The following is a 72089-nucleotide window of genomic DNA, read 5'->3' on the forward strand; positions in this document are numbered from 1 at the left end:
AAAAATATCTGTGAATTTGATGTGCCAGTACATATAGCTTTCATTACGGATTCTTGAAAAGAGCACTTTTTTACATTTTGTAAATGTACTTTGCTGGGCTTTTAAGTTTGTGACAAGTTTTAAAGCCTTGCTTTCATTTTCTGTAGAAGACAGGTTGACAGCATAATTTGAATGCTTGCTTGAAAAATGACGACTGAGGTTGTAGTCTTGTAGTTAGTCGGTGGACCGTAGTGTCGATTCATCAACTGATTCAGACCAGATCAGTGAGGTGTGAAAAGGAACCAAAACGCCTGAAAAATGCTACAAAGTATATTTTTTTCTCCCTTGGTCCGGACCAAATGAACCGAACTACAGATGTGAAAGCTCCCTGAGATCTGGGGCTGGAGTGGGCTCTGGAGGCTGAGGTCTGGGGCTGGAGGCTGTGTTCTGGGGCTGGAGCGGGCTCTGGAGGCTGAGTGCTGGGGCTGGAGCAGGCTCTGGAGGCTGAGTTCTAGTGCTGGAGCGGGCTCTGGATGCTAAGTTCTGGGGCTGGAGCAGGCTCTGGAGGCTGAGGTCTGGGGCTGGAGCAGGCTCTGGAGGCTGAGTTCTAGTGCTGGAGCGGGCTCTGGATGCCAAGTTCTGGGGCTGGAGCGGGCTCTGGAGGCTGAGGTCTGGGGCTGGAGCAGGCTCTGGAGGCTGAGTGCTGGGGCTGGGGCGGGCTCTGGAGGCTGAATTCTGGGGCTGGAGCAGGCTCTGGAGGCTGAGTTCTGGGGCTGGAGCGGGCTCTGGAGGCTGAGTTCTGGGGCTGGAGCAGGCTCTGGAGGCTGAGTTCTGGTGCTGGAGCGGGCTCTGGAGGCTGAGTGCTGGGGCTGGGGCTGGAGCAGGCTCTGGAGGCTGAGTTCTGGGGCTGGAGCAGGCTCTGGAGGCTGAGTTCTGGGGCTGGAGCAGGCTCTGGAGGCTGAGTGCTGGGGCTGGGGCTGGAGCAGGCTCTGGAGGCTGAGTTCTGGGGGTGGAGCGGGCTCTGGAGGCTGAGTTCTGGGGCTGGAGCGGGCTCTGGAGGCTGAGTGCTGGGGCTGGAGCAGGCTCTGGGGGCAGAGTTCTGGGGCTGGAGCAGGCTCTGGAGGCTGAGGTCGGGGGCTGGAGCGGGCTCTGGAGGCTGAGTGCTGGGGCTGGAGCGGGCTCTGGAGGCTGAGTTCTGGGGCTGGAGCAGGCTCTGGAGGCTGAGTTCTGGTGCTGGAGCAGGCTCTGGATTTTAAGTTCTGGGGCTGGAGCAGGCTCTGGAGGCTGAGTTCTGGGGCTGGAGCGGGCTCTGGAGGCTGAGTTCTGAGGCTGGAGCGAGCTCTGGAGGCTGAGTTCTGGGGCTGGAGCAGGCTCTGGAGGCTGAGTGCTGGGGCTGAAAGTAGGCTCTGGAGGCGGAGTTCTGTGGCTGGAGCAGGCTCTGGAGGCTGAGGTCTGGGGCTGGAGCGGGCTCTGGAGGCTGAGTGCTGGGGCTGAAGCGGGCTCTGGAGGCTGAGTGCTGGGGCTGAAGCGGGCTCTGGAGGCTGAGTTCTGGGGCTGGAGCAGGCTCTGGAGGCTGAGGTCTGGGGCTGGAGCGGGCTCTGGAGGCTGAGTGCTGGGGCTGAAGCGGGCTCTGGAGGCTGAGTTCTGGGGCTGGAGCAGGCTCTGGAGGCTGAGGTCTGGGGCTGGAGCGGGCTCTGGAGGCTGAGGTCTGGGGCTGGAGCGGGCTCTGGAGGCTGAGTGCTGGGGCTGGAGCGGGCTCTGGAGGCTGAGTTCTGGGGCTGGAGCAGGCTCTGGAGGCTGAGTGCTGGGGCTGGAGCAGGCTCTGGTGGCTGAGTTCTGGGGCTGGAGCGGGCTCTGGAGGCTGAGTGCTGGGGCTGGAGCAGGCTCTGGAGGCTGAGTTCTGGTGCTGCAGCGGGCTCTGGAGGCTGAGTTCTAGGGCTGGAGCAGGCTCTGGAGGCTGAGTGCTGGGGCTGGAGCAGGCTCTGGAGGCTGAGTGCTGGGGCTGGAGCGGGCTCTGGAGGCTGAGTTCTGGGGATGGAGCGAGCTCTGGAGGCTGAGTGCTGGGGCTGGAGCAGGCTCTGGAGGCGGAGTTCTGGGGCTGGAGTAGGCTCTGGAGGCTGGGGGCTGGAGCGGGCTCTGGAGGCTGAGTTCTGGGGCTGGAGCGTGCTCTGGAGGCTGAGTGCTGGGGCTGGAGCAGGCTCTGGGGGCGGAGTTCTGGGGCTGGAGCGGGCTCTGGAGGCTGAGTGCTGGGGCTGGAGCAGGCTCTGGGGGCGGAGTTCTGGGGCTGGAGCAGGCTCTGGAGGCTGAGGTCTGGGGCTGGAGCGGGCTCTGGAGGCTGAGTGCTGGGGCTGGAGCAGGCTCTGGAGGCTGAGTTCTGGGGCTGGAGCGGGCTCTGGAGGCTGAGTGCTGGGGCTGGAGCAGGCTCTGGAGGCTGAGTTCTGGTGCTGCAGCGGGCTCTGGAGGCTGAGTTCTAGGGCTGGAGCAGGCTCTGGAGGCTGAGTGCTGGGGCTGGAGCAGGCTCTGGAGGCTGAGTTCTGGGGCTGGAGCGGGCTCTGGAGGCTGAGTTCTGGGGATGGAGCGAGCTCTGGAGGCTGAGTGCTGGGGCTGGAGCAGGCTCTGGAGGCGGAGTTCTGGGGCTGGAGTAGGCTCTGGAGGCTGGGGGCTGGAGCGGGCTCTGGAGGCTGAGTTCTGGGGCTGGAGCGTGCTCTGGAGGCTGAGTGCTGGGGCTGGAGCAGGCTCTGGGGGCGGAGTTCTGGGGCTGGAGCGGGCTCTGGAGGCTGAGTTCTGGGGCTGGAGCGTGCTCTGGAGGCTGAGTGCTGGGGCTGGAGCAGGCTCTGGGGGCGGAGTTCTGGGGCTGGAGCAGGCTCTGGAGGCTGAGTGCTGGGGCTGGAGCGGGCTCTGGAGGCTGAGTTCTGGGGCTGGAGCAGGCTCTGGAGGCGGAGTTCTGGGGCTGGAGCAGGCTCTGGAGGCTGAGGTCTGGGGCTGGAGCGGGCTCTGGAGGCTGAGTGCTGGGGCTGGAGCGGGCTCTGGAGGCTGAGTTCTGGGGCTGGAGCAGGCTCTGGAGGCGGAGTTCTGGGGCTGGAGCGGGCTCTGGATCCTAAGTTCTCGGGCTGGAGCGGGCTCTGGAGGCTGAGTTCTGGGGCTGGAGCAGGCTCTGGAGGCTGAGGTCTGGGGATGGAGCGGTCTCTGGAGGCTGAGTTCTAGGGTTATGGGCTGGGGCTCAAGGGCTGGAGTGGACTTTGGGGCGGGCTAATGGGCTGGGGCGAGCTCATAGGCTGGAGCAGGAGTGAATATATATTTCTCAGATGCATTCTCAGATGCAGTTGTTAGAATCCCAAGGCAGAATACAGTGTTTAATCTAAGCCCCCCATTAAAGATTGTCATCAATGCCACATTGTAAAAACAGTGGAAGACAGATCCCAAAATTCCCCTGCATATTCCTCAATCAGGTGTCCATTCTGTAGACAGTCGACAGATAATCCTTAAACACACAGGTAGACAACAATGGAGACACAAAGGAGATGGAAACACACTGGAGAAACGTAAGAGAATTTCAGGCGTAACTTCGGCGGTAGTGATGGCAATTTCAAAACACTGCTTCACTTTGCAAATCTTTTGTTCTGAATCAGTGGTTTGGAGCGTGTATCAAACTGCCAGAGTCACATGATTTCAGTAAACAATGCTTCATTATGTCATAACTATTTCAAAACGTTTCAAAATACTGCAAAATTTCAGTGGTTTACCGCTGGGGGCGATGATCTCTGTCAATCCATGAATCATGAGGAGTCATTGAGAAACAATGAACAAGTGTCTGTGGGTTTTACCTGACCTCTGATCAGTTTTATACATTTGTAGACATTTTAATTAGACATTAGTATAATTAAAATGAATAATGGTAGTTATTAGACTTATTGGTCTGTTTAGCTGAGCCATTCATAGAACAAACTAAACAAACAATTGATAAAAGAATATACACTTGATAATCTTATTAGACGATTAGATAATCACATTTGAAAGAATTTACTTTCAATAAAAAAAATGTGCAATAGATTTGTAAAAGGTGTTTTATGCATGTTTGGCCCAGGGTTTTGTAGCATTTACACTGTTCTGACCTTTAGGGGTCACCATGGAGACAGGTGTCAGATTGTTTCGATGCCTCGACACATTTGCTGATCTATTTCGACCTCACTCAGACCGTCACCACGGTCTTACCTTGAATGACGCCATTCTGCTAGCTCTCCTCGAGACCTAATGTAAACAATGTCAGATGACTGACCCCAAGTGGTTGGTTCGCTATAAAACATCCGGATGAACCGAACACTTCCTCTTTGCCTTTCTCGCCTCTTAAGAGACCGGTTTGGAGAAAATGCGCGTGTATACGCTGTTATTTGGAAATCTTTACCCATTCAATCCGTCACTGTAGTGCAGGCGCCTGGTGCCCCTGAGGATTGCGGTAAAAAAAAATTTCCCCCTTTTTCTTCTATATTTCAGGTGAGTGGTTGGTATAATTTTCATTACAAATTTACGAATTTGATTCATGTTAATATTTGTTTTGTAGGAATTGTATTCCGACGTTTGTATTCCGACGCTTAAGAAGCGTACGGAGGTGGTGAGTAATTTATTTATTTATGTGCTCAATTATTATCAGTTGAAAGGAGGTTTATTTGTTTACCCGCTGATCTGCTGTTTGCAGCTGAGCGGACTCTGTCACCTGTCTTGATCTGTGCGTACGCGCATAGATAGGTGTTAATAAAAAAAAATTATAAAAAAATTAAAAAAAAATTGTAAAAGAAAGAAATTTAATTATCACACTGACTCCATTGTTCGCAGCGGCTCAGTGAAATTAAGTATATATATATATATATATATGATTTTGATTGTGTATACACACATTTACATATAATTTGGCAAAACTCCTGTGCGCAGGAGTAGAGTATTCATATTTTTGTAAGTTATCCGAGCTACAACTGTACGCAGCTGTCCTACAATCATGAGTCAACCTCTGTGCCATTATTGTCATGCTACCATGCATCCTCGGGATGGACATCGGGAGTGTCCATCATGTCTGGGTATGGCCCATTTACTGGAGGACATTGAACAACCATGCCCTGCCGCAGCTGAGTTTTCCCTACAAGAGAGAGTGCAAAGAGCTAGCCTTTTTGAACGGGCAGCTCATGATAGAAGTGCACCAGGATCAGTGGTTGGTGCACGCTCCCTTAAACGGAGAAGGGAACATTCTCCTGTTGAAGTCCATGATGGACCTAGCTGTTCTGATGGAAGAAGGTCAAGGGCTTCAGACCCTCAAGCTGACACCCAGATGCAAATTCTAGCAACTTTACGGGATTTGGCTGGGAAAATGGATAGTTTTAGGTCCCACGACAGGGGGTTAGTTGGACAACAACATGCAGCTCCATCTGTTGTCTCTGAGGACGATATCCCTCCAAATCAGGGAGGAAGAGGTAACATTCCTGACACTATTTCTCTCCATGCTCATGACTCTCTTTTTGGTAGTAATGATCAGGATGTGAGTGAGGAAGATCAAGGAGATGAGTCCAGGTCTTCTGCTATTGATAGAGACAGTACACAACCTGACATTCTTAACAGAATTCTTAGCGCTGCAAGAATTTTAGGTTTGGAAACCCAGGCTGAGGCATCAACGACACCAGTGGTGCAAGGAGTGTGGACCAGGGTCTCCCAGTCTCAACCATCTGTTTCGATTCCTGTTTCTGAGGACTATTCACAAATGCTAAGCAAAGCTTGGAATCACCCCAAAGCTGCACCCCAGTTCAATGCTGGTTGCAGACGTTTTGCTAATATACAATATGCTGCAGAAACAGGCATGGGAGGTATGCCAGCGGTGGAGCGTGAAATGGCATCTTTAACGCCTTTGGGTCTAGACCGGGTGACTGATGACCCACGCTGTCCCCGGAAAGAGTGTGAGAAGACCGATAACCTAGTGTGTCGAACCTACAACTCAGCCACACGTGCAGCCCGATCTGGTAATGCCTTAGCCATAATTCTGGCTTATTTACGGAAACTTATAAATCCGGAGGATCAGGACGTTATGGGTTTGGTTGATGCAGCCCTGGTTACGCACGCCCAGCTTACTAGAGACATTGGGGCTTCTATGTCGTCTGCAATCCTTTCTCGTAGACAGATTTGGTTGGCACAGACCTCCCTACCTGATACTATCAGGAAGGAACTGACCTACATGCCCGTCACACCAGGCCGTGTGTTTCATCCAGACTCTCAAACGACACTCGATAGAGCGGAGCAAGCGCGGCGTAGAAGAGAATCAGTGCAACGCATGTTTGGTCCCGCTAAGGCAACTAGACAGTCATATTGAGGCTATCAGCCCCCTCATCATCCCTATTTTAGTCGGCCAGGATCATGGGAGTTCAACAGAAGACAAAATACCCATCCTCAGAGGTTTGATAACAGCCAAAGTGCCAGACAAGTACCACAGCATTCACAAATGGCTCGGTCTCGTACATCAGTTAGAAATGCACCACAAAAGAAGCGAAACCCCAGGGGCTCAGGCTCCTATGGGGGAACTGCGTAGCAATCCTGGAAGAGCCGCCGGAATCTCCTTCCAGCTATGCTTGGACAGCTGGGAGAGAAAAATCTCAGATCGTTGGGTACTCGCTACGATAAAAAGCGGATACAGAATCCAGTTTCGGTGGCGACCGCCTTCGTTTTCAGGGATTCACTTAACTGTGGTCAAAGACTCAGTCCAGGCAAACATTTTATCCAAAGAAATCGCAACCCTTCTTGGGAAGAAGGCAATTACTCAGCTACAACCCAACGAACAGCACTCTGGGTTGCACTGGTTGATCTGTGCACCAAGCCGTCACCAGGTTTTAAGAGAAACAGAGGCTGTTATCAATTATATACAAGAGCTTGGGTTGACAGCATCTCTATCTCCACAGAGGGTAGCAAGGTTATCTGCCCTGGCACAATCTTTCCGCTTAGGCAAGCGGATGGAGTTAGCACAATTCCAAAGATTACTGGGGATGATATCGGCAGCAATAAAGGTAGTGCCTCTGGGACTGCTCAAAGCACAACCACTGCAATGGTGGATCAACAAATTTCAACTCCACCCCAAATTACACAGGCGAGTGAAGTTGAAGGTCACGCAGAAATGTGTTCAGGCTCTGCGTCTTTGGATAAGGAGTAGCAGGTTGAATCAAGGTGTTCCGCTGGGGAATATACCAGCGAGGAGAATGGTGGTGACAACCGATGCTTCTCTGACAGGATGGGGGGCTGTCTGGCAAGGAAGATCAGTCAGAGGCTCATGGATGTTCCCCTGGACCATGGAACACATCAATGTGCTGGAGCTCAGAGCAATCTATCTGTCTTTGAGACACTTGATTCTGTTCCTACAGGACAAGCAAGTCCTTGTAAGAACCGACAATATGTCGGCAGTTTATTACATCAATCACCAAGGAGGCACCAGGTCATTGCGCTGCCTCCAGGAAACCAGGAGACTTCTGTTTTGGGCCCACCCGAGACTTGCCTCTCTCAGGGCAGTCTACATACCCGGAGAAGTGAACCGGGCGGCCGATCTCCTCTCCCGAACTGGACCTCTCCCGGGGGAATGGCGATTACACCCGGAGGTGGTGCATCTGATTTGGACCCGGTTTGGAAGAGCCCACACCGACCTGTTTGCACCAGCCGAGACAACCCATTGCAAGATGTGGTTCTCTCTGAGCGGCCAAGGGGGGCCTTTGGGACTGGATGCACTGTCTCACGAGTGGCCGGGATGTTTATTGTACGCTTTTCCTCCCCTACCATTGATTCCTCATGTGCTCAAACGGGTGGATCTGGGACATTGCAGGATCTTACTGATTGCCCCGAAATGGCCAAAGAGACATTGGTTCCCACTTCTCCTACGTCTGGTACAGGGCCATCCGTGGCCACTACCATTCAGAGCAGACCTTCTCTCTCAAGTGGAGGGACAGATCTGGCACCCGAACCCAGCCACGTTACAACTCTGGGTTTGGCCCCTACTGAGCCCCTCTCTTGTCAGCTAGAGGAGGCAGTAAGGAAAACCATAAACAATGCTAAAGCGCCTTCCACTTGGGATAACTACTCGAGCAAGTGGCGTGTGTTCTCTAACTGGTGTCAGGACAAAAACTTAGACCCTACGAATTGTGGTCTTGATTCTATTTTATGCTTTCTTCAGTCACTTTTAGATTCAGGAAGAAAAGTCTACACATTAAGAGTTTATGTGGCAGCTATTTCTCATTTCCACAGTATTGTGGAAGGTTTATCAGTTGGTAAACACATGTTGGTTACTCAATTTCTCAAAGGTGCACGTCGCCTCTATCCAGAAAAAAGGCTGAAATCACCATCCTGGGATCTTCCCATGGTTCTACAGTCATTGACTAGAGCCCCATTTGAACCATTGGCCCAAGCGGATCTTAAATCACTGATGTGGAAAATAGTTTTCCTTCTTGCTATCTGTTCAGCAAAGAGAGTGGGTGAGTTACATTCTTTAACAGTAAATAAAGACTGTCTGAGATGGAAAGCAAACTATTCAGGGGTCTCTCTTTGGCCGAACCCGGCTTTCCTGCCTAAAGTTCTTAATACTTGCATGATCAATCAAGTAATCGAACTTGCAGTATTTCAACCTGATCCTGATCTCTCTTCTACAGAACTTGATCTTGCTACCTTATGTCCAGTTCGAGCACTTCGCACATACATTGAGCGGACACAGTCGTTACGACATTTACACACTCAGTTGTTTTTGTGTTTTGATAAGAAAAGTGTCGGAAAACCAGCCTCGAAACAGCGCCTATCACATTGGATAGTAGACACTATTGCACACACATACTCCATTCAGAGCTTACCAGTCCCAGGGAACCTGGTAGCTCATTCTACCAGGAGTCTGGCCACATCCTGGGCAGCACTGAAAGGGGTGGCACTAACGGACATATGTGCAGCGGCATCATGGAGCTCACCTTGTACCTTTGCCCGGTATTACAGGGTCAATGTGGCGGACCCAGTTACGCTTGGGTCCACAATTCTGCTCTCGGCCGCTAAGCAGGGATGTGAAGAAGGAGAGGCTTACATTCCCTCGTGACCTTGATGGCACTAGTCATCCAAGGTAAGACCGTGGTGACGGTCTGAGTGAGGTCGAAATAGATCGTAAGTTATGACTATAACTATGGATCTATGAGACCGAATGATGACCGTCACCATTTCTTGTCACTCGGGATGAACTGAGGCGTTCCAGGCAAGAGGAAGTGTTCGGTTCATCTGGATGTTTTATAGCGAACCAACCACTTGGGGTCAGTCATCTGACATTGTTTACATTAGGTCTCGAGGAGAGCTAGCAGAATGGCGTCATTCAAGGTAAGACCGTGGTGACGGTCATCATTCGGTTTCATAGATCCATAGTTATAGTCATAACTTACGTTTCATTGTTCCACAAAGCCTCGATCTGCCCACCACTATCCGGTGCTTTGGAACATAGGAAAGTTGTCCTTTTCTCATAAACGAGACAAGACCCTTGCTGTTTCTCAATGTCAGGGTACATCCTTGGCAGGACTGGTCCTTCCAAGTTCTTTCCTTCAGAGGCTAGGAGAGGCTCCTCTTTAGCATTCGGAAAACACGTAAATGGAACAGGCTAGCAAGTGCACGTCATTGCATCATTACGTCAGTGAAAATGTCTGCTTTCGGCACAGAAATGGAAGTGCTACTGATTTGGTTGCTGTACAGCAATTGAACTCAAGTGGACATCTGAAAATCACTTTGAAAAATTTGTTTAAAAAAATAATTTTTGCCCAAAGAGCAATAAAAACACATAGGAAAAAATCCTGACTGAGGTTATCAATTAATGCATGAAAGGGTTAAAATGTGCATAAACAATTATTTCCATACTTTTCTCCCACCTTGTACTTGGTTTTTAAGTCCCACTTTTTTTGAACAAGATAGCAAAGCTGCGCGCATAGGATTGTGTCTGATTTGGGAGCGCGAAAGGATACACATATGCATCCTTTCCTGTATATGATAAATTTTCCGAACAAAGGACTCAGTCCTTGGTTGAAATTCCGAGGATCCTCGACATTGGAACAGTCCTTCGATGGATGTCGATGACGTAGCATCCTCGGAATTCCGGCTTCGGAGGATCCTTCCTTGACATTGACGGTGTTTCTCAAAACCAAGAATGCAAAGAACGGACTTGTGTTCTTGGGGAGAACGCTCTTGCTAGTTGTTCTAGGAAGAATGAACTCACAAGGTGATGAGCACACAAAACGCTGCTGACAGTTTGAGACGATGTGTTCTTGCTGGTATTGCGCAATAATACCCCCGCACAAACGCCGTCTGCAGTACCCAAACATAACGAGAATTATTGACAATAACACTACCCTCAGCTCAAGGGATTACTCTACAACTGTACACTACAATGTAATGTATATTCATAACAATAAAGCAACGCTCCTTTCATTCTGCTTCTGTTGTTTGTTTGTGTATACATCACTAGCCAACGGCGGGGAAAAAACGCCGGTAAAAGGCAATGGTCTCTTGACTGTGGGGGCTCGCAAGCTAACGTAACACCCACAGGTGCTTATGGAGATTCTCACTTCCGAAAACGTTTGAGCACATTTTCGATTCGGCATAAATTTTCGTAAAAATGCCAATATTTAAAATCTACACAGTTGATTTCTCGCATCAAATGTCCTCAGAAGTGAATTTAGTGATGAAATAGCGTACGCAATTGTAGAAAAAACGACTTTCTGTATTAACCTGCCTCTCCTTCCTCGAAATCCGAAATGAATGCTGGGATATTTCAGCCGTCAAGTTCACACAAGTTACCAACCGATGCATCCTCGGTAAAATGGACGTGTCAAGAACACTTCCGGGATTTTTAACCGTTCTTGCCATAATGCAAACTTGTGTATTGGGAAAAGATGACGTTTTACAAGAACACAAGAACACAAGTACAGACAAGAACACAGATTGAGAAAGGCCCAGTGAAACAGCTCCTGTGTGTGACTGAGGTGTGTGCTTAATTACTGTGTTGATGAGCATGCTGATCAGGTGCAGGTGCAGATCATGGCTGAGTAAATGCAGGTGATGAGCAGGAGGTATGTTGGGAATTGTAGTCTAGAGTGTGAGGGAGGACACTGGTGACATCTGCAATGTTGCAATTCATTTCGTTTCAAGGACTGGAAAACAAGTAAAAACATTCATTTTGTAGATTCATGCAAGAGTATTTATTTATCTGTAAAAACATCACAGATTGCATATTTCATAAAATACACTGGAAATTGAAACACTGATCTCAATGCAAACATGCAATAATTAAATAATATCATTACAGTTTCCCCACACTTTGTGATTTAATCTTGCATGTGTAACAAAAAAAAAGTGTTTTGCTGCTGCTGTGCTCTGATGCCTTTCTCATTCATGTTTTTACAAATGACTGTGTTTTGCTCTTGGGTGATAGTTTGTACTTGTTGAGCATTGAAGATAATTAAAGCTGCTGTAAGTGATCATTTTTAGAATAGCATACATAAAATGTCGCTTCTACCTGAAAGACATAGCCTAATTGAAACAGACTTCTCTGTTACAGTACTAGGCTCTGTTAATCACATCAAAAGAGAGTCAGGGGAGATTCTGCTTTTAAAACATTAAAAAGTCAAGTGTAGGCTATGCATTAACAACTTAATTTTGAAAGTCCTAAAATGGTACTGTCATGATTATGGACTTTCAGTTTGTTTTCATCAGTTTCCTTTGTTATTAGTTTGCATGGCTTGTTTCTCAATTTGTTTGATTAGTCATTTCGTTCACCTGATGTCGTTTAATTTGTTAATCTTTATACAGCTGTTCCTGTTTAGTTCCCTCATTTTTCCTTGTGTACAAATATTTCCTGTTTGGTTTAGTTTGATGTCGGTCATCATCGTCTATGCTGTTTGTTATCTGCAGTCTTCCTGTATTTAAAGTTTCCTATTAAAGGACTATTTTGTGAAATCTCATGTTTCAAGTCTCTTTGAATTTAATGACATGTGACAAGAACTATGTAGTACTGACACTTTCATCCATATGTATGTATATGTCCATATGTTGCCATGTATATTTACTAATGCATTTGCAAATGCAAAAAAAGTGCAATACATTAAATGTGACAAACAAATTTCATGACCACTACCATGCTGATTTTCAGACCATTCGGATTGTATTTATTCAACATTTCAATAAACAAGAAGTTAATATTGAGCAGCTTTTAAACATTATTGTTTGAATTGGTTGTATTTAATTTGATTTAATATCATTTTAAACACACATTATTTCAAACTATTGTCTTTATACTCACAGAATTAGCGTATGCATCTCTGAGCAACACACACAGTGTGAGTTTGTGAGTCATCTGCTAAATGATGAACTACTGACACACAGACTAAGCATAATCCTAGCTTTGCTTTACCACTAGCTAAAAAATATGTGCAGCCATAAAGCTGAACTCTAGCATACATTGGTTCATAGATCACAGGCATATTTGGGCATTCTTCCAATGTTCCAAGAGATATCACATGGACACAACACTGGGTTTCTCAAGCAGACAATCTGATGTAGCCTATTTCTTATACATCCTCCATCTTCTGGTGGGAAATCAATTGTGAGATCAATAATCTCCAAGCTTCCTGTTAACAAATCAGTATCCAGTCTGCATTCATTTATGAGCCGACTTATTATTTATGTGTGGTCTGCAGGCAGATGGATAGCCCTCCTACTGAGAATTCAGAATGGACAAGGAAATAAGGAGAGAAGATCAGCCCATCCTACAAGGTAATAAAATATATAAGAAAAGGACATTAGAGTGTATAAAGAGATTAAAAAGTCTTCAAATACTGTACGTTTGTTAGCTCACACATCAGATGGTTTTAACACCCTGCCGAAGTCGTGACCGTGGGAGTGAATGGACTCTGTGAAAAACACATTAATGGTCGAGTAACATTAATTTTTACTGCTAATACTGTTGAGAGTCATTTTTGCTGTAAATCAGGAAAATTCTGAATTAACAGTTGCAGGCAGGGAGAGGCTGGTAGTGGATACATTTCTAGGTTTTCATTAAAAATGCAATAAATGTCAGTGCAGATTGATTTGATAATGAAATAATGTTCGTTTCACAGTGAGCGCACTCTGAGCACAGCAAGCAAAACGCTGACACCGCCATTTTCTTGAGAAACCACACTCTTATGCATGAAAGGCCCAGTATGGTTTTTACTCTGCTAACATTTTTAGTCTATCCATAAAATGTATTAACCTGCCATTTTTCTTTCTTTTTTCACCTTCTTTTGGTGACAATTCTGTAAGAAGTCAAGTGAATTTCTTGTTTGGAAAATGGTGGAATTTGATATTAGCTCTTAATTGCAGTCTGTTCAAGTCATGTTTATTGTTGTGTTCTTATTGTTTTTCCCCTTGTCTTATGCATTTTGTACCAGATTTGTGATGATTTGTGTTGACAGTTGAGTGCTTCAATACTTCATTGTTCACAGTATTTGGGAATTTAAATTTAAAGAGGATCGGTTATGCTTTTTTACATTTTCAGCTCTCTTTAGCGTCTAATGTTGCTGTTTGAGCATTGAGCACAAAGTACACTCCAAAGGGAGTTATTCTCTATATTACTAAGCACTGTTTCTGAACTCCCTGAAATGAACACAATATTCCTCATTTAATAATTACCGCCCAGAGTCAGATACACAACAATATGGGACGAGGCCTAGTTAAGGTACGTTAGTGTGTTGAAACTGGTTGTGGTAAGAGGTGTGAACACGCTTGAAGTGGCTGACCAATCACAACACACAAGCTGACCAATTAGAGCATATTGTGCTTTTCTATAGGAGAGGCTTCATAGAGACCAGAACTAAACCACTTTAAAGTTTAAACTAACTTTAGTTTCCAAAAGCCAACTGGTCGCAAGTTACGTTGTTGCCATAGAGCTTAACAGAACTTGCAACCATTGGGTAACGCATCGCAAAGCGTTACTGACAGACTGGGAAAAAAGGTTTAGAAGAACCTCATAATGAAACATGAAATAAGTTGTGTCACCTAACAGCTGAAGAAAACAGCACATTATGCTGTCCACGTGCATGTCATCAATATTGCTCTCAAGATAATTTAATATGCATTTCTTAATAAGCATATTTCACATTAAAACAGTTCATTTCTTTCATGTTTTAACTTCTTTTTTATAGCTTAAATGTTTTATTGCTTGTATTTAAATGTGCGGTGCCTACTAAAAGTCAGCAATATTTTAAATGGATACATTTTTAACAAGAGAAAGTCAAGTTTACTGCCCTCTGCAATGATAAAATGATAACAGCTCTCATAAAACTATGCCATAGAACCTGAAAAATTGCAGCCATTCTGTTCTGTTTTTTATCCTGGAAAAACAAGATAAAGGCTTGTAAAACAAATTATTTAAAAACACGCTACATGAACAATACACAACATCTTGCTTTAACAGTTAAAACCAACGTCCCAGACTATTTGGCCTTTAAATTAATATTTTATATCTCAGAATATTTGAGATTGAGGTAAGATGGATAAATAATTAAGATTACATGTCTTGCTATCTACAATAATTAATGAGAATTTTAAATTATTTCCCTGTCTTGTTTGTTCATGTGAATTATTTTGAAATACTTATTTCTAGTTCATGCCATTTTTTTTTTGTCCATTCATGATTGTATCAATATGTGTCTTGTTTAATCATTAGTTCTGTTTTGTATTTATTGTAACAAATACTCAAAACACATATTTATTAGTTATCTTAAAAATAGAAAAGAAAAAGAAGAATGAGTATAGAAAACAAGGCACTATGACATAGGGGGGACAACTTGAAACCACAAACCTCAGAATATTTTGTATATATATATTAAGCCTACTTGTTTGTGAATTTATACAGGTGTACATACATTTGGGTCTTTCCACTGCTTTCATGCGTGCAGATGTTAGACATTTAAAGAAAAAGTCCTCTTTATGCTCTATGGATCACAAATACAGTGTTAAAATGTGCCCTACGAATTTAGCATATAAATAAAAATGTTAATACTCTAGATGACTGTCAAACCAATATAAAAGGAGCAGCATTGTGTGTCACATAAGTGACTTTCCATCAGATATGCAAAGCATATTTAAAAGTCATATCTGATATTGTATATCTGCATATCTAAATTATTAATAACTCACTGTCACAGTTCTCACACACACACACACACACACACACACACACACACACACACACACACACACACACACACACACACACACACACACACAAACACAGCCTATATATGATTATGAGCAAGACGTCACTTTAGAAAGACTTTATTAGAGTTGGTTGAACACACTTGTAGTTCTACCAGAAAGACTCGGGAGAATAGATACTCGATAATTATACATTTATTAACAGCCCAGCAAGCCACATGCAATAAGTTCTTTGGCGTAGGCCCCGTCCGTAACTCGCAATCCGAGGGTACGGATTCAGCATTTCCCGCCTGAAGATGGCGGGGGCGCAGCCGACCCCCAATGCGGTATTGGAAGGGACCATCCTGGTGGTGGTGGGGAGGTTGAAGGGGAAATCCTATGGTGATAGGAAGGATGGACGGAGGAACCCATCTCTTGCTGGAGGGAAGAAATCATCTTGGTGGTGGAGGGGTGGATGGAGGTGAGTGAAGCGTCAGCATCTTCTAGTATTAAAACGTGATTGGATAGATGAGAAGATAATCAATGACGCAACAATTGAGTCTTCCCAGCAGAACTTACGCTAAAGCTTCCATTTCTGTGTGTTGTTACATATGAATAGACCATATTTATTAAATGTTATTAAGGGAGAATGACTAACATCAAAGTTAGTCCTTTTTTTAAAGAAAATCACTTCACTTGGCTGCTATATTTGTTACGTTTCCAGCAGATATATGGGTCATCCAAGACCTATCTATTTGAATGTGGGAATCCTGAAATCTCAAAAACTCCTTCCCGAACTCACAATTTTCAAAAACATATTTCAAATCAGCAACAAAAACTGACATGAACTGTCCCATAAATTGTGTTTATTATGCTCAAATAGTGTTTTTAAAAAAACAGCTTGTTTTCCAGGCTAGACGAGCCAATGTGCATGTGCAGTCCTAAGTGCGAGTCTCAGGTTTGTATGGGAACTTGGACTTCTAATGTCAGCTGCAGTGATTGGCTCTTTTATTTAGAAGGCATGACGTATTCTGCCATATTGCGCATTGCAGTTTCTCACATTCATTAGTAATAGGAGTGCACAGCATGTGTATAGTCTTTGCTAATGTTGTGGTACTACGCCTTCATAAGGCCAATACTGAACAAAATATACGGTATTAAGATCGGAATTCGTGTACAACAACTACCTTACTTACTATCAATAAGCAGTAGTTAAAGCAGCACTCAGTAGGTTTTCTTCAAATTTCTTCCCTGTTTTCTCGCAGGTTTCTTTTTAGAGCTCCCCCTACAGTTTCGGAATAGATATTTGAGAAAACTGTCGTAAAACCATTGGCAACTTTCCCCCCTCCCATCTTCTTCCTCTGATCACGTGCATTTGTTTTCAGAGAAGCCGCCGGCGAACGCACCTTGTATACTGTCTATGGAACGCACGGAGCCATGTCCACTTAGGTATGTATGATACTTAGAATGATATCATATATGCCGTAAAGCAATTCGTTACATCGCGAGACTTGATATCACGCGATACTTCCTGACGCGGAGGCCGGCGGCCCGCCGGACCAAAGTTGCAAGTGTGGTTTTTTCGCTCACAGGCGCTCGGGGGGTGTGAGACGACCACCATTCAACCCGAAAAAAGTCATATAACTATTCCAATGACTCCGAAGCTGTTCGGTAAACGTAAAATAAGTTACTTAGAGCACCTTTAAGAGTTAATTGAGGGAAAACTCTTAGTTAAGGTTCTATCCGTTATAGAGTATGGTAATGGTCATAAGGCATTAAAATGTACTTTATAAGTACTAATAAACAGCTAATATAAATAATATGATTTTTAAAAAGCAATTAAGAATAGTTCACCCAAAAATTACTCACCCCAAGACCATCATAGATGCATATGACCTTCTTACCTCAGCAGAAGAGAAATTAAGGTTTTGGAGGAAAGCATTCAGGATTTTTCTCCATCTAATCCAAATTAATTGGTGCCCAAATAGACCATTTTGACAGTCCAAAATCCATATTTAGGCTGCTTCAAAGGCTCCATTCATCCACAGCCGACAAATAAGGGTTTTCTATATATATACATACTTTTTAACTTAATGCTCACCTTGATCCAGCTCTGCGAAGCACATTCATGGCCGACACATATTCAAAAAGACACCCAAAAAGTTATCGTTCCTCGGGCCTGAAGTTGCCCGGTTGCTTTTTCACAAGTCGCTCCACAGGCTTCACACAAATCTGTGACACAAAGAATGTGTTAGTGTTTAACGATTCCTCTCTGAATGTGATGCGATTCTGCTCAATTTATAATTCAGCAATTCTCGCCTCCACAAAGACAGTTTTCCTACCTTGAAGCAAAAGGCGGGTGTGATGATATCTCAAAGCCTCCTTGCACACACACACACACACACACACACCTTTTGTAAAGTATCTCAGATGAGTTCTGTGGTCTATAAAGGCATCATGCACAGTAAAACCAGTGATAGGTGTTATGCGTGCAACAGCTGTGTATAGTGTGTGTGATGATATGTGCTTTCTTTGAGATGGCACTGATCCACCCCCATCACGGAGGAGGCGCGCAAGCTGTGATCTCCCTCGTGCCTTCTCAAATACACACATGCACACACATTAGGTGGGAGTTTTGAGCGAGAGGGCATTGCTGCAGTTGCCGTCTAATCCCCCAGAGATATGCTGCACTTTGTGCTGTAGAAAAGTGTGGATCAGAGGCTCACCAGGATCAGATAAGCCCTCTATTAGACCCACTGGAATGGGACCACCTCTGCGACAGTGGCCAGCATGAATGCAATTTTCCTCCTGAAATGAACCCCATACAGTTCCTCCATTAACTCATTATACTGCCCTTTCATTTTCCGTTTTCCTTTAAAATGTGGGATTACAGCCATTTGTAAGGCTTACATAAACATTGCTTTGCAGGCAAGTCGAGCATGCACAGGATGGCACATTAGGTGCTTTCAGGTGTCGAAAAAAGGTTGAGTGGGGTGTGATATATGGCTTACAGCTTATTTAAGAGCTTGTGTGCTTTATCAGTTCACATGGCAGCGTTAATAAACGTTTCATAATTGTAACTAATGATCCCCCTGTTCTGCAAATTCTCTTGCCTTTGTAACTTAATAACTCTCCTCAAACCTCAATAGTTTGCATGTATTCCCTCTTTGTTCTCTTCAGCAGGGCATTTTTATGTATGGACAGAGTATTTCTTCATGTCTCTTCGGGGCTCCACCAAGGACAGAATGTATCTTAATGCCATATGCTTTTAGTAGAGCACTAGATCTGCATGTCAGTATCAGATGGTTTCGAATGAATAAAACATTTCTTGATGTAGTTATATGGTGATTATTTCACGAGACACTATTATTTATTAATACGCTTACAAATAAATACACATTTCAGAATTTGAACTGACACAAATCTGTTAAATAATAAAAGTTCATCCTGATTGAAAGGATTCATCAGGTTTTTATGTACTTTGATGCTTCATTCTAATTTTAAACATCTTAGAATATCTAATGGTGAAGGTCTGCAGCAAGGTTGAGGTCTTTTGCTTATTTTGCTTATTATTAATATTATCAAACCAATAGTTCAAGAGTTCTAAAAAAAATCATTTGTTTTCTATTCGGATTTTTTAACATTGATGATAAGAAATGCTTTTTGAGCAGCAAATCAGCATTTCAGAATGATTTCTGAAGGATCATGTGACACTGAAGACTGGAGTAATGATGCTAAAAATGCAGCTTTGCCATCAAAGGAATAAATAACATTTGAAAATATATTAAATATATTATCGAAAACTTTCATTTTTTAAAGTTTCATTTAAACAATATTACTCTTTTTACTGTATTTTTGATCATATTATTGGCCTATATATATATATATATATATATATATATATATAAGGTCGGTTTCAGAGTCATGTCTAATGGTTTGCTAATTCTCTGTGACATGCTGAATCAACCTTGTAATGCAAAAGAGCAAAGAAAAGCAATCAACAGAACCAAAAAGATGTCTGACCACTCTCTCCCTCCCTCTTTCAGTCTAAAATAAATGAAATGTGACATAAGTGAGAAAATACACATCACGGTGACTTGACATTATTACCAATATGAAAGGCTCTCTAGTCACATTTCATTAGGTCAAGGTTATTACAAAAGTGCTTTAAAGGTTGTTTTATCCATGGTTGCACTTTCCTCACATTAAAGGAAGAATGAGTTAGACACTAGATATGATGTTAGATACCACTCCACCATCTTACTTGACCCTTAAATTCAATTCAGAAAAAAAAGAGAAGAAATGGAAAGGTTACTGTCTCACCTGGCTGGAGAAATGCATTGTTTTGAGGACGTCTTGAACAGCTGGGGCATTCTATGAAATATAGGTGACATTTCCAGTTTTCCATATATAACTTGAATAGCTGATGGCAACGTTTAATGTACCATTCAAAGGTTTGGGGTCAATATGTATTATGAATGCATGTATGTATGTACTGTATGTGTGTTTGTTTGTTTGTTTATTTATTTGTTTATGAAAAATAAATACTTCTATTCAGCAAGGACCCATTAAAAATTATCCAAAGTGAGAGCAAAGACTTGTATAGTGTTACAAAAGATTCATTTTTTTAAATGCTGTTCTTTTAAACTTTTTATTAATTAAAGAATCATTAAAGTCAATAATTGTTGTCAATAATTGTATTCCTTAAAGCTAATCTTTGATCACCAAAATGACATATTTATTAAAAAAAAATGAATTAAAATAGCTTGAATGTCACCCTACACTCTTGCCTCATTTAGTATACGCGGTTCTAAGAATATGCAAATTAGCCCCGCCTCCACTCACTCACACCAGCTCGGAGACCCACTCGTTGACGATCACACGTTGACGTGATTGGTTACAAGGTAGTCTGTGACGTCAGACACACCAGCGATTTCAAACTGTGATTTTGAGACTGCCTTTGGTTCACTGCCGTTTTAAGGAGAAAATACTCAGCAATGGTGCTGCTGACTTATTAATTTGCACATGGTGTGTCTTAAAGCATATTGAAAACACCATATAGACATATGAACAGCATTAAAAGCTTGATTTTTCACCACAGGGGGACTTTAAAACAAAAGTACATCAAGGTTTCTTCAAAAAAATAAAAAATGAATGTTAAACTTGTGGCTTCAGTAGGGCATTTGAGAAAGCATAAAAAGAAAACAGGAAAGAAAATCAGACTCACAGCGTGTGTCTCAAGTCATAGTCATAGACACATCAGTAGTTCTGCTAAAAGCTATAGTTTCCTCGGAAATGGCTTTCAAGCTGCGGAAGGTAATGGGCTCTGGGAAAAGCCAGATACCAAGGTGTACAGAAGGGTCAGTGCATATGACAAAACTTCAAAGCAACAGAATAGCCATGCAAAAATGTGTCCATAAGGGGGAAAAATGGAAGGTTTTCTTTCAGAACAACATTGTACCACCGAGATCGCCTGAATTGAGTTTTCTGAAGGAGGTCCAACCTTCTGTGACCAGCGATAACAGGGTTGTGGTGGGGGACACATGTGCTTCTAGTTCAGTGGGTTGATTGGCAGCCGGTGTGGAGCTGTCCTTGGTGCTGATTTGTTTGGCTGAACTAAGTGATGGTTCTGAATGGACAGCTTCAGCCTCTCACAGGCTGCCATATGCTGTTTATCAGCCTTTTAACCTGTAGTAAGAAGTAACACAGACCAAAAAACATTTCTAATGAAAATCTACTGATGTGTTTCATCCTGAATGAATTACCGGAGACATTTTTAACTAGCTTCAGCTGTTATCTATGCTAAAGCTGCCAAACACTGAACGGATGAACTGAGAGATGTGGAATACTCCATAAACTCTGATTGAATTATCATTATCTCTCAACACAGACTCCAGACAGACTGAGGGTCAAAATGTTATAGCTTCCTTTGAGATAGCGACCTCAATACATCAAGTCGCTTTTTGATCAGTTAATATACTCTTGAAAGACAACTCGAACTGGTTTCTCCCTGAGTATTGCATCTGTCTGGTTTGCTTGTTTGTTGGGGCCTGACATTCATTTCCACTCTCATTTAGCAACAATCCAGCATGTAATGAAAGCTTCAAGCCGAGGAACTATGTAATGAGTGTACGATGATGCCTAAACCCTGCTCATTGTCTGCTTGGGAGAAAAAGCAACAAAATGTGGTGAGAAGAACAATAGAATAGAAGACTTTGAGAAAGTTCAAGAAAGACATTTGGTGCGACTTCAAATAATTGAACAGCTCAAAGTACATTGAACACTGAAAGCTTTTTTGTAATTTTTACACAATAAAAAAAAAAAAATTACAAAGATCTTGTATAATTGTATGTACAATTAGGGATTGTGTCCATACAATATCAAAAGTTTAAACATCAAAAGTTGGTTTAAAGTTTATGTTCAGCATCTTTCGGTATAGTTATTGTTAACTAAAACTATTTAAAAAAATTGGTTGATTGAAATTAAGTTGAAATGTAATAAAATATAAATATTAGATGAAAAAAAACTCACAAAAAAATAAGAAATGTTGCTTTGGAAGCTTGGAAACGGAAAAATATACCTCTAAAAGCCTAAATTCAATCTGTTCATCATATAAAGTGATCATGTCTCTTCAGAAAATTTGGACTAAACCACTCAATTTATAGGAATTAATTTTTCAATCTCTTTATGAACTTTTTAAAGCGTCAAAATGTCTGGTGGAACATAAATATCTCAGATTTAATTTAAAATATCTTCATGTGTGTCCTGAAGAACCTGCATTCTGCTTTCTATCACGCGCTGTGCACGTTTGTGATGACGTAAGATACACGCAAATGCACCAGGGTTCGATAGAATCCAGTTGAGTGTGAAATGGGGCGCCAGGAACAATCACGCTCGGACGGCAGCAAAAGTGCCCAGTGTAAAAACGCCCTAAAGTGAGAGACATTGGATTCTGATGGTTTTTGGATTCAAATTATTTTTAAAAAAGCTGATTACCCTTAATTATACATGCTTAAAGAAATCATTTAATGATCATTTGTAGTCAGATTATTCGAACATGAGCCCACCCGAAAATTAACCAAATTCCCATAAATAATGTGGCAAGGAGGTCTTTAAATGAGAGCTTGATGGAAATCATGAGGGTTCCCCATGGAGAGAGCTCTCTGTTCTCTGGGCAGGGAGCAGGGGCTGAGCAGCAGGGGGTCCTGGGTAAGGCTGACAGGTCACAGATGAGGCTGATAGGTTGATAAGAAGACCCTCAAGTTATTGAGGAATGAAAACGAGGAATCCCACACAAGGTGACACTGGTATTATCAATGTGTCACTCATCATATTGCTGTGGAGACAGACACAGTTGGATAGGTATAGTGGACCACTTCTGATTTATTTTAAATGTTTCCTTTCAAATATAAATGGAGAGGGGGATACAGTGGGCAAATAAGGCAATAGATAGACTGTCAGTCTGTAGTAGTAGGGATTTCTGCAGGTTACATTGTTAAACCAGTAGTTGTCGACACCTTCTTTGTAAGTGAGATAATTAATTTAACCAATTCATTCAAAATGGTGATTTTGAAGTTATTGAATCCTTCACTCAACCGATTTGCTCAAAACCAACAAATTATTCAGAAATGAAACCACTACTGTGTACTTCAGCATTTCTATTGCTTATTTGTTTGCAAGAATTTTTGTTTACAAAGCAGAAACAGATAAAGTTGCTGGCAATATTGTGCCTAAAATACGGTATAAGCATCTAAGTAACAACTTATCTTTTTTAAAAATGTAGTATAACATAAATATCACTGCGTGCTGCGAGATGAGAGAAACAAAGCTTTTTCAAAAGTTTGCTTCGCAAAATGATTCGAAGCGTCTGCAGGTCAAAACTGTTTAAATGCAATGAACACAGCAGAAACACGTATAAATACACCTTTTACAAACCAATTGCAAGCATAATCTATTAAATGTAAAAATGAAATACCATTAAATATGAAGTTTCAGTAAAATCTGTGTATTTGTATTATTATGTAGGGCTTGTATAAGTATTAAAATTCATTAAAGTGATGATATATTTTTTTTTATTTACATTATAACCAGAGGCCCATGCAAGGTCAATTAAACAATCATGGGTTTAACAAATCAATGGCGTCTAGCGGTGAATGTTTCGAAACCAATTTATAAATGTTTCGAAACTAAAGTTCAAAACAGTAACAATGCCTTGTTTGATGGAATAATTTGCTTGTTTGCTCCGAACCACTGACTGAAACCAAAACATTCATAAATGTTTCGAAGCCTCATGAAGCAGTGTTTTTTGTAAGCACCTAACTATTCGTGCTGCCACATTGTTACTCTAAAACTTCTCAGAAAATGGTCTAAGTTGCTAGTTCTAATGTGACATTTTTGGCACCGGGGGCTTGGATGTATCTTTTGAACTGGCAACAGCAGATGCTGAATCCGTTTCGAAAGAAAGTATTTGCAATGCACACAATACATGTCTTTGGGACACTGTACGATACTTGTACATTAAAGTATTGTATCTCTTGTAAGCCGGAGATTTAATGCAGTATTTATTCAGAATTGAATGTCACATTACATTTGTGTATAGCAATAGAGCTGCTACTGAAATGGTGTGTATAACCAAAGCTGTGTGAAATGGCCAGCATAAATCAGAATGATTTTATCGAAAAATCAATGTATTGACAAAGATCACAGAAGTCCTTGTTTAATGCTAAACAGGAAGTAAACTAAACTTTGTGATCAATTTTCATTGATTGCTCTCACAATAGTGAGAGCTTCTCAACTGTGATCTGATAATGCGGTGCAGCTTCTCTTAAACAGCGAGCAAGTAAACAGGTTTAAATGCAGCTATAATTGAGCCACAACTCAAGGTCTATATGAAGCCACTAAGAGAAGCCGTTAAACTTCATCACATTCCACAGATAATATGAATTAAAGCTGGACTAAAGTTAATGTCACTCAGCTCACTCATAACTTAATAGACTGTTCATTTACCACATAGACAAATTGGATAGAACATTATTTGGTTTGATTCATGGGGGGAAATTTGGCACATCATTGTAAATTCAGCCAGCTAGAACTAATATATGTATTCTGTGTTATCAAGGGCACAACGTGGTAAAACAGTACAAATTACAAGAGTGTGGCATCATTAACAATTAATCACACTTTTTAATAATTGCTTTGCTCTGGGCATATTAAGGCTCAACTTAGTGTTTAGTTACATCCCACAGAAAGGTCAGGATTAGTCACTCTATCAAAGGCTTGGACCCAAAAATTACAATTGTGTCATCGTTTACCCACCCGTATGGTTTGCTTTCTTCTGTGGACCACAAAAAAGGGATTAAAGGGAGGGCGAGTAGATGATGATAGATTATTGTTATTATTATTTTTAATATCCCTATAAGTTCAGATGATTGTTGCTTTTGTATTGTTTTATTTAATATTATGTTTGAAAATCACTTCACATAAAAAAATAATGTAGCTGCAAGGAGAGCATTTCTGCACATTAAATGTACCGATGTTTAACGAGCATTTTGTAAAATAATATCAAAGTATGACGCATTATGGCTGAAGCAAAGAGCTTGAGTCTGTTTTTATCAACCTTAGAGAATTAAAACTAACATACAAAATCTAGTAAAACAAGACTCAAAAGCTTCCAGATGAGGGTGACTCAATGAATGTTGTCAATGTGCTCATTGAGGTGGAAAGTCGGGACAAAACAGCCAGCGCACCAGACAAACAGAGTATAAATGAAGGGTTTGATTTTGCTGTAAGTCACACTGAAGCTCACTCAGGCTATCCATATGACAAATGAGTTAGTTTTAGAGTATCAGACCGTCACTTCATCTGAGATCTCCTTTAGGGCAATGTGTGGCTGCACGCACAAACACGCCTGGGTGTTTTGATTCTTGCACGTGACTTTTCTCCCTTGAGATATTAACAGGAAATTGCTTCTCTGCTCAGAAAGCACTTAGCCGCATTAGATGGCATAATAGACTTTGCCAGGAGGCGAACTCTTATTGATTGTGCCTACTGGACAAAGTTGAGACCAATTCACACTCTGAATAATTCATGTCTCCATTACAAACATTGCCCTAATTGTAATAATGTTTTGACTGGAAATTTCCAGAGATTTGTGGCAAACTTTTTGTACACCCCCACATTAGCAGAATGCAAAAGCAGGTGCAACAGATGGAATAATGGGATGCATTAAAATAATGAATGTGGTCTAGCCTACGAGGCTAATAGAGGGTTATAATGATCTTCCATTTCTTGGCGTAATTAAAAATCAGAAAGCGCTTTATTGCACAGTCGTGCTTGACTGGTTCACGGTTCGCTCTTCGCTGCCCTGGCATATTCGCCCGTCGGTTCCTCCACCCTGCAGCCCAAGGCTCTGAGAGTATGAAATATGCAGCAAGAGTGAAGGTCTTTGGACTGATGAGGAGCTCATAGAGTAAAAAGAGATCTTTGATGTTTACTGATGTATTTATTTGCAAGTGTTGAGAAACCTGGCCTTAAAAAAGGCATGTGAAATTAGGAAAAGCTTTGATTTGATGCGAAAACACAGAAATATTTTTCTTATAATAAAGTGACTTGTCACAAACTGCTCTGACACGGTTGTGGATCCAAATGCAGCTTTATTGGGACAAGCAAAGGGTCAAACACACGGGCAAACAAACCAAATAAGCAACAGGTCTGAGAACAAAGGCAAAAAGGGTAATCCAGAATAGTGGGCAGAGAATCAAAAACCGGTGCTGTGTTCGAAATCGCCCTATACCCTAATTCACTATTCCCTATATTACTTCACTAATATAGTCCAGCAGAGTTGATGAAAACGAGTGAGTGAATTCGGACACTGAGTGCACCGGAAGGGCTGCCGATTTTGCAGTTTGCTTGCCAGAGGCGGGAATTCATTTAGCGCGCCATCCGCAGTGCATTATGGGTATGTTCTAGCCATTGAGCGTACATCGGTTGTACACTCATTATTGCGGTGCATTGTGGGATTGAATGAGTGCACTCAATAACATCCATTATGGTTTCGGACACCAAAATGGCTGTCCCCTCAAATATTGCCCTATTTAAGGGTGTGGGGGCGATTTCTAGTGATGATAGGATCCTCTGACCATACTGACCGGCGCAGTGTCCAAAGCACTATTGTATCACACACTGTACCGATGCTTGTTTCGAAATGACAATACCACGTGATTGATGATGTTTGAAGCTTTGAACGTCATGAAGTATTGGAAGGTCAGGACAGCTGGTTTGAAAAAAATTGGCCCCCATCTGATGCATAAAAGGGAAATGATTATCGAGGAGGAATTATTTAAATTATTTAACACTATACTTCCCTATAACATAAATTATATATTTTTTAAACAGAACACCCAACACCCAATTACAATTACTATAATTATGATCACATACTGGTATGTTTTATTTATTGATCAATATGTGAATCCAGGCTACACATGACATGAGTTCTCATTGGCACAAATTAATTTAGATGAGATTGTATTGATTCCACTCTATGTCATGGACTTCCGAAGCTTTGTTTGGTCACATGCTTGTTCTGCGGTGATGTGTTAGATATGTTGGAGAAAACAAGTCTGGCCACCAGATGTTGCTAATGCGCATTGTGTTAAAAGCTTCGAGTAATTAACCTTTTTCCGCCACAATTTGATGAAAGCCTTAAATGCTTCAGAAAGCCTCAGTTTCCCATCACTAGCGACTTCAGACACACCCCAAGACACAGGAAACCAGGATAATGCTCCGAAATGCAGTGTAACGACATACAAGACTTTTGCAAAGAAAGCGTATAAAACTCAAGGTTTATAGGCAAGAAGAGTTAACAAGGTAAAAAGACGCAGCTGAATTTAACCAAGAATAATGAGTCCAGGCAGTGGGTTATGGGAAATGTAGTCCATGAATAGATGGCAATGGACTAGGGAGGAGTGCCCTCTGGTGGATATCATGGTCACTCCAGCTAGCAGATGTGACAACACAACAGATAACACAGTCTCACCCCAAAACGTCACATACTGACGCGTCTTGACCATTCGGCAACATACGACGAAAAAGGTACCCTTTAACGTCCATATGTGACGATTCGGGAATGGTTGGGTTTAGGTATGCGGTAGGGTACCGCTAGAAGGCGCTGCTGGTGCGCTTATGTCTGCGTCTCATATGGACGTTAAAGGGTACCTTTTTCGTCGTATGTTGCCGAATGGTCAAGACGCGTCAGTATGTGACGTTTTGGGGTGAGACCGGGCTGCAACAGAAGGCAAAGTATACAACAGCCCCAGTCATCTATTTCAGGGCCTGAGCCCACTGGGAGGCCTCAGTAAACTCAGTAAAATACTTTTAGCATACTTGTATATGGACTTCTTTAAAACCTAGTGGGGCTAAACATTGAAATTTGTGATCACATTGCAACAGTATGAATGCGATCGAAGACTCCAGGCCTTCAAAAGAGGTGCAAAGCTCTGCACTACAAATAAAAGGCAATGTAATCATTTTTCGTTGTTATTAAAATATGACTCTATCTTGGAATTATACCTCCCTAGGGAAATATTGAATTGTAAAAGCTTGAATGAATTATTTATATTTGGCAGTGAGAGCATAAGCATAACAAACAGCCTGGCTCATTGCCCATAACTGGCTGATTGACCAATTGTGGATGCAGCCTGATCCAGAAGCAATACACTGTTTCTTCTATCTTAAAGCCAAATGTGTCCCTTCAGTCCCCTTTTTGAGTCTTTAAATAATTCATCATTTAAGAAAATAATCCGCTGTCGGAAACCATGCATAATAATATAATAAAAAAAAACTATATGAATCTTTATTGTAATATTTTGTTAAATTAATTAAAATGTTATTTTCAAATTAAAAGTAATTTGCAGTGCTGACATTTGCATTACTTTGATTTGTATTGTGCTGCGTTAGAATGTACACATAAGACCAAAGATGATTGTGTTTTTAAATTAACTTTTAGTTCCTTAGTCTTTAATTTACTCGAAAACTGCATGACGGATCTTAGGCTTTTACAATACATAGAGTCAGTCACCTCTAAAGGCATTAACAGTATTTCTCATACTTTTCCTCTTTTTTATAGTTTGTTTTTTAAGTTATATCTATTCATAAGACTGGCCTCATGTTAGTCTAATCCAAGCGTTTTGCTTATGCTGCATTATTCACCGTATTCTATTATTTTAGCATAAAGTTACTGTATATAAATGTTTACTTCAGTGCACATAGATGAGAATATTCCAAAGTGAAACGCTCAGCCATTTATCTACTAAGTGTGACTTCATTTCTCTAACTCTGAGTTGAGAAAGTAGATCACTGAGTGCTACAATTGTGCTTGCAAGCTTTCAGGTTCTTCCCATTAGGCCTGTTTGTTCCATTTATAACACATTACCACAAACAAGTTATTTTGAAGGAAAAAAAAAATATGTCTGTAACCTGGATTTTTTCTCTTGGAACAGCAGATTTCATAAGTACTGAAGGGTGAAGTTTTGGGAGGAAACTTTGAATTGTCAGCATTAGCATTAATAAAGAATGAAATCCTTTAATGTCTTGCTCCAATGATCTCATGAACGTTGTCCTGGGGCAGAATATAAATAAACTCCAAGCTAATAAATGCTGCCGTTTCCTTTTTTTACAGTTGCATGGCATTCAAAACATCAAGAAATGGATGTCCAATAAAGAGGGGGAAAGATGAGAAGAATTTCTCTGAACAGCTGCAGAAATGAATCAATTGTGAGTCATGCCTTTTTGATATCTTCACCCTCTGTTAAGATTATAATTCAGCCTGGCAGTTGAACTAAATGAATGGTGGGCTGTGCTGTTTGTAATGGCATGCTTTATGATTTAGTGTTTTCCATATATTTCAATCCTGGTGTCCAAACCCAACCCCCCACAGGTCTTTCTGAATACATCAAATGATTATCTGTCTTGCCAGAGCTTTGCTGAACTTGCATTTTATTTGTAGGCCAGCCATTACAAGTTCAAATTCAACTTGTATACACTGCCAAAGGGACAGGAACCTTGTCGGAGATGCATGACAGTGTACGGCGGGAAGTTTCCCCTGTAGGAAGATCAGATCAAGGACACTGCTTTTAAATCTCTCTAATTCAAGGCACTTCATCATCCACAGAAAACAGGGCAATTTACTAAAGGACAGTTGCAGCGCAAGTTGTTTTGATTTGTATATTTTGTATTCAACGAACAGCAAGCAGTCCGAACAATAAAACACCATAAACGCAAGTCTTGTGATTCACAGATACACTTTTGGCCTGACATTGGTGCAGTCTAATATTTATGCAGTCTATTGTTATTATGGAAGCAGTGGTTCAAAGCAGTTCTCAAGCAGAAGGCGTAGCACTATCTGTGTTGTAGTTTCACAAAAGTGAACACATTATGAAGCAGAACTAACTTTGCCTCAGTAAATTATTCAAAGGTTGTGCTTACTTTTATAAAAATTACTTACATTTATAGATGCCATGTTTCCACTTTAAAAGGATAGTCGACAAAAAAATGCAAATCCACCCTCAGCGAGAGACAGGAGAAAATAATAAACTTATCCATTTACGTAAACACAAAAAAAAACAGAACTTATTCAGAATATCTTCTTTTGTGATCGATAGAAAGAACGTCATACCGGTTTGGAATGACATGGGAGTGAAAAAATAATGACAGAATAAAAATTTTTGGGTGAACTATCCCTTTAAACTAGCAACTAAAGGACACTCTTTTCTCTTTGACTGCAAGATGTGACGTGATTGACAGGGAAAACAGAAGTTTTGATGCTAACTTTTCAAAGTGGCTGATTCAGCTTGAGCTCTGCTGCATTGAATACTGCATCAGCTGGCAATGGCCCTATCTAATTCAAGTTCTCCCATAGGGCCAGGCTTCTGCCCTGCCTCGCCGCACCATCGTTCACTCCTTCCCAAAGGTTGAACCTGATGAAAGACCCCTCGGCCGGGGCCAGGACCAGAAATCAGCTTAAATCAATCCTATTTTCTGTACCTCATCATTATTATTCTTTTGATGCAGGGTTGGATTTTCACAGGTTGTTGCAGCCTATAAATAGTTGATTTCCACTGTGGAATGACCATTTAATCTCCAGGCTTTGCTCATATTCCTAAATTCATGTAGCCTACATTTCCAGAAATTCCACTTGACATTTGTAGGGGTTTATGAGAGGGTAACGTGTCACTGAGCATAGCGGATCATACAGTAACTTGAACACCACAGAAGTTTTAGATAGAATATAGATTTGCGGATCTTACAAACTTGTGTTTTCCACGGCCATGAACAGTTTGCGACCCTGCCTGCTCAACTCAAGCATCATGTGCGGCTTTGATATCTGCATGAAGTTGCAGATAGTTTCACAGAAGGGTGAATTTAAGGTTGATGGCTTGCAAGAAAGCAAGTGTGCACTGTAAACAGAGAAAAACTGTATTTATGCATAAATCAGAAAAGAAGTTGCTTTGACAGATGGAAGAAAAAACTTTACTTTGTGATGATTTTAGATTAATCTAAATTAGTTCACATATGGAACTGATGCATCAAAATGTAAAGTAAGGTAAATATATGGATAGAAAAGTGCACTTGAGTTTGTCAGTGTGCATTTCTGGTTGCTTTGTACTCTAAAATACATTGCCAATGAGGCAAAATTATGTGTGAAAATTAGAGATTTTGTACTCTGAATTATTAATGGCAAACGGGGTCAAATTTGAAAGGTAAGTTTACTTTTTTATGAAAAATAAATGAAAACTAATTGAAGCTATTTCAATTGTTCTATTACAATTTCATTGTCTACACCCACCCCGCCATTTCTACCATACTTAAAGAAATAGTTCTGTCAATTCGGTCATCATTTTCTCACCCTCAGGTTATTCCAAACCTATGACTTTCTTACTTTTGTGGATCATGAACGAAGATATTTAAAAAAATGTCTCCTTGTTTTGTTTTCTTTTGTTTTGTTTTGATTTTGATTTTTCATCTATACAATGAAAGTCAGGACTATCCCTTTAAGAAAGCTAACACGGTCGTCTTTTGCTTACCACAGTCTTAGAGAAATCTCAAACTGTTGAGATTAAGTCATGGCCACAATGCTGCATCATTGATGTGAAGTTAGATGGGGACTCATGAAATATTCCTGACTATAATGCTCAGGTGGCTCTAAGTTTAGTGACAGGCACAGACAGGTCTAAGAAGTGCTCAGCTACCCTGTGGGCCTGGAAACGCAAGACACAGAGAAGAAGTGACAGTCTATCTGAAGGACTACGCTGGGGCATCCTCTCTGCTGAAGACGGCAAGTTCCGTCACGCTATGTGGCCTGACGCTTAAAGGACAAGAGCATGGGAGTTTTGTCAACAGGGAGGTCTCATGGGATGACATTCAGTTCTCTGAGTGTCTGTTTCTTCCTTGGAAGAAGTATCCAAACAGTCTTAGTTGTCAAATGGAAAGGAAGTCACAGCATTAAGCCGGTTGATCCTCAAATCCAGTCTCCATTTTAATTTTTATCCTTTCAAAGATTAAGCTTTCAGAAGGATCTCTCTAGCTATAAATCTCTCTGTGGGTTCAAAGATGTGTGGTACTTTCATCCAAGATCTAAGTCCAGTTCTTGTCTTGGTCACAAATTAAATTTAGTTCAAATTAATTCAAATAAAAAGTCTGTATACTTATTGCACTGCCAACAAATTTAACATCAAGTACAACTTGAAATGTTTGAATTCATAAGCCCTGCACACACTTTCCAAATTATGTATGTGCTCTTTGAATCCATTAATCAAGACCTTTTTTAATCAAACAATGGCTCACTAGCCTACAGACTTTAGTGTAATTGTTTCATACATTATCATATTTGAACTCCTCTATAAAAATATCCAGTGTCCTTACGATTAATTTCAGACATTCATTTTCTTTCTATTTCAGCCAGTGTTTTAATTATTCATTGAACTGCATTAAGGTCCTGACATATCTAACTCTTAAGAGAATGTGACAGGCATCTTAACTTCCTGTAAGCTCCAAAGTAACTTCTAAGGGTCCTGCCATTCCCGAGTGTGAGCGTATGTGCACGCATATGCCTTTGCAGTATTTATTTAAGAGAGTTAACTGTATGTGCAGCACAGTCATTGTGGCTGAAGATTTAACTGTTTAAGTTAGTTAGTTAGTTAGTTAGTTAGTTAGTTAGTTAGTTAGTTAGTTAGTTAGTTAGTTAGTTAGTTAGTTAGTTAGTTAGTTAGTTAGTTAGTTAGTTAGTTAGTTAGTTAGTTAGTTAGTTCGTTTATTTCGGTCAACTTCAGAAGAAAAACAGAAAAAGAAAGAAAAACAATTTACAAGCAAACATAGAAACAAAATTTAAATTACAATGAAAACAATATTTGAAAAAATAATAATAATAATTGATCGACCGAAAAGGTGTCGGCTGAAGCTTATGCTTATTGCGCCGATCCTTTTTACATATCATTTATTTAGCACACAACACAACATCATCTTGCGTTCAATGACTAAAGAAAAAGAAGCTAAATTCATTCTGCTTTGTATAATGTAATCTTTTTTTATATCATTTCTTAAAACTACTAATGGATTTACATGTTTTTAGTTCATCATCGAGACTGTTCCACAGACCTTGAACAGACAGACATCTCTGTTTGACATGGTTCTGATTTGTGGTTTACTGAACATAAGTGTTCCTCTGAGATCATAAGAAGTAGATTTCATCTGAAACAGGTTCTGGACACAGTCTGGAAATGTATTATTTATTATTTTAAACATTATTTTGCCTATTTTAAATTCCACTAAGTCATTCAATTTTGATAGGTTGGAATTCATAAATAACTTGTTTGTGTCACAGTGTCTGGTGGTTCCCTGGGTTTAACACTAAATGTCTCAGTTTTCACGGTGTCTAGGCATTTTTGTCACGAGGTGACGAAATTCCAACTTTCCCCCTGTGAGGCGGAACTAATGTTCATCGCGATTACCTCCCGCCGGACCCATAACAATGGAACACCGGGCTACTTCCGGTTTAGCGCAACATCCCCGCGAATGGGGTGATTAGCCGAAATCGCCGGCAGCTGGGCACGAGGGGATTGGAGCTCCGCGATTGGGACAAGTTGCAATATGGGGAGGATAAGAGGAGAGAGAACAAACACAGGAGGGTGCGGGGGAAGGCATGCGGGCCGTGGAGTTCTGAAGGAGCAAGTAAGCTGGCGATCGGGCATGACAATTGATACACGGGAGTAAGAGCTGGACACATTGTGGAGGGGAGAGAAAATTGTTGGATGTGGGATCTTTTGTGAAGGAACTGTGAGTAGACCGCTTGACCTCAAAATCTTCTCTCACCGTATATTCTGATGTGAATGTTGGGCAGGAAATGGCAACGGCCTTACACCTTATATTTTCCACTTGAGGGTTGATTTGCAGTGATGGAATGACGTGATGCACAGTTTTGATGTGTGAGTGTATGCTTAAACCCGCTGAAGCCTTTCCACTCACCTGCATGTCATTATAGAGCCCTTGAGAAAAAGCTCACTGTGTTGTACCTTACAGCAAAGAGAGAGAAGGTTATGTGAAGATCCATCGAGAGGGAGAGAGTGTGCGTAAATACGAAATTGATTGACAGTGTACTATCTACTCATCTGCTTCATTGAGAAGACGCCAGCCGTAAGTTCTGTTGACTCTGAGAAGAAGAGAATTACGTATATACTTTACCTGCCTGCTTTGCAGTGTTTTCCTCCCATGAGCCCCGTGTATGCCCAAACGTCTGTGTGTGGAAGTCACTTACTCCTCTGCTTCATTGAGAAGACGCCAGCCGTAAGTTCTCTGTTGACTCTGAGAAGAAGAGAATTACGTATATACTTTACCTGTCTGCTTTGCAGTGTTTTCCTCCCACGAGCCCCGTGTATGCCCAAACGTCTGTGTGTGGAAGTCACTTACTCATCTGCTTCATTGAGAAGACGCCAGCCGTAAGTTCTCTGTTGACTCTGAGAAGAAGAGAATTACGTATATACTTTACCTGTCTGCTTTGCAGTGTTTTCCTCCCATGAGCCCCGTGTATGCCCAAACGTCTGTGTGTGGAAGTCACTTACTCATCTGCTTCATTGAGAAGACGCCAGCCGTAAGTTCTCTGTTGACTCTGAGAAGAAGAGAATTACGTATATACTTTACCTGTCTGCTTTGCAGTGTTTTCCTCCCACGAGCCCCGTGTATGCCCAAACGTCTGTGTGTGGAAGTCACTTACTCATCTGCTTCATTGAGAAGACGCCAGCCGTAAGTTCTCTGTTGACTCTGAGAAGAAGAGAATTACGTATATACTTTACCTGCCTGCTTTGCAGTACTTTCCTCCCACGAGCCCCGTGTATGCCCAAACGTCTGTGTGTGGAAGTCACTTACTCATCTGCTTCATTGAGAAGACGCCAGCCGTAAGTTCTCTGTTGACTCTGAGAAGAAGAGAATTACGTATATACTTTACCTGCCTGCTTTGCAGTACTTTCCTCCCACGAGCCCCGTGTATGCCCAAACGTCTGTGTGTGGAAATCACTTACTCATCTGCTTCATTGAGAAGACGCCAGCCGTAAGTTCTCTGTTGACTCTGAGAAGAAGAGAATTACGTATATACTTTACCTGCCTGCTTTGCAGTGTTTTCCTCCCACGAGCCCCGTGTATGCCCAAACGTCTGTGTGTGGAAGTCACTTACTCATCTGCTTCACTGAGAAGACGCCAGCCGTGAGTTCTCTGTTGACTCTGAGAAGAAGAGAATTACGTATATACTTTACCCGCCTGCTTTGCAGTACTTTCCTCCCACGAGCCCCGTGTATGCCCAAAAGTCTGTGTGTGGAAGTCACTACTCATCTGCTTCATCGAGAAGACGTCAGTCGTAAGTTCTCTGTTGACTCTGAGAAGAAGAGAATTACGTATATACTTTACCCGCCTGCTTTGCAGTACTTTCCTCCCACGAGCCCCGTGTATGCCCAAACGTCTGTGTGTGGAATGCCACCCGCTTGGACGGAGTAAAGGGAAGTTCCATCCACATCCCCTTGTCGGGCACCTGCTCCAAAAGAGTACTTACCTGCACGCTCGCCGGATCCAAACACAGTGAAGTTCGGTCCATATCTCTTGCCTGCCCCCGCTGAAGGAGAGGTACTTACCCAAATACTTATCTGAGCATAGTACAGTAGAACTCATCCATACGTTTGCAGGGTTCACCTGTCGAAGAATAGTATTGACCCGAACGCCCATCGGACTGGAGTTCAACGAAGTTCCATCCATATCTCCTTGCCTATCACAGGCCGAAGTGGACTTCGTACTCGACTCCACACCTTTTAACTTTCTGAACTTTTAATTGATAAATAAAGTATTCTTTTTATTATTCCTGGTCTGTCTTGTTTGGCCTCTGTCCGACTCCCCAAGGGTGGAAAAGGGGTTCTAGGGGTGGGTGCAGCCAGTGGCCCGCCCCGACCTGTGACATAATTTGGCGTAGTCGGCAGGATCCGCCTTGGGTTGAGTAGATAGAGGCTGAGCAATGGCAGACGAAGATGCACCAGTGGGTCACCCACATGTCATGCCCATTTTTATGGGAGCCCCATGGGCCCAAAAGTATGGAGGACCTGGTTCGGAACTCAGTTTGTCGGCATGGAAAACGCAAGTTGAATACTTAGCAGGTTTACAGGGATTGAACGCTACACAGAAGACTCAATTTATCATAAATTCACTTGAAGGCGAAGCAAGGAGGGAAGTGCAAGCGGCGCCAGAAGCCACCCGAGCTACTGCCCAGGCCCTCCTCGATTTCCTAACAGGACAATACGGTGATGCAACCCCTGCAGCTGTTCTTCGCATACAATTCTTCAACTGCAAGCAAGGTCCTCGGCAGACCATTCGTGCTTTTGCTCTGCAACTGCGGGAGCAATTGTCTCGGCTGGAGAGGAGACAAGACCATGGATTAGGAGGAGGAGAGGCCCTCTTAAAAGACCAGTTCTTGTTGGGGCTACAAGATGGCCCGATACGTCAGAGTCTTCGTGTACAGCTGCGTCGCAATCCTGCTCTGACGTTCGATGAGCTACGCCAGGAGGCCTTAGCCCTCGAACAGGATCATGCTGGCACCCCGGATTCCCCCCAGTGCATGGCTGCTAATGCCGCCAGCGGCCCTTTACCTCCTGTGCCGCCTGACTGGAAACAGGCCCTACGAGATGAGTTGCGAAGAGATGTCCGTGAGCAGATGGCCGAGTTATCAAAAACGTTCCTAGAAGAATTACGCCGAGAACATCGTCGCCCATCACCACCGGTACGGGAGCGGGCATATTCCGACGGTGGTCAATTTCCAGAGCAACGTCCATCCCGGTCATCCGGGCTCCGTTTCCAATGGGACGAACAAGGACGCCCCATCTGTAATGGCTGTGGCGCTCCAGGTCATTACGCCCGGCAGTGCAGTGCACGCCGAGGATCACAGGGGGGTTTTTAGTGTCTCCGGCTACTGTGGGTCAAGTGGTCGGAACCCCCCTAGTCGACCCCTCTCCATCAACGGCTAAAAACTGTCTGGTTGGTCGCTGTCCCCTGGTGGTAGCTCGAGTCAATGGGACGGAAGTCCAATGCCTCCTGGATACAGGGTCTCAAGTCACACTGTTCTCCGAAAGCCTGTCTCGGGAATTATTCGGGGTTCAGGATCACTCCGTTGCGGACGCCCCCTGGTTAACTCTGCGAGGGGCCAACGGTTTAGACATTCCGTACGTGGGTTATCTGGTCACAGACCTGGAGGTCCAGGGAACTCTGGTGGCTCAAAAGGGAGTGGTGATCGTGCGGGATTCCTGTCTGGGAGCTCATCGTGCCCTGCTGGGGATGAATGTAATTACCGAATGCTGGGAGGAAGTGTTTAGAGCGAGACCTACATCTGTGACCCCGAAGGAAGAGAAGCAAGAGTGGGATAGGATTGTGGCTGATTGTCGCCGAGTCTGCCTGGCGGCTGTTCAACGGGATCAGGAACATGTGGGGAGAGTGGCATGCCGGTATGCAATATCGATTCCGGCTCGGAGCGAGGCCATTATCTGGGCTCGCCTCCCAGCTCAGCTCCACAGGTCCCAGGAGTGGATCCTGGTGGAGCCTCATGCGGATTGTCAGGCTGTGGAAGTGGCCCGAGGATTGGCTTCTGTCTGTCGAGATCGAGTGGCCGTCCGACTACGAAATACGAATCCCTATGCTGTAGACCTACATCGACACCAACGTCTGGCCCGAATTACGGCAGTAAGCCCGCAGCAGGTTCTTGAGGAAGGGGAGGTGCAGTTCTGCCAGGTGGGACCTACAGTAGTGGAGGTGGCCCTGGCACAGACCGAACACCCGACGAGCCGAGCGGAAGGAGAATTGCCGGCCTACCTGACTGGAGAGTCTCTGCGAGGCGATGGGTTGGAGGAAGGACAGGCAAGAAAACTCCAAGACTTCCTGGTGAGATGGAAACACCTATTCTCCGCACACGAAGAGGATTACGGAAGGACAGACATTGTAAAGCACCAGATACCGACTGGGGATGCTCCCCCCAGCCGGGAACGCTACCGACCCGTGCCACCAACCCTATATGCCGAAGTACGCGCCCTCCTAAGGGGAATGCTGGAGAAGGGCGTTGTTCGGGAGAGTAGCAGCCCGTGGGCGGCACCCATCGTTCTTGTTCGGAAGAAGACCGGGGCATGGCGGTTTTGTGTTGATTACCGGAAACTGAACCTTGTTACCAAGCGGGACGCTTTTCCCCTGCCACGGGTTGAGGATTCCCTCACTAGCCTCACCCGGGCTGCCTGGTACTCCACCTTAGATCTGGCTAGCGGTTACTGGCAAGTGCAAGTGGAAGAACGAGACCGGGAAAAGACTGCCTTCACTACCCCTTTTGGCCTCTTTGAATGGGAGCGTATGCCGTTTGGTCTGTGCAACGCTCCCGCCACCTTCCAACGTCTCATGCAGCGTTGTTTGGGGGGTCAGCTCATGGACTCCACTCTTGTGTACCTGGACGACGTTATCGTGTACTCTCCGGACTTCGAGTCTCACCTCCGGCACTTGGAGCAGGTATTCCAGTCCCTGGAACGATACGGGTTAAAACTACAGCCCGAGAAATGTCAGCTGCTCCAGAAGGAAGTGAAGTTCCTGGGACATCGGGTCAGTGCGGCTGGGATTGCAGTAGACCCCGACAAGGTATCGGTCGTCCAGGAGTGGGCCGCCCCCAGAACAGTGCGCCAGGTGAGATCCTTTCTGGGATTCGTGGGATACTACCGGCGGTTCATCAAGGATTTCTCCAAGGTCGCCAAACCCTTGAACCAACTGCTTGCAGGCTCTGGTCGAGCCCGGGGGCGTGGGTCCCCGTCCATTTCATGGGACCCCGCCTGCGAGTCGGCCTTCCGGAGGCTGAAACAAGAGCTGACTCAAGCCCCAATTCTGGCCTATGCCGACTTCACCCAGCCATTCACGCTCTATACGGACGCCAGTAACCTGGGTTTGGGGGCCGTATTGGCACAGCGACAACAAGGAGAGGAGAGAGTTGTCGCTTATGCCAGCCGAAGCCTACACCCAGCCGAACGGAATGATGCCAACTACAGCTCCTTTAAACTTGAGCTCCTCGCCATGAAGTGGGCTGTTAGCGAGAAGTTCAAGGACTATCTATGGGGAGCAAAGGTGGTTGTAGTCACGGATAACAACCCACTGGTCCATCTTCAAACTGCCAAATTGGGAGCCGTTGAACAGCGGTGGGTGGCACAACTGGCCAACTACGATTACCAGCTCCAGTATCGCCCTGGGAAGGAGCATACTAATGCCGATGTACTGTCCCGGCTCCCCGAGAGTATGCCGGCTGGTCCCACTCCGCCCCAGAATGCACTGCTCGAGGAAGGGCTGATGGTGGGGATCATAGAAGCCCCTGGTCTTCGGGAGGAAAGAGTTCCCTCAAGCTGGGGTTGGGACCCCCAACGATGGAAGGAACGCCAAGCAGAGGATCCGGCTTTGGCCCAGGTACGAGACTGGCTACAGCAAGGAAATTGGCCGGAAGGGGAGGCACGGCGTGTACAACTTCAAGGGGTGAAGCGGTTGAGGGGGCAACGGGAGCGGCTCATCCTCAAGGAGGGGGTCGTCTGTCGTAGAATACAGGACCCAGCACTGGGCGAGGAAGTAAGTCAAGTGGTGGTACCTGAGGATCAAACCCATGCTCTGCTACAAGCTTACCACACTCACCTGGGACATCAAGGGCAAGAAAGGACTACTTCATTGGTGCGGAGGCACTTCTATTGGCCTGGAATGGAGGAAGCTGTGAGGAGGTTCATTGCTCAGTGCCCACGCTGCACTCTTTTTAAAGCCCGGAGGGAAGTGAGAGCACCCTTAGCCCCCATTCGGGCTAGGGCGCCGTTGCACATGGTGGCGATGGACTACCTGACGTTGGGACGGCCCGCAGATTCCATCCAAAACATCCTCGTAATAACTGACCTCTTCACAAAATACGCATGGGCCATTCCAACCAGAGATCAGACTGCCATCACCACTGCCAACGCCCTTTGGAGACATGTGTTCCAGCCCTTTGGGTGCCCGGAAGTTCTCCACTCGGATCAGGGGCCTAGTTTCGAGTCTCGAGTTATCAGGGAACTGTGTCAGCTATACGGCTGTAAGAAGACTCACACCACGCCGTACCATCCCCAAGGGAACGGAGGCTGTGAACGATTTAATCAGACCCTGTTGGGTCTACTCGGAACATTGGAGGTGGAACAGCAGGGGAACTGGACGGCAAATCTCCCGGCCGTAGTCCAGGCCTACAATAATAGCGTGCATAGCACCACAGGATATGCTCCTACATACCTGATGTTCGGACGACATGTACGGTTGCCCACGGACTTGTTACTGGGGACCAGCCCCGCCGAGGAAGGGACCAACTTGACAGAGTGGGTGAATAACCACCACCAGCGCCTCCACTTGGCTTACGAGCAGGTCTCTACCCGAATCAACCGAGCAGCCCTCAAAAATAAACGGTTATATGATCGGACGGCCCGGCAGGCCCCTTTGCTGCAGGGAGAAAGGGTGTTGGTCAAGGACAATCGGCGCCAGGGGAAAGGAAAACTGAGCGACCGGTGGGAACCCCAACCGTACGTAGTCCAGCGACAGCTTAGGCCTGACCAGCCCGTGTACGTCCTCCGTCCCGAAGGAGCAACCGGCCCAGAAAGAGTGTTACATCGGAACCTGATCCGCCCTTGTCCCAACTATCCAAGACCGGTAAGCACCGCCACCCCCGCCGAAGAGAGAGCCCATCGAACCCCGCTAATAGGTTGGGCAGTGGTCCCAAGGGGACCGGCCCTTGAGCCAGAGGCAGCAGCTGTACCCTCGCCCCCAAGACGGTCCCTACGGGACAACCAGGGCCGGCCTCCGACACGGTACGGAGACTGGGTAGACCCCTCACGTTCTAGGGACTAGAACGGTTTGGCGGGGGGGTATGTCACGAGGTGACGAAATTCCAACTTTCCCCCTGTGAGGCGGAACTAATGTTCATCGCGATTACCTCCCGCCGGACCCATAACAATGGAACACCGGGCTACTTCCGGTTTAGCGCAACATCCCCGCGAATGGGGTGATTAGCCGAAATCGCCGGCAGCTGGGCACGAGGGGATTGGAGCTCCGCGATTGGGACAAGTTGCAATATGGGGAGGATAAGAGGAGAGAGAACAAACACAGGAGGGTGCGGGGGAAGGCATGCGGGCCGTGGAGTTCTGAAGGAGCAAGTAAGCTGGCGATCGGGCATGACAATTGATACACGGGAGTAAGAGCTGGACACATTGTGGAGGGGAGAGAAAATTGTTGGATGTGGGATCTTTTGTGAAGGAACTGTGAGTAGACCGCTTGACCTCAAAATCTTCTCTCACCGTATATTCTGATGTGAATGTTGGGCAGGAAATGGCAACGGCCTTACACCTTATATTTTCCACTTGAGGGTTGATTTGCAGTGATGGAATGACGTGATGCACAGTTTTGATGTGTGAGTGTATGCTTAAACCCGCTGAAGCCTTTCCACTCACCTGCATGTCATTATAGAGCCCTTGAGAAAAAGCTCACTGTGTTGTACCTTACAGCAAAGAGAGAGAAGGTTATGTGAAGATCCATCGAGAGGGAGAGAGTGTGCGTAAATACGAAATTGATTGACAGTGTACTATCTACTCATCTGCTTCATTGAGAAGACGCCAGCCGTAAGTTCTGTTGACTCTGAGAAGAAGAGAATTACGTATATACTTTACCTGCCTGCTTTGCAGTGTTTTCCTCCCATGAGCCCCGTGTATGCCCAAACGTCTGTGTGTGGAAGTCACTTACTCCTCTGCTTCATTGAGAAGACGCCAGCCGTAAGTTCTCTGTTGACTCTGAGAAGAAGAGAATTACGTATATACTTTACCTGTCTGCTTTGCAGTGTTTTCCTCCCACGAGCCCCGTGTATGCCCAAACGTCTGTGTGTGGAAGTCACTTACTCATCTGCTTCATTGAGAAGACGCCAGCCGTAAGTTCTCTGTTGACTCTGAGAAGAAGAGAATTACGTATATACTTTACCTGTCTGCTTTGCAGTGTTTTCCTCCCATGAGCCCCGTGTATGCCCAAACGTCTGTGTGTGGAAGTCACTTACTCATCTGCTTCATTGAGAAGACGCCAGCCGTAAGTTCTCTGTTGACTCTGAGAAGAAGAGAATTACGTATATACTTTACCTGTCTGCTTTGCAGTGTTTTCCTCCCACGAGCCCCGTGTATGCCCAAACGTCTGTGTGTGGAAGTCACTTACTCATCTGCTTCATTGAGAAGACGCCAGCCGTAAGTTCTCTGTTGACTCTGAGAAGAAGAGAATTACGTATATACTTTACCTGCCTGCTTTGCAGTACTTTCCTCCCACGAGCCCCGTGTATGCCCAAACGTCTGTGTGTGGAAGTCACTTACTCATCTGCTTCATTGAGAAGACGCCAGCCGTAAGTTCTCTGTTGACTCTGAGAAGAAGAGAATTACGTATATACTTTACCTGCCTGCTTTGCAGTACTTTCCTCCCACGAGCCCCGTGTATGCCCAAACGTCTGTGTGTGGAAATCACTTACTCATCTGCTTCATTGAGAAGACGCCAGCCGTAAGTTCTCTGTTGACTCTGAGAAGAAGAGAATTACGTATATACTTTACCTGCCTGCTTTGCAGTGTTTTCCTCCCACGAGCCCCGTGTATGCCCAAACGTCTGTGTGTGGAAGTCACTTACTCATCTGCTTCACTGAGAAGACGCCAGCCGTGAGTTCTCTGTTGACTCTGAGAAGAAGAGAATTACGTATATACTTTACCCGCCTGCTTTGCAGTACTTTCCTCCCACGAGCCCCGTGTATGCCCAAAAGTCTGTGTGTGGAAGTCACTACTCATCTGCTTCATCGAGAAGACGTCAGTCGTAAGTTCTCTGTTGACTCTGAGAAGAAGAGAATTACGTATATACTTTACCCGCCTGCTTTGCAGTACTTTCCTCCCACGAGCCCCGTGTATGCCCAAACGTCTGTGTGTGGAATGCCACCCGCTTGGACGGAGTAAAGGGAAGTTCCATCCACATCCCCTTGTCGGGCACCTGCTCCAAAAGAGTACTTACCTGCACGCTCGCCGGATCCAAACACAGTGAAGTTCGGTCCATATCTCTTGCCTGCCCCCGCTGAAGGAGAGGTACTTACCCAAATACTTATCTGAGCATAGTACAGTAGAACTCATCCATACGTTTGCAGGGTTCACCTGTCGAAGAATAGTATTGACCCGAACGCCCATCGGACTGGAGTTCAACGAAGTTCCATCCATATCTCCTTGCCTATCACAGGCCGAAGTGGACTTCGTACTCGACTCCACACCTTTTAACTTTCTGAACTTTTAATTGATAAATAAAGTATTCTTTTTATTATTCCTGGTCTGTCTTGTTTGGCCTCTGTCCGACTCCCCAAGGGTGGAAAAGGGGTTCTAGGGGTGGGTGCAGCCAGTGGCCCGCCCCGACCTGTGACATATTCACTACATTTCCCATAATCCTGTCTGTCACTGATTGTTCATTTCCTTCAGCTGTTTCTCGTCACCTTGTTTGCACTTGTGTGTATATATACCCTGTCTGTTTCAGTGTTTGTCACGGAGTCCTTGTATATTGTCCCCACACTTCCGTTATGCTTCTGACCCTGTTGTCCTGTTGTCCTGTTGTCCTGTTGTCCTGTTGTCCTGTTGTCCTGTTGTCCTGTTGTCCTGTTGTCCTGTTGTCCTGTTGTCCTGTTGTCCTGTTGTCCTGTTGTCCTGTTGTCCTGTTGTCCCTCCTCGGATTGCCTTTGTATGGATTTTGACCTTTGCCTGGACTGATTGTGAGTACGGATTACCCTTATAATAAATACTGCAACTGGATCTTCTCGTCTTGTGTGTGTTCGTGACAGTTTGTTGGCTGATAATAATCTGTTTTATTTATAATTCGTATTGCACATTTTTTGCAGAATAACTATTGGTTTTATTATTGTTTTGCATGTATTTCCCCAGATCTCTACGCAATAAGTCATGTATGGCACTATTAGAGACTGGTACAGTATGTTTAGGGCCTTTGAATCAAGAATGTGTTTTGTTTTAGACATAATAGCCAGAGTTTTAGAAATTCTTAAGCAGTGTATGAGGGGAGGGCAAAGAGTTGGCTACTTACTTTAATGTTCAGTAAGGAGCCAGTGCTATCATGGAGGTCATGCAGGTCCGTTTTAATTTATTATTTTGGGGAGGTGTGCAAAAATTAAATTCTCAGTATACATTCACTATATGCATCTCTAAGGAAGTCTTCAGGAAATGTTGAATTCAGCTCACATGTGGAATTCTTTCCTGTTGTTGATTCCATACTCCAATCCCGTAGAGAACATGATACAGTTTTACATTTATAGTAACAAAATAAAGAGGAAAAAATACATACAGGTAATAAGGCTGCATGCATTTAATCAAAAATGCAGTAAAGTATTAAAAAATTCCTGTGATGGCAAGGCTGAATTTTCAACATAATTACTGTAGTTTTCAGTTTCATGTGATCCTCCAGAAATCTTTCTAATATGGTGCATTTCTTATTATTACAGTATCTGTTTGAAAACAGTTATGCTGCTTAATATTTTTGTGGAAACTGATACATTTCTTGATACAGGATTTTTTGATGAATAGAAAACTCAAAAGAACAGCATTTTGTTGCATTGCAAATATCTTTACTGTCACTTTTGATCACATTTTAATTAATCCTTACTGAATAAAAGTATTTCTTTCTTTTGTTTTTTAATCTAACTTATTCCAGACTTTTGAATTGTAGTGTACACTGTCAGAAAAAAAAAGTTACAATGGTGCAGCACCCTTTCACAAGATAGGCTACTAAGGTACTACATGTAGTGTTTCCACCAAAAATAGCATAGTTGATAACAAAATAGTAAACAGCAAAAACTGTTTTCAAAACTGATCTCGCTCTTCCAGCTGCTTCCTGTTATGGGTTGCCTCGGTGGAATTATATGGACAGCCGTTTGGCAGAGGTTTTACGCCAGATAACCTTCCTGACGCAAGCCAGCACTAAGGTGCACTCATTTGTGCAGTGCTGGGACATACACACACTCACTTATGTGTAATTTACTGTATCCAATCCACCTAACATGTCTTTGGACACGTGAGGGGAAACCGGAGCGCCAGGAGGAAATGCTGACATGGGGAGAACATGCAAACTCCAACGGTGACCACCTTTGCTTTCATCAACATTGATAATAAGATAATCATTTAAAATTAAATATTTATTGAGCAAATACTGTAAGATCAGAATGATATCTGAAGGATCCTGCGACTGGCATAATGACTACTGAAAATTCAGCTTTGGAAAATTCATCAATACAATACATTTTAGAATGTGTGTGTGTGTGTGTGTGTACACTACCAAATAATATAATATATATATATATAACCATGGCACATAAACCTCAAGACATACACAGCCCTCACTAAAAGCAGCTTTGGTCGACTGCAAAAACATGTATAACAAGCAGAAACCAGCTCTTCGCTATGGCCACTTCTGGCTTATCACTCGGTCTGAGCTTGCAGAGTATAAAATCATGGATGGCTTTTCTTGACTCAAATCAATTTTGGGCAATGCATAAAAGAGATTTTGAGGATACACTCCATCACACAGGCTGAAATTTCACAGTAAACAACATTAAAAAGCATGTGCATGTGATAAGACATCAAATGCGCAGATGAAAGATCATGGAAAGCACTTTCTGCTTTCATGATGCATGAGTGTAGATTGCACATATCATCCACTCTGAGTGTCTGAAGCTCTATCAGAGTAATATTTGGCTTTATAAGACTAAAATATCAACACCACGCCAGCAAAATCTCATCATTTATTCTTTGTTCTTTAAAATAAATAATCAGCTGTATTTTACGGTGCTTTTAGTTTGCCGTCCAGTCTCACGGTTTTTAAATAATGTAGTAGATTAATGTATATGTTAATTTATGGATTAATTTTGAACCAAGCAGATATTAAATTGAAAAAGCCAATTGACAACCCTGTCTATCAAGTGAGACCAGGCTAGTTTTTCAGTTCAGGAATTAATTAATGGCCCGTAGACCTTGTCTTAAACGTCTAGCATGACTGACTCTGCTGATGCTTCCAGTGGGTCTGGAGGGGCAAACTGACTTGGAAATATCTGCTTCTACTTTTAAATGCTGAAAGTCTTTTCTCCTGAGGGGAATATCCATGCAGGTGGGTGTACTCGTGAGGTGAGTGAAGGCATCATGCAGCTCAGCCTGTTACGAATGTTTTTTGCCTTTTAGTTTATGTACAGAATATTAGCTTTACTGCCACCCAAATGCTAGTGTACTCCTAAAATACTATAGTTTCTCTTCTGGGGAAAATGGACCAATAGTATTGATGTGGTTATACATGCTTGCTTGATTGGGGGGAATGTTGCAAGATTTTTTGGGGTGCCTCAGGTGACATAGATAATGGGACTTATTCCTGTAGGCAGAATAGCACTACAGGGGGGGTTTTAGGCACATTCTGATTTGGAAACCTTGATATCTGGCAGTGAGGCAGAGTCTGCACAACACTGCTCCCTACAGGCCTTCAGATCAACAAGCCCGAGGATTTGTTGAAAGCCACCTCATGTTGAATTGTGGTCTGCCATGTCCTAAGGGTCAGCAGAAGAAGGATTTATTATTGATTCACAAGCTATCTGTTATGGCATCAGCTCCTCAAATCTTTCCGTAAAGGTGTATCAGTGAATTCCTGTGATGCACAAGAACGACGACCACATTTCAGTTCATACAGGAGTATTCCTGTGTCATTCATTGCACAATGTATACACATTCAGGCATACATTTATATTATAAATGCTCTTGGAAAAACACTGCAGTTCTAAATCAATCCCGATCTCACAGGAATGTAACACTTTATTTTATCCTTGCAGTCTCTGCTCGGTTGTAGCCGGAAAAAAAGAAAACTACAAAAATCCCTCATTTTTCCAGTCCATTCAGTCAGAGCCAAGGTCTATTTTCCTGCTGGGGTCTGATCAGCAGTAAACACAGGGTATTTTACATTATTCCATGTTAAAGATTAATATCTAACCTCATGTGGTCTTGTGGCCCTGGCTTTACACCTGCATCATTCTCATTCACTTTGTGTTTTTGTGTGGTGCAAGAAGGGGGAATAGAGGGAAATAAGTAATGAGAGAAATGTGCAACCGAGCTGTGTTTCTTGAGAAAATAAAGTGAATGTTTCCTTTAATAAAGGCAATCAATTATAAAATGTGCAAAAGTATAAAATGATAATTAGTTTACACAGAGTTGAATCGCAGAGTAAAACTGTTTAAATCACCTTGATTCAGTCGGATTTACTGAAAATATGTTTGTGTGCACTGCATTGCGTGCACTGCATTGTGTGCACGTGTTGACTAACATGCGCGGAATCTAAGTCTTTCAATTTTTCACATGAATAAACAATGTGAAGACGTATAGGATAAATTAGAATAGCAACTAGGAAGCTAACTAAAATCAGGCAAACAAGAACAGATCAAACAGAGAGTAAAATGGAACTATAACAGAACATATCAAGCTTGACAATCTATAGTTTACTCCATTATTTTATGTTGCTTCATAAAGGCCTGTATTGTAAAAAAAAAAAAAAAAAAATGATTAAGCCAATGTTTGGCTATTTTGAGATTATCATAATTGGCTGGTAACTATGTCTGCTTGGTGAAATAACAGAGAAGTGTATCTCTCTCCAAATTCTACTGCCAGCTTTGCCAGCAGATAATCGTCCATTTTTAGGACACAGCGTTTTAAAGATAATTTGGTCCCACTTTATATTAAGTGGCTTTAAGTACTATGTACTTACATCGAAAAATAAGTACAATGTACTTATTGTGTTCATGTTTTATTGTAAAACACTTTTGCTGCTATTGCGGTGTGATACAGGTAAGGTTAGGGGCAGGTGTACTGGTGGTATGGTTAAGTTTAAGGGTGGGTTACGGTGTAAGGGAAGGGTCAACAGTGTAATTACAAATGTAATTACATACATTAATTACAGCTGTAATTACATGCAGGTGTTTAAAATATATAAGTACAATGTAAAAATATGTATGTACACAATAAGTCCCTTGTATCAAATTATTAATTTCAATGTAAGTACATAGTACTTAAAGCTACTTAATATAAAGTGGGACCGATAATTTTGTAAAATCCAAATAAGTTTTAAGGATCTTTATTTGAAAGAGTTTAAACTATGTTTTCCCTACAGCAGGGAGGCATGAGGACTGCAGATGTGGCCAGAGCAATAAACTGCAATGTCCGTAAGATGCCTGAGAAAGTCCATGAGGTTGAGATGCACTGTAAAGCAGCTGGACACATCACATTCTGACTGCTACTTTTGATATTGACCCCCCTTTGTTCAGGGACTCATTATTTCATTTCTGTTCATCAAATGCTCATGTCTGTGACAGCCACCCGGCTTTCTAGATATGGTTATTGGCCATTTAAAAACACATATTGATCATTATCACCATATTTTCTGCTGATTTGTACAACAAAAAACCCCCCAAAAAAACAGACTCAGCATGAAACTAATTGCACCTTCACATCTACTACATAGCACTGTGCAATGAATGCTGTAACACGTTAATGGTTGCCAAAATAAATATGTGCTGATTACATGTGCGCAGAGACACTGTGTGATCAAACGTATGCTTATTTGTATTCATTTACGTTCTGAGCGTGTTGCTGTTATTTTCCAGCTTGTTCAAGTTTATGTGATTAAAATTGAACCTCAGTCTGAGAAATTTGTATCTGGACTCATAGCTCTCTAAGCCCAGGCCTTGGGGTAGAATGGAAACCTTTCATCACTTGTTTCTAACCTTGGGAAACAACAGATAAAGATGTCACTCTAAGCTCCCGCCAAGAGGAAAAGTCACCTGATAAAGTATGCAATATCTGTCTGCCTCCAGAGAAAAACAGAGGATGTTAAAACCAATCTCAGCCTACTGCATTCTTTCCACTGTGAACATAATCTTTTCAGCTCAGAAATGTCAGCTGCAACGATGCAAGACATGTTCGCTGGTGGCACAGCTGTGCCAAAGCAAATTGATAAATTGATTAACATCTTTTGCCTAAAGTTACTGCAATTTTTGAATAGGAGATACAGTGTTCTCTTTGATGTTGCCCCAGTGTTGATTAAAGACAGATGAGTGCACACATTAAAGGTATTTGCACCAGATTGTATCAAACTGTTTCTTTCTTGTCTTCACAATTTTCACATGAGCGAAATTTGCATAGTCAAAGTTCTCTGAATTATTCATCCAGGATGGGTTATGTGTTACTTCAGCAACACAGAACCTTTCAACACAAGGTACCACAAACATGTAAAATGTAAACTATTAACAAACAGAAAGTACTAACGCAACAGAACATTACATACGATTAAAACACATCGTTACAGAGTGTGACAGTCCGGAAGTTAAAATTCCATTCATTTTCTTCATTGGGGAATTGACTTTTGATGATGACTTATTAAAAAGACTTACTCTGAGATTTCAGGTTGTTAATCGAAACATAAACCTGCATTTTTTTTTATTTACTTTTTTTTTACTTTTTTATTATTGTGTTTAACAGACGAATTCCTATTCAATGAGATTGTTTTCCCCTTATTAAAAAACGTTAATGGTGTGATTCATAGCTGGTTGGTTTGGTTCATGGCTTATAACTCTTCAACAACACTGGCAAAAATAAATAGTAAAAACACTGGAACCAAGGCAGCTGGAAAAATGGGTAGGCACTTTTGCACTCAATAAAACCAGACAAACACACTCTTCTTTCTACAATCACGCCGCTTTGGCATTACAATGACGATATATATCTGATAAATGTACCTGTTGATAAGAAGAAAACCAAGTTTAACATCGGTTTTGAAGCAAGTTTAAGCTTTTGCTCCCTCCAGCGATGAAAAGCTTTGCAGATGTTAAATCTTGTCTCGCTTACTTTTTGGTTACATCACTTTTTGGCCTCTTCATTTCCCTCTGTCTTTATATTTCATTGCTTGGTTCTTGAACAATTTTGTTAAAGCATAATAAGATAAACAGCAATAATGAGTATTAGCATAGAACAGCTTGCACTTCATTCAACTATCTAACTAATTAACTGTAATATCTAAAAAGAAAAAAGAATTCTAACAGTAACATAAGAATTATGTCTCAGATCATTGGTTATCGTATGTATGTTGCAGCCTTATGCTAAAGCTTACATCAATCAACACTATACACCATTATGACAACATTGTAAATTTATTAAAAAGTAAAAACTGAAATAATTGCATTGCTTAAGTATTCATACCTTTAACTCTTAGTTGAAGCACCTTTACAGCCTCAAATCTTGTTGGTAAGATGCGACAAGCTTTGCATTTGGGGATTTGTTAGCCATTCTTCTCTGCAGATCCTCTCAAGTTCTGTCAGGTTGATGGGGACAGTCGGTCGACAGCTTTTCAGGTTTCATTCATGTAGTTGTCTTACCAGTGTGTTTATAGGGTCACTGTCCTTTTGGAAGGTGAACCTTCTGCCCAGTCTGAGGTTCTGAATGCTCTGGACCAGGGTTTTATTAAGGATATCTATATATTTTCATGCATTGAGTTTTCTTTCTACCCTGACAAGTCTTCCAGTCCTGTCTCTGAAAAACACCCCCACAGAATGATGCTGCATCCATCCTTTCCTTACGCTTGGGATAGAATTGTGTATACTCTCATCTTGCTCAATTTTTGGTCCCATCACTTTTTGGCCTCTTTATTTCCCTCTGTCTTCATTTTCCTTTGCTTGGTTGTTGATCAATTTTGCATCCTCCAAACTCATAAAACCGCTGTAAGTTCACGCTCTCAGCTTCCCCTTATGTTCTGCCTGCTGTGAATGTGCAAAATGATTATCAAGCAGGAAGTGTGATTAGTTTCACACAAAGCTCCAAATCGATGTTTACAGAGAGTTGGGCTGTCAGTCTGTAACAGAGATAATATCCCAGGACAGTTATACAATTTTATAGCTAATTTCAGGAAGTGTGATCATTTTCCACACACCGTTCCAGTAAATGAAAATATATGACAAAATTCACATTTTAAATTAATCTGCAAGTTAGACCTCATTACACAAAAACAAATATTGATTTAAATGTCATTTTAATGACAGCAAGGTATTTAAAAAAAACATTATGTAAATACAAATAGCTTGTTGTGGAAATAACAGATTTCTAGCCTTGAGGATTATGGACGTTCAGAGCAGATGGACCTGGGAACCTTTATTTTTGAACCAGCTGCAGAGTGACAGCAGAGACAGTAGTTGCTGTCCAGGTTAAGACCTTTGGCTGATGAATGCAGCATCATTGAGGAGGGCATGCAACTATGTGTCATGGAAAACAAACATGCATACTCAAACACCCATGATAACATATTCAAACATGTTGCGGCTATACGGGACAAACAAGCTGTCGTGACAAGAAAATTCTTATCAGGCTGATGGAGAAGGTGAAACAGTCAGTTGCTAATCATGTTTGGCCCAGTGAAAGAAGGTTTGAGCTGAATTTCAATGTGAGATCCTTGAGGTGAACCTGTATTCAGTTCATTCTGACCAGTGACCTAGTTTCTCTTTGCAGGCAGTAGTCTGAAGCATAATTAAATGTATAAAGAAAAATGTTAAATCTAAGCAGACATTAATGCAATTTGGTACGGTACTAAAACCTAAGTAGCCTAATGTTTCGAAAGGATTTTTTGGTTAGTCTGTGTTAGATGAAGAAAAATCTCTAAAATGAAAGAAAATGCTCGAATCTAATTGGATGACTTTGAGAGCTGTTCTCCTTGACATAAAGGAAATGAAAAGCATTAATTTTGTATAGTCTTCTCCATCTCTGAGTGAAGGAATGTATAACAATGGCTGAATATAGCCCGAAATTATTTTCAGTGTCCGTTACTATACATTATTCATCTGTTGCATAAACCAAACGCAACAGAGCACAGTATAGAGGATCAATGTTTCCCAGTGTCACTCTTCTAATGCATTGAAGATCTGTTAGTAAATATGAGAAAAATAACCAAGAATATTTTATGAATATTTTATCTCTCTTAAATCGCTCAGAATTCATGCATAGATCGCTCATCAATGTCTCTCTCTGGTCATCAAAGAACATCTTCACCTGAATACTGAACTACTTTTCCCATCAGTCCTGTTCCCACTCCTAATCACTTGCACAGGTGCAACCACTTCTCCTTTAAACTGCCTTCTCTCAGTGCTCATTGCGAAGTCTTGTACCAGCTATGGCCTACATCGCTGAGCGTTTACATTCTATTGACTTTCCTGGTTTCCTGTTTTCTCTGCCTGCTATTCTGGCCGCCGTGTTATCGTCTGCTACCTGCCCCGAACCCTGCCTGGTATCGTTTATGAGTTTGGATCTCCTCAGTTCTCTAGTTAATACTACTGCATTCTCTCTGCCTGCTTTCTGTTAATAAAGTATCTGCAAATGGATCCGCATTACTCTGACTCTGCATCACAGTTTGCAAGCTACCTAAAGATGAAATAAATATTCTCCAGCAAACTCTTCAAAATGCTCTGCTCCTAAATTATTTACCGTGCTGTAAACTTTTGTGCCACACAAATGTGAGGGGGTCCACAATGGCAGTTTTATCAAAGCCTGCTGTTAGGACAGCTCCTTTGAAGTGAACTATAATCAAATTCAACTTAGAATAAATGTTTCACATAAAGTTGTTACCAAAAGCTAGGGCTACTTAAAACCATAATTCACTGCCAAATTAAAATGATGTTATTATTTACTCATTTTCATGTTGTTTCAATACTTTGGTCGTATATATAGCTGCATCTGAAATTGCATGGATACTACGTTTGATAAAGAACTTATCATTAATAAAGCATGTTTTATAGTACGCATAACGCATGCTATGTTTTATGCAAGACGTCATGTGAACAGACAGGAAAACTGGTTTTATCGCATCCCCTTGTCGGAGAAAGTGTTAACAGCAGTTTAAACTAAAGGCGATAGCTATGGACTAACCTAGCTAGTTCTTTTTTTATTGCTGCTGTTTTATTTGATTTTAAAATCTGAATGTTAGTAAAATGAAGAAAGAAAAACATTAATTTGTCAACCTGCAAATGTAATGTGCATTGGTTATGTTCATCTTTGGCAGCTCCTTTAAAGGCATCTTGAGTTAAACCGTGTTTAATTACCTGAATCGATGAGACCTGTTTTACAGAATACAGAAGTTGTTTGCCCATAACACGCATTATTAATGCAATTCAGGTTTACATCCACCATTTTGGCATTGTCATGTGACCAGTGGCGTCACTTGTGTCACTTGACAAAAACAGTTGATGACTAAAAATGATAATTTCAAGATATTACTTTGTGAAGACAGTGCCATATAGTGACATATTTCTTTCTACCCTGACGAGAATCCCAGTCCCTCTGAAAAACACCCCCACAGAATGATGCTGCCACCACCACCACACTTTTCTGTTGCGGGATGGTATTGTGCAGATAATGAGCAGTGCCTGGTTTCCTCCATACATGAAGCTTGGAACTATCAGAACATCAGACCATGCAGAGAATGCTTTTTTTGTGTGCAAATTCCAAGTGGGTTTTTATGTGTCTTCACTGAGGAGAGAGGCTTGAGTCCAAGATCTGTCTCGACGTGGGCCGTTCCATTGACCTCACGACTTTTTTGTCTCTGATATGCATTTTCAGCTTTTAAACCTTTTATTGAGAGGTGTGTGCTTCTCAATAAAATATGAATACTTCCGCCACTGTATTTCAAACTAAACGAACTATAAACCTGGCAGCAGGAGATAATGTAATAATGTTATCGAATGTTTTTAATTAAAGTTATTATAAAATGAGACAAAATAAAAAAAAAATACATAAGAGCAGGTAACATTTTCACCCTGAAGTGTCAGTTGTGTGACTGTCTTCCATTTATTTTAGTGGTACAAAACGGTCTGTTATAGCTACTGTTAGATGTTGCAAAGTGGTAGCCTTTTTGATGTCATTTTATTTTAACATAGCCTATTCATAAACACAGTTCAGCACAAACAGTTTTACTAACTTTGTTAATCTCGCATAGGCTATTCACAAATCACAAGAAATAGCTTATGCAGTGAAAAAAATTTATATTTCCCTGGAATGACTGATGGTCCCTATTTGGATGGTGGGTGGTCTCTCCATAAAAGTTTAAATCCCCTGTAATCGGCTAATCACTTATTATTATTATTATTATTATTATTATTTTGTTACTGTTAGTTTAACTGCTAGCCTATATGTTCTTTTTTGTAAGTTGCCTTGGATAAAAATGTAGCCTAAATCATGTGAATTATTAGTATTAGTATTAATGATAATAATAATAGTGACCACAGTATTAGGATATAATGATATATGAATTAAATATTTTCTCTTCTGTAGGCTATGTGACTTTTAAACCACTTGCTTTACAACTACATTTCCCATAACACCTCGCGGTGTGACTGTCACGTTACCCATAACTCTGTTCGCCCTCTATCTCCAGGCACAGACAGGAAGGTCGTTGAGAAGAGTCATACTCAGGTCGAGCAGATCTCACACACTTCAGCAGTAAACTATGCTCGGACAAGCCGTGCGACGATTCGCCACCTCTGCGGTGCGCTCCAGTCACTATGCGGAGGGACCAGGAAAGGTGAGGAGATTTTAGGATATAACCAAAATTACTCGGTTCTTGTTTAAAGCTTCAACGCCTGTATGTCTGATCGCCACAGGCCTGGGTTCATCTGAAGCCCGAACGGAGGCTGTTTTAAGTGTTTAGTTAAAAGTGATAACATTGGTTTGTACATAGAGGCGGTTAAGCTTATATACATAGTTGTATTAAGTTAAGTGTTAAACAGTGATTGTACTGAATCTGTAAAGGCGGAGTGCAGGAGTTTCATTGGATTAGCTTAGCAGCTAGCTTAGCTTAGCATTTGATCAGGCCACCGCGTCTGTGTATCAACCGCTTGTTTTACAAGGAAGACCTTCAATGATTTTCCGTGTCAATGCATTAATATTATACTTTTATTTATGATTCAATGAGATTGACTTGTTACAATAGCGTTTAATGACCTTGAATTGGCATTAGTGCGCCTTCTGCTTGATATATTGTCTTTATCCCACGGTCATGGATAAGCTAGAAATATCAGTATCGTTAGTCATGGAAATTAATTAATAGTCTTAAATCATGGTAACTTTTATATTGTTAATATACATATTTTTGAAGTTATGTTTAACTCTTGAATATATCAATTGGCTAGGCTATGTAATGTAATTTTACCAATATATATTATTATTATTATTATTACTACCATAAACTAGAGACCAAACGACTGCAGAAGTCTTTGAAAATGTATTGATCTAAAGATGTGGGAACTCTCTTCAGCCAATGCACATGGTGAAATTCATAAGTTCCTGAAAACATTTTGTAATTTCTATAGAGACTTTTTCTAGTGAACTCAAAAATATTTGTTTGTCTATAAATTACTCTGTAAATTATTATTATTTTTTGTCATCTGTGTAACGTACAATTGTATCCAGTAATCACAAATGATTGGAAAAGTCAGGACCAATGATTGGTCAGAAGCTCAGTGACAGTCTGGCTAGGTCACAAATGCCTTACTGTACGTTCACACCGCGGCCGGCGAGAGCGGCAAAATTCGCTCTCGCCGCCCTGCCATCGACGCCGTGAGATTCGGGGATTCTCTGACGCTCTGACGTAGATTTTAGAATGCGTGATTTTTTTAAAAACTTAATTTTAAAGGAGCCGCAAAGCAAATAAGAACTGAACATAAATCAGTATCCTATTTTGTGCATACTGGCTACACGTAGGGTAAAAGTTAACCTATTAAAAGCTTTTAAATGTGAAAGTAACAAAACACCAACCATTTCAGACACCTTTTTCTATTCGTCGTTCTTTTTATTAATGTCCCTGTATGTAAACGGGGACATGTCGTACAATAACGGGAAACCCGCAACAGAAATAATTAACTTTTCCTCCATTTTGGAACTAATGTGGTCGGAACCAAAGTTTACAGGATTGTGTTCTCTGGTATCCTCTCAGGCGGAGGACTTCTACATTACGATTGGTTGCCGCCGAACCACGTTAGGGCTGTTGGAACGAATTCCGAAATTCGAAAATAATTTGAATATTTAAAAAATCAATACTATTCGAATGCTGAAGTTACTATTCGAATATTGCTTTTTTTTATTATTTTTTTTTTATTATATGATATCTTGCCTTTCTCGCCAACTTGGCTTACACAGGCATGTGAAAATGAAATGCTTTTGTTTCGTCTGATAAACAATTAAAAAATTGAATCGTAACACAATTGTGCGCGTTATCCACGCTGCATCGTCATAACAATACTGTCAATAATGGCTGCGAGCAATGTCTCCATGGAAACGGAGATCACCACTCCTGACAATTTGAGAAGCGATGTGTGGAAGGTGTTTGGATTTCAAATCATAAATGGGAAAATTAAATCACAAATAAAGTCTGAATGAAATATCGCTCCTCAACTTGCAACCTTACTGTGCGTTCACACCGGACGCGAATAGCGCGTCAAATTCGCGCCTGCCGCGTCTAGTTATACACTTGACCACTTTTGTGTCTATTCGCGTCCGGTGTGAACGCACCATTAGGGCACATCTGACAACGCTACACCATGACAAGCTATAGGCGATCTGTCCAAGGAACCAAGGAAAATGTCCATTCAAGTTGCCAAATTAAAGTCATTCATTTTGTTCCGCTGTTTTATTGTTAATAAAAAAACGCAATCACCCGTTTCTAAAGGTTTATTGTAATGTTAGCTGTCCCTCTAGTGGACAGAACGTGTAACAACAACCAAATGCTATAGTGGCATTGACGATCAATAAGCCTGTGTGTAATGTCGCAAATATTAATAATAGGATGAATTTGAGCATTTAATATTTGAATATTAAATAAAATAAGGAATGGAATTCGAATAGTATTATAGAGGAAGATTGACAGCCCTAAACCGCGTCATAGCTTATTACCATAAAGTTGACTTGATTTCAACTCTTCTCGCCGCTCTCGCTGTCCAAGACGCGCCGCCCTCGCCGGAGCTCGCCGCCGGCTCTCATTGAAAATGAATGGCTTCCGGCCAATTTGACGCTCTCGCCGCCGGCGGTGTGAACGTACAGTTATTCAGACCGTCAGTCCAAATCCAAATTTTGTGCATATCCCATTGGAATGCAGTCATATTTACCAAGTGTGAACGGCAAAGTAGCCTAAATCATTTAGATCAGATTCCAAAAAGAAACGCACAAATCGGATTTTGACTTAAAGTGCACCTATTATGACATTTAAAATGTTCCTAATGTTGTTTTGGGAGTCCCCAACAACAGTTTTACATGCATGCAATGACAAAAAACACTTTTGTTGTTGTATAATATGCATTTATTTTTACCTGATTTGCTCACCGACTCCCAAATGATTCGTTCAACGACTCATTTTTCAAACCCCTCCTTAGCGCCACGCTAATCTGCGTTGATTGGTCAGATGACCCAGCAGTGTTTACAGAGATAATACTTATTGTTTAACACGGAGTACAATGATGCTTTTATCAATTAAATTGTGTTATAATAATGATTATAGTCCACTGCTTTGTAGTTTGTAGTAAAAAACTAAAAATAAGATAAAGAATTGAATGTTATGTTAGCGAGCATAGCCCAGAGTTCATATTGTAAAAGCACAATCAGTCTTTGTTTGCATTAGCCCGATGCATAAACATAACGTTTTTACAAACAAAAAAACGTTACGTTACGAGGTATTATTCTATTCTTTAAGACAACTCCGAAAACAACGACAAACACTTCACATATCTCAATACAATTGCCATTGAAGACCTAGAAGCTAAACGGTGCTTACACAACAAACAAAATAATTATTAAGCATGCTACATAAAATATAAAAGCAAAAATTATTAATAACACTTACAGGTTGTGATACGGAGGAGGAAGCTGATGCAAATACACTTGGAACTGAACGTTCCTTCAATATCAGCCGGCTCGCGAATCCAAGCTTGATTGCATTTAAGTTGGTAAAGCAATCGTCTTCAAAATGGCGCGAACAAAGCACAAGGCTCGGACTATACTTCTGTGGTATAGTTGTATATATGAATTGTAGCCACTTAGTCTTCAAATGCTCCTCCTTGGGCAGATGAAAAAAGTTGTCTTTTGAGTCGCACTTCAGAACACAGCGTCTCGTCGCCATGATGTTTTCCCTGGAGCGCAATAAGTGGGCGTATCGTATTCAAATAACTTGACAAGTTGACGTCATCTAGTCAGAGAAAAAGCTTCGGTCTTCTAACGATTCATAAAAATGACTCCGAGTCGACTCTTACTTTTGAAAGACAATAACTTTATATACGGTGCACTTTCATATTTCAAACTTTGCAGGATGTTTTTGTTCACTTAGATCTATGTTACACACTACATGAAAGGTACTTTTCAAAATTCCATAATAGGTGCCCTTTAAAACCGTATTCAGTTTAACTCAATTTAAGGAAGCATGTCTTCTATTATGAAATCAAAGTCATGAACCATGAGGAAATGTTTATGGTTCTCTACATTCATTTTCCTTAATGTGGTTTCAATAATTCTCAAAAAATAAATTATTTTTGCAGAACCTGCCATTCTCCGTAGAAAACAAGTGGAGGCTCCTTGGCATGATGGTGCTGTTCTTTGGCAGTGGATTCGCTTTCCCCTTCATCGTTGTCAGGCATCAGATCCTGAAGAAATGAAGCTCTTATCTGTTGCACTTTGTAAGTAACTTTGCATCAGACACGTTCTGATGACTCTAAATGACCTTTAATGTTCTTTATCTCTAATAAAATTTGAACATGGTCAAATTGTGAACTTCCAAACAATATTCAATAATTTAGGACACCATTGTTTATTATCTTCTTACACTTTTCCTTTGTGCTTTGTTTTTTAGGTCAGTGTGATTCTTTTGCAACACAGCTCGGTTTCTTCTGGTGTGGATCCTGTAATGTTATTGTAAATAAAATGACCAATTACATTTACTACGTTTTTTTCTCCTTTTTTATACCACGCTTTCCTGAAACTTAAAAGCATAGGTTGAAATTACACTTATGAAACTATTCTCCTTTTAATATTTAAAGGGATTGAATCCATCCAGTATTTTGGAATTTCTATATAATTTGATCAAAACTCACTATTCATGCTAGTTTCATTCAATTTAGTTTGTCATTTTTTAAGATAAAATGTTTACTTAAAACAAAAATTCATCAGTATTGACTGAGTAACATAGTTTTATGCAAAAGTTTGGGCACCCCTGATAATTATCATTCCAATTCATTATCTGCTGGGCTTTTGAAGCAGCAGCTTAATTTGGATATAATTTATACCTTATGGAAACATTTATTGAATCAACAGAAACAATGCAATGTGAATCATAAAACAGACTGGTGTAAAAGTTTGGGCACCCCAGTGGAACAATCACATCAATATTTATTAGAGCCTCATTTTGCTGAAATAGCAGCCTGTAGACTCTTCATATAGCCACAACTAAGACCCTGAATTCTGGCTGCAGGTATTTTGGCCAATTCTTGATTGCAGAATATCTCTAGTTCAGTCAGGTTTGTTGGCTGCAAAGCGTTTATAGCCCACTTCAAAGCATTCCATAGGTTTTTGCTAATGTTCCAAGTCAGGGGACTGGGATGGCCATTCTAGATCATTGTATCTGTGTCTGTGCATGAATTCCTTGGTAGCTTTGGATCAATGCCCTTCTGAAACAACCACATACGTCGTAACTTCAACCTCTTGACTGATTCTTGAACATTGTTCTTAAGAATCTGCTGGTACTGGGTGGAATCCACGCAACCCTCAACTTTGAGAAGGTTTCCAGTAGCTGTGCTTGCCACACAGCCCCATAGCATGATGGACCCTCCACCAAATTTTACAGTAGGAGCATGTTCTTCTCCTGGAATGCTGTTATTTTTTCCACCATGCAAAGCGCTTCAGTGGTTTAATCCATAAAGCAAGGTTCTTGCTGTCAAAGATACCCTGAACTCTCGGTTGATAAACCAAACCTTGCTTACCCAAGGTATGCTGGTTCCACCATGGAAACTGACGCTAAGAAAAAGCGTGATATAGCCTACTTTTGTTAAATGCTGATTTACATAGTGCATATCGCCACCTATTTGGCAGTTGTGCAATCTTTCCGTTTAATAATCTTTAATCACTGTAAAATAAGAACTATATTGTTTGTTTGATGCTAATTGTATAATAAAAAGAAAGACTAATTAAACTACAGTCTGTGCTTGCAAATAAAACATGGCTGTATAAGTTTATTTTTTGTTTATTAATTTTGCTTCCGCATTGATTGAAAGATAAGATTTATCATATCAGATATGTCACATTCCAGCTTTCTGGAATACTCCCCTGGTTGTGACCAAATAACTTGTTTTAAAACTTGTATTTGTCCACAGGATGTTATTCCAAAAATAAAGCTGGCCTGTCAGATGAGCCTTTGCATACCTCAAACTACAGAAAAGCCTTTACCACATCACCCTTTTACATTGAGCTGTTCCTTGTGCAAAGTGCGCTGGTGTGGAACGATGTACAATGACACTATCAGCAGCAAGGTGTTCTTTGAGCTCTTTGGATGTGATCTGTGGTTTGTCAATGATCATTCTGACCATTATTTGCCTTTTGACATTTTATTTTTTATTTTTTTGGCCTAGCACATCTTCACAAGGACTATTGGCCTTTAATTTTCTAACTATATTTCTAAATGCGGAGACAGAGCCCTTAAACCTTTGTGATAATGCGTTTTGTTTCCTTCTAATTAGTATTGTCACGTTAAGGAGTTCGTTTGAGGTTTCCATGTTGCTACTTTCCTATAGAGAATAAAATAGCTACCTTAAATATCCATTTTAATGATTGGCTGCACCTGTGTTTGCAGTCTAAGTTTTATTGAGCCCATCAAATCAATTTTGTGTTGCTATCAATCAGGATTAAGTGACTACATGTGTTCAAATCGACGCAATTGAAAGGGTGCCTAAACTTTTGCACAGCCTGTTTCTCACATTTGATTTTATTTAATACAACTCGATACTGCTACACTAAGAATTTTTGTCTGGAAAGTTTCACATTATCCAGATTTCTCTAGAAACTGAATTGCAGAGTTGACTGATCTTTTCACAAAGACAGATCAAATTATTATGCAGCCTCAGAGAGGGTGCCCAAACTTTTGCATAAAACTGTACTATGTAAACCTGTTGAGATTTTAGATGTTCACAGGTGGTTTTATGCACATACAGAACTCCAGGAGAGCTCTCAATGAAAATAAAAGGCATTCTACAACAGTATGATGATGACAACAACATAATATTAAAATGGTAACGTCAGCCAGAATTTTAGAAATTCAATAAGTCAGTCACTAACAGCTGTAGAAGGTGTTTGTAAGGGTATTGTTTTCCCTCCACACTTTTCGGCTTTATGCCTCAGCTCCTGAATTTCATATATGAACCCATTATAGTTCAATTAACCTTCTACTGCCAAAAGCTATAAATATCTGGGAACAAAACACAGGGAGGGAGATTTGCAAAGTGACAAGGTAATATTGGAAAATAACTGGCATTACAAGTTTTATTTCACTAGGAACTGGCTCAGTCGACTTTTATGTACATCATTCAAGGCAATGTGCCTTGCCAATTTTTAAGAAGACCAAAGGGGTAAGGGGTTGTAATAGAAATGAGCTTTAAAAATAGCCTGTCATTCAAACCATGTTGTTCATATACAGGTTGTTTGATATAGTCTGCTACTTTTCAGTGCACAGTTTTTTCTCTTCCCGCAGGACGGACCACCCCCCCACCCCCGCGCGATAATCATGAACACAATATTTAAGTTTTCTAAGATCAGCACTATTTTTACATTTTTAATGATTAGTAACATTTAACAATAAGGTTACATTTATTTACAATAAAAATACTTCTAACACATTATTAATATTATTAACATTATTATATTATTAGGATATTATTATTCCAACATTTACATATTAAAGTCAAAAGTTGTATGTTAATATTATTTAAGGACTTAACATAAAATAACAACGAAGAGTTGTATTTTTATCAACTAATGTTGACAAAGAATAGTCCCACTTCTTTTCAGCGATGCGCTCATTGTGTTCTGTCTTCCGGTTTGTATCTAATGATAAATAAGCGATATACTGACTGGAACTTATTGTAAAGTGTTACCAATACTAGGCCTACGTTATTTTCTGATTGGTTGACAAACGTTCTGTGTGCAATTATTTTTTTTTAGGGAAACGCACGGCTAAAGTAGTTCCAGGCAGGTATTTACCATATTACCGTTCCAAATCACTTCGTCCAATGATTTCAGTTATTTCAAAGGTCTTTACAGCCTATACAGAACCAAAACACACAACGACACTGACTGAGCAAATAAATATAGTCAACATAAAAACAACAAATTATTTCCATGTTTTTTTGCCACAAAATTACGTTTTATGTATTTTACATTTATTAGTTATTATGGAAAATCTCATCTTTTTCTCGCACTCTCTCCCACTCAAACGCACGCACACAGTATGGACACACACTTGCGTGTTGTCAGCGCTGCTCTGACGATTTTATCAGTAAAATAGTTTAGGTAATGAGGTAATTCACACAGCTTAATCTCTCTCTCTCTCTCTCTCTCTCTCTCTCTCTCACTCTCACTCTCTCTCACTCTCACTCTCTCTCACTCTCTCTCACTCTCTTACTAAAACCTGATATAATAATTTACTTCAATTGGGTCAATTCAATTATTCCATACTTATTTTAACTTGGGCAAATTCACTTTTGAATTGGCTTTTATATTCTTACAGGAGGCTCACCATAAATGGTTGTTTTATATTGTAAACGTTATCACTACTGTGTGACTTTCAAAGATCTCTTGGTGTTCTTGCTTAGCGCACGCATTTATGTATCCCTATAACACTACGTCCTTGAGAACAAAGATGCTATCGTTGCCAGTGCCAGAACGCTAAGGTCACACTGAACAGGCCATTAAAAACCAGCCATCCCTAAATCAAAGTCTGCCAGATTGTATGATAACTCTTCCCTGGACACAGGCTCTGATTAAAACAAAGCAGAGCCATTAAAAATCTATTCCATAATTGTATGTTAATGTTTAATGATTTTGGACCGTCATGCAGCACTATAAAGTTAATGTACCATCAAATTTGCCATAAGCAACGAAAGCGAAGGCAACAATAAACTGTGTGTATTAATTTTGGATAAGTTTGTATTTGTTCCAGCTTTGAACAGATTATTAAATTATTCTGTTTAATGGAAAGCTGCCGCTTTACCTCTGGGCTCTTTATATCTTGTGTGCAAGATATCTGAATGGGTCTAACTTTTTAGGTTAATTGCCAACATATTATTTAGTTATGTTTGCTATACCTGTACCATGGAATGACTTTCAATGGAGAATGGGCAGGCCAGGTCGTAAAGTGTTTATACCGGGTTTTATCACATTCACTTTGAAAAGAGGAAAGCATGTCAGTTTTTAGATGTGGGAAAGATGCCTCCGATATTGTAATACTTACATGAAAGGATATCATATGGCTTGAGGGATATTTCACCCATAATTGAACACATGTGTCATCATTTACTTGTCATTTCACATCTCTATGACTTTCTTTCTTCTGTGGAACATAAAAGAAGATATTTTGAAGAAGAAAAAATAATTCTTCAAAATATCTTCTTTTGTGATTTGCAGATGAAAGTAAGTCATATTTGGAATATAATTATGGTGAGTAAATTATCCCGTCTACTTATAGTAAAAACATTTCCACAAATTTCACTTTTCAAAAAGTAACTTTTGAAATGTCAAACAAGACTTCATTTAAACAAGTTCTTAAGCAAAATATTAGTTATTTCTTTCTTTTTTTTACTTCTGAGAAAATTGCTGTCTGTCTGTAGTTTGAAACTCACATTTAGTTTTAATTAATAAATCATGATGGTTTCAGAATAATTGTGCTTTAATTGTATGGCAACACAGTTTACAGTGGATGGACAACATATGAGATCACTACTGATATTTATGAACGACAGCATTATCTGACATTTTTTAAATGTTACTTAAAGTACATTATGATAAATACTTTGCTTGCCGTAAATACATGATAAATGTTAGCTAGATTATGTTCATTACCTGTCTAGTGATGTAGGCCTATGTTTATTCTGAAATATAATTAAATGGTTGGTATTTAAAAAAAAAGTAGTGAGTTGGCTCATGTGATTTATGTTTCACGCATCAGAACTTCAAATTAAAGTAACATGAGCACCGCTCCCTGGTTTTCATGGTGCATTGAGGGACTTTTTAGGTAGCGAACATTTCAGTGCACTGGAAGGATTTTACGATTGAGACAGCCAATAAAATGGCCGACTCACTGATCAGTGCCCATACTGAACTAGAAAAGCTGATGGACACGCACCCATATGTCAATGCTTTAGCTTTGCTCGCAAGTTTTCCGCAAAGCGAACACAAAATTTCACAGGGAGCAAAAAACTTTTTGCAACGAATGCAAAGTTTCTTCAGGGAACGGGAAACATTTGTGAAAGAGGGCAAAAGCATTGACAAAAAAATTCCCTCCCACCTAATTTGTTTCCTTCCTTCTTTACCATGTCCCTTTTGGACCTCCTTATCACGTTTTCCGAAGTAGCTAGTGTAAATTTGGAAGATGAAAAACAAAATAACAGCCAAAAAGAACAACAGTGATTGTTGTGTGACTCTCACATAATGGGCTGCTAGTATTTTATGTTCTGTAGGCCTAACAGGTGGGGAGATTTTATTGACACAAAAACCTGGAACAGACAACATATGGTTGCATTGAGGTTTTTTTTGGTTTTTTTCTGGCATTCAGTCTGAAAATTGTTTTTCTTGTGGCAATAGTGCTTGGTTGTGTCAGGAAACATTAGCATGCATTGCCAAATGTGCAAATTTCTTGAAAAAAAACTAAAATCAACAACATAAGCACATAATGAACAAACAAACAAGCAGATAAACTCAGAGTTTAGGAATTCATGTGAAATCAAAATGCATTCTCCCCAGATTTATTCAGGTTAATCTGCAGGTTGACACCAGCCATTAAGTTTGGAAAGAAATTAGACCAAAATGATTCATAAAGTTTGGGAGGAGGACTCTCAGATAATCAACCAAATTAGCACGGGAGAAGCAAATATACTGCATACGTGTGTGCATATATATATATATATATATATATATATATATATATATATATATATATATATATATATTCGTAATAATTGTAAATTTATTAAAAAATTAAATGGTAATACTTTACAATAATGTGCATTAGTTAACATGAACTAAGAGTGAACTAAACTTATTTAGCATTTATTAATCTAATATTAATTTCAACATTTAATAATACCTTTTTAAAATCAAAGGTTGTATTTGTTAACATTAGTTAATGCACTGTGAACTAACATGAGCAAACAATGAACAGCTGTATTTACTAACATTAACAAAGATGAATAAATACTGTAGCAAATGTATTGCTCATTGTTAATGTTAGTTAATACATTAATTAATGTTAACTAATGAACCTTATTGTAAAGTGTTACCAAATAAATGTAAAATATGGTTTGCATGGTATTGACTTTGGATGCTGTTACTTCTTAAAACACACTTTGCTTATTTGAATTCCGGTTGGGAGACATTATAGTGTTTACTGTTAAAACTTACCAGAGCTTAATGAGACATCGAAAGGGTGGTGACATATCTTTCCAGTACTAAATAGGATTGGCTGAGACTATATAACTCTCCCATTATGCCTTTCCTCTGCCACAATGTTGTTTTTTGCGTGGAGTTTGGGGGCTGTTTGTGGATCATTATTTGTTCCTTTTCACAGCTGCAAGCTCTCTTTTCCACCCACGGACAGAAATAGATGTTTTTTTAACCTGACGTCTGAATGGTTCTGAGGTCTCATCTGTTAGTTTCTACCTGTGGTTGTTCGTGCATTGGCAAACATCATCTGGTCTCTAAAATACGCCCTCACAAAACAAGTCATCAAGTCCCAGATGCAATATTCCACTGGATTGGTGGCAGACACTTGTCTTTATTATAACTCTGTCCTTCATGCCACAGCATTAAAACAGGATTCTTTCTCAGTGTTTATCGAGTACATCTGACCTTTAAATGAAAGGTACATTTACTAAAGATAAATCGTTGTGGCTGTGAGTCTATTATGTTGAGAATTATAACCAAAAGTGGAAAGGAGGACAAATGAAGAATTACAACTGTGCAGTACCAAAAGGTGTTTTATGACTCAACATTTGGTTAAAAAGAAAAAGAAAAAGATTGAATTTGTTACAAAAACAGATTTTTTTTCATGAGAGTCTTAGCCTGAACAGCTATTATAATTGCACCATAAATATCTCAAGGCTTCACATCTATGTCAATTAATGCTATTGACATCTATTCCAGAGGTATTTCCACTAAATAAATTGTATTTAACAACAAGCATTGAGGAAAGAGAGAAATCAAAAAGATAAACATTAAAACCTTTTGAAGCAGAGTGAGATTTAAGAGCCACCTACAGTACATTAAATGTTCTCTGATATTGAGTATTGCATAATATATGAAAACAAACAGGAGAGCTTTGCATCTCAGCAGAATGATTTTGTTTGGAATAAAACCTTTAGAGAGCTGCTGATGATGCGGATCAGCCTACTACAAACAATTCAGAATTGCTAAACTTACTCTTTGTCTTTCTCAACAATTTCAGTGACTGACAGTTTTGTCACCCAGGCAGTTCACTGATGACAACAGTAAGCGTTTGTCACTGTTCCAATTTGCAGCTTCTACTGCTGTCATTTGTTTCTGCCTTGACATACACAACAGCAGAAACACGACCAAATTGCTGACACTTATTTCAGTTATTGTTTTCAATTCCAGTGCCTTTTTTTATTATCATCATCATCATCATCATCATCACAGAAGGTGTATTTCACCCGAAAGACACTGCAGTTGTGGCTTGTTTGAGTTTAGGCCAAGTGTCTTCCTTAGGGATTTTGTTAGATTTTTTAGGTTATTTTTTAAATATGTACTTCATCATGCTATAAAATCATTGGTAACTGAAAGAGATTATTCCCGAACATCTCATTCCAAAACAGTGGATGTGAAAACATTAAAAGAGTTCATCCTTTCTGTTTGTAGTTGACTTTGTTTTATATGTATCAATGTCATTAAAAAAATAGTGTCTTGTATTGCAAACAGGATACTATACAACCTTCATTTTCCACTAGCTAGAACCAAGAAGATCCCTGACAGGTGAAATGGCATTGAACTTGAATTTAGAGATATCTCTGATATTATCACAGCTGCAATAAGAACAAATCTTCATTAATAACAACAATAATGAAAAGATAATAAAAAGAAAGTTTTTTCTTGGTTTCACTTAGTTCCTTACACAATACTATGTAATGAGCACAACACATTTTTAACACAGTGCATGATTTGTAAACAAATACATTTTGAAGTTTACATCACATAGTGTGCCGAGTGGGGTGTGGACAAAAGCAGAGTCTGCAGGGGGGGAACGAGTGCGGAGACGAGAAGTGATAAGGAGGTCAAGTGACTGATGACTTACTACCACCTGTCTTTACTTCTAGTGATTGACAGAGAGATGTGATATAAGCGGCCCGCACACCTGGGACTAGAAAGAAAGACTGTTTTGTTTTATGAGGCAGTGTGCCCTTCAAAGTTTCTGTTTTTCTTTATTGTCCGATAAAGACTTGGATTGCTTGCCACCTTGAATTCTTCATCATTGATATCTTTGAAGGTTTACACTGGTGGCCGAAACCCGCGATGAAGAAGTCAGCATGCCGCCATGCAGCCAGCACAGCCAACACCACTTGAGTCAAGCCGCTCGCTGGTCTTCATCAGACACAACATCAGACGCTGATGGACCTCAGGGGCCTCATTTATAAAACTGTGCGTAGGATCTTTACTAAAAGTGTACGTGCGCCCGAAAGCCAAAAATGGCGTACGCATATAAAGACTTATAAAACCGTGCGTACGCCAGAACCTGCGCAGAATTCACTTTATAAATCCCACTCAGCGGAAGATTGTGCGCACGTGCGTCTCCTCCCCGAAATAACCATATATGGAGCTTACAACGCCTCGTTTTACTATGCATATCCTCATCTGCATATCATTTGCATATGATTATTCATTCACGTGATAACATGTTTAACGGCCTACAAGACATTAGGAAAATATGAAATACGGATGTGCCGTCACATTACATTAATAAAAATAATTTAGTAGCCTATCCTTGCCTTGTTTTTGAATAAATAAATAAAATAGTGTAAAATACATTTCAGAGAAAGTTTTTCTCAATCTTTTCCACTGACCAAATAGTTTTTTCGATTGATTTATATTTCTAATGGAAACAGATCGACCTTGTAGTGCATTATATTTGCACAATCTGCTATTATCATAATAAGCAAATATCTCTGTATAAAACATTGAAACACAGCATGCCAAAGGAAAAGTGTTCAAAAGCATTGCATCCACAACAAATATTTATAAATTGAATGTAGCCTAGCTATAGTTTAAGTGTTTAACTCCATTAATGAGAATGACATATTTAATCTAAATGTTTTTATCAGAAGTAAAACATAGTTTAAATCATTATTTTATTTAAACTGTTATTGTGAACACGCACTGTAGCCTATTTATGATTAGGACTCATAATGAAGATTTACAGTTTTACTTCATCTGCCGTTAGATATGTGTCAGTTTCACTAAACGGCCCAACGCACTCGCTGACGCGGACATTTAAGGTGTGGATATTTGCTTCAAGTAATAGGCTTGGTGAGTGAAATTATATTTGTATTATCTTTCTGTATATGTATAAATTTATTTTGATTTTCTGTCTAAAAGTGACCAAAAAGACATTTAACTCCGGCTCACCATCGGTGTCGCCAAACTGCTCCGTCTCCAAAACGTTCGTACGCATGGGTCAGAGTTTGCGTGAAGGTGCGCACAATTTTCCGTCAAGTTTGTTTTTATAAATCACAACTTATGCGTCGGGAAGTGGCGTACGCCTCTTTCAGGGCCTGTTTTGTGCGTACGCAACGGTTATAAATGAGGCCCCTGGTTTGAACTGGAGGATCGCTTCCGCCTGTTGGTCCAGGCACAGGAAGATGACCGACAGGTCACCCGGAGCTTGTTCGGCCGGGAGTTCGCCCTGGACGCAGCCCCCATTATTGCACACATTCCTCTGGTCAAGATGGGTCCTCAGGACGACCTGGAGGCGTTTGTGAACCTCTTTGTAAAATCAGTGGAGTCGTGTGACTTGGCGCTTGCCCGATGGCCGGTGCGCCTGATCCCACTGCTGCTGGGAAGCACAGGTGGCAGCACAACAGCTACCTGTGGAGAACCTCCAGGCTTAAGATGATCTGAAAAGGGCCTTGGCCTTCCTTCATTCGAGATGGCCCAACAGCTCCGGGACACTTGGCGCAAGTGGCTGATGGCCCAGACACATGACGTACACGGTAGTACCAAATACATGTGAGTGTTAAGGGGGGGTACATATCAAGTTTTGGTGGATTCAAGCTGTAAACAAAGCTCCATTCATCAAAGCCTGATGCAACAGAACGCATTGGATACAACCCGTAAGGTTAATGTGCGGTGTGTGGGGGAATGTGGTGGATTATCCTTTAGTACCTGTCAATATTTAGGGGAGAAAAGCATAGAGTTAATCCCCACTTTTGGAATCTGAGTGTGGATGCCTCTTGGTGGAGAGGGGTCGGGACGGGAGAAACCGTGGCTCAGGCTGGGGAAGCTGTTCCAAGACCGTCACAGATTGACTCAAACAAGAACGAGGGCGGAGCTAATGTCACCTGAGTTAGATGACTTTCCTCATGAGCAGTCGCGTGATGAAACACTCAAAGACACGTACAGTATGACCAGGTCTGCACCATCGACAGACAGCTACTTCAGCCTGATCAGCCTCTCTTCTATCCCTATTTTTCTATTATGGGTTGCCCAAGACACCCAGACAAAGGAAAATAAAACCCAGTTATCTGTGCCAAAAAGCCGTCGGGAAATGCTTTTTGAGTTTAAGTTCACATTTTAGTCCCATGGCAGGCCACATGCAGGAAGCAAATAACCATATCCACCTAAGCATAAGAACCAAAGCACCATATTGAACGATCTCCGGGGAAGTGGCATGCAGTCATCACTATCGTTTACCTGAACACAAGAAATAAGTGGTAGAGGATGAATTAAAGGCCATGCTAGAGTTGGGCTTAATAGAAGAATCACATAGCAACTGGGTGAGCCCAATAATTTTGGTACCCAAATCAGACGGCTCTGTCTATTTCTGTGTTGATTATAGAATGGTGAATGCTGTCGAAATTCGACACTTATCCAATGTCCCGAGTTGACGAGCTGCTTGATTGGTTAGGTTCGGCTCGCTTTTACTTGACACTGGATTTAACAAAAGGGTCATGGCAGATCCCCTTATCACCATTATCTAAAGAAAAAACAGCCTTCACTACAACGTTTGGATTACACCAATTACTCTTCCATTTGGGATGTTCGGGGCTCCCGCCACCTTTCAGCATCTCATGAACAAAATCCTCTGGCCCCATTTCGCATATGCGAAACATCTACGCACTGTATTGAGATTGCTGAGGGTGGCTGGACTCACGGCGAAGCCGTGGAAGTGTGCAATTGGGTGTGTGGAAGTACGGTATCTGGGCTTCCACTTGGTTGGGACATGCGTCCCCAAATTTACAAGACTTCTGCGATTGTAGCGTTCCCAAGTCCCAAGACCAAAAAGGAGGTGAGATCGTTCCAGGGGCTGGCGGGATATTATAGGAGGTTTATCCCTTATTATTTGCAGCTCACCAACCCGCTGACTGATCTCACTAAAAAGAAAGCACCAGATCCAGTCCAGTTGATGGAGCTCTACCAACAGGCCCTAACCAAAGTGAAGGCTGCCCTGTGTGGAGGGCCCTTCTTACACTCTCCTAACTTTAATCTTCCTTTTTTGTTGCAGACAGATGCTGGGGCTGGGTGCAGTCATGTCCTATGTGATCGGAGGAGTGGAGCGCACGGTGCTGTATCTAAGTTGAAAGCTCTCAAACAGCGCCATTGAAAAAGAATGTTTGGCCATTCGTTGGGCCGTCCTCCTCACCCTCCATTATTACTTCCTTGGATTGCATGAAGGATACGTGGATCACCCGTTGGTATTTAGCTTTACTAAAATAACAATAATACGCTAATACTTTATTGTGTAGGTAATCTGAAATGGCATGTTTTTTTATCTGACGTCTGCTTTTGCCAAACATTATCATTAGTTTTAAAGAATGGTCTATTGTACAGTACGTGATGCATTATTTTTCGATAGAACATTAACATTTTAGCGGCACTCACGGGATGAAATTTTCATTTTTAAACTCTCACAATATGTACAACGATAAAACCAGATTCACATTCATCTGTTTTGGATAGTTCTAAACATGCTTTTAGCTCCCCTAACTGCAAATTTCACTTTTTAAAATATCGTGAAATGTGCAAGAAGAAACGTAATGGTATATATAATTTTACAGATATGTCGCCAGGCACTTTCTTCAATGACCCTGGAATGTTTTGACAACTGCTGCAAAATTATATTTGACCCATTTCAGTCTTGAGTAGCCCTGTAATGTACTTGGCTAATACTGAGAAAATGCTTAATAGGCTATGTGAAAGATGGCAAACAAATGACATTTTATTGAATTACATTTAGTTCAGTTCCAGCCTCAGTGCCCCACTCAATTTTGAATACTTTAATTAATTGAATTTATTAAATTGCTTTCCAGGTCTCAACAATGTGGTTCCTGATAGAAGACTACTTCAACTTTTGTTGCAATGCTAATGGATTTTCAAGATCCTTAAGCTTAGGGTGGATTTGCCTTATCGTAGATTAGCTATGTGATACACCTCTCCTTCCTGAATCGTTTTGTGTGATTTTTGCATGGGTGGGCATGAGAAAGGGTTGTGAGAAGTTAATTACTTTTTATTGAGGCCAAAAATTGTCTTCCGTATGAAACTGATTTAGAAGACTAATGCTTTAAATGACTCATTCTTTTTCAGTCTCACAGTAAGTCAGGCTGGAATTAACCATTCAGTTTTAGTCTATGATAAATGAGCTGTGTTCTGTAATTCTGAACTTTTATTAAATAGATTAATCATTACTTCATTAAAGATGTATCCATTGGGTTGAGCAGCATATTGAATAAGTATAGCCTT

This window comes from Phoxinus phoxinus, assembly GCF_949152265.1.
Source record: "Phoxinus phoxinus genome assembly, chromosome: 3".
Classification (NCBI taxonomy): domain Eukaryota; kingdom Metazoa; phylum Chordata; class Actinopteri; order Cypriniformes; family Leuciscidae; genus Phoxinus; species Phoxinus phoxinus.